The 72,089-nt window shown below is 47.0% G+C and overlaps 1 protein-coding gene across 1 annotated transcript; it reads left to right on the top strand.

The window, feature by feature from the left end:
• The first annotated feature begins 36,788 nt into the window (after positions 1–36,788).
• On the top strand, positions 36,789–47,267 carry LOC137544744 (protein kinase C theta type-like). The gene is made up of 5 exons (XM_068265835.1): positions 36,789–37,173; positions 41,271–41,480; positions 43,240–43,328; positions 44,560–44,825; positions 46,603–47,267. The coding sequence occupies exons 1-5, from the start codon at positions 36,846–36,848 to the stop codon at positions 47,264–47,266; spliced, it is 1,557 nt and encodes a 518-aa protein (XP_068121936.1). The 5' UTR covers positions 36,789–36,845; the 3' UTR covers position 47,267.
• Positions 47,268–72,089: the final 24,822 nt, after the last annotated feature.

The following is a 72,089-nucleotide window of genomic DNA, read 5'->3' as shown; positions in this document are numbered from 1 at the left end:
TGGACAAAACAGGTAGAGGAAGAGGTAGTGCCAGAGCCAGAGGAAGGCCACCCGGCAGGTCTGCGCGAGGTCGTGTAAATGTAATTTCGTGTGGACCTGGCCCACAGTACAGTGCTCGGAAGAAGGCATGTCCCATCACCTCCCAAGATTGTCAGGACGTGGTTGAGTATTTAGCGACACAGAACACCTCATCTTGCTCAGCCACCAGCGCTACTACTAGCACCACTTCCGCTGCATTTGACACTTCGCAAGAATTATTTAGTGTTGAAATCACTGATGCACAGCCATTGTTGTTACAGCCAGATGAATTTTCACCAGCTCATATGTCTGAGTTACGCGGCAACACTATGGATGTAACGTGTCAGGAGGATGAAGGACCTACTGATGGTGCAAGTTTGGATTTGTCTGAGGCAAGCGAAGCTGGGCAGGATGACTACAATGATGACGGTAATAGGGATCCTCTGTATGTTCCCAATAGAGGAGATGAAGAGGGGGACAGTTCAGAGGGGGAGTCAGAGAGTAGTAGGAGGAGAGAAGTTGCTGAAAGAAGCTGGGGCAGCTCTTCGTCAGAAACAGCTGGTGGCAGAGTCCGGCACCATGTATCGCCACCTATGTACAGCCAGCCAACTTGCCCTTCAGCATCAGCTGCTGAGGTCCCCATAGTGCCCACATCCCAGGGTGGCTCAGCGGTGTGGACATTTTTTAATGTGTGTGCCTCAGATTGGACCAAAGCCATCTGTTCGCTCTGCCAACAAAAATTGAGCCGTGGAAAGGCCAACACTCACGTAGGGACAAGTGCCTTATGAAGGCACCTGGAGAAAAGGCACAAACAGCAATGGGATGGCCACCTGAGCAAAAGCAGCAGCAGCACACAAAAGCAAAGCCACCCTCCTTCTCCTCTTCCTCCTCCATCAGGTGCATTATCTGCTTCTGCCGCTTTCTCCCTTCCACCTTCACAGGCACCCTCCTCCACTCCGCCTCTGCCCTTGAGCGGTTCCTGCTCCTCTGCCCACAGCAGCAGGCAGGTGTCCGTGAAGGAAATGTTTGAGCGGAAGAAGCCAATTTCGGCCAGTCACCCCCTTGCCCGGTGTCTGACAGCTGGCGTGGCGGAACTGTTAGCTCGGCAGCTGTTACCATACCGGCTGGTGGACTCTGAGGCCTTCCGTAAATTTGTGGCCATCGGAACACCGCAGTGGAAGATGCCAGGCCGCACTTATTTTTCGAGAAAGGCCATACCCCAACTGCACCGTGAAGTTGAGAGGCAAGTGGTGTCATCTCTTGCGAAGAGCGTTGGGTCAAGGGTACACCTGACCATGGATGCCTGGTCTGCCAAGCACGGGCAGGGCCGCTACATTACCTACACAGCCCATTGGGTGAACCTGGTGGTGAACGATGGCAAGCAGGGCGCAGCGGACCAAATTGTGACACCTCCACGGCTTGCAGGCAGGCCTCCTGCCACCTCCTCTCCTCCTGCTACATGCTCTTCGCTGTCCTCCTCCTCCTTGGCTGAGTGGCAGTTCTCCTCTCCAGCTACACAGCCCCAGCTCCGCAGGGCCTATGCTGCATGCCAGGTACGACGCTGTCACGCCATCTTAGACATGTCTTGTCTCAAAGCGGAGAGTCACACTGGAGCAGCTCTCCTGGCTGCTCTTAAGAAACAGGTGGATGAGTGGCTGACCCCGCACCACCTGGAGATAGGCAACGTGGTGTGCGACAACGGCAGCAATCTGCTTGCCGCTTTGCATATGGGGAAGCTGACACACATACCCTGCATGGCACATGTCATGAATCTAGTGGTTCAAAGATTTGTGGCAAAGTACCCTGGCTTAGCGAATGTCCTGAAGCAGGCCAGGAAGTTCTGTGGGCATTTGAGGCGGTCTTACACAGCCATGGCACGCTTTGCGGAAATTCAGCGCAAAAACAACATGCCGGTGAGACGCCTCATTTGCGATAGCCCGACTCGCTGGAACTCGACCCTGCTCATGTTCTCCCGCCTGCTAGAACAGAAGAAAGCCGTGACCCACTACCTCTACAACTACAGTAGAATGAAACAGTCTGGGAAGATGGGGATGTTCTAGCCCGACAACTGGACACTGATGGAAAATGCATGCAGGCTCATGCGGCCGTTTGAGGAGGTGACCAACCTGGTGAGCCGCAGTGAGGGCACCATCAGCGACTTAATTCCCTACGCTTACTTCTTGGAGCGTGCTGTGCGTAGAGTGGAGGATGAAGCTGTGAATGAGCGTGACCAGGAACCGTTACGGCAGGAACAGGCATGGGACCAATTTTCATCAGACCCAGCTGTTTCCTCAACACCTGCGGCAGCACAGAGGGGGGAGGAGGAGGAAGAAGAGAAGTCATGTGCAGAAGACGAGTCAGACTCAGAGGATGATGAGGAAGGTGTTTCTTTGGGGGAGGAGGAGGAGGAGGAGGAGGGGACAGCGGCAGGAGAACAACCTCAGCAGGCATCGCAAGGGGCTTGTGCTGCTCAACCTTCCCGTGGTATTGTTCGCGGCTGGGGGGAGGAGGTTGACTTACCTGACGTCACTGAGGAAGAGCAAGAGGAGATGGAGGGTACTGGATCCGACTTTGTGCAGATGTCGTCTTTTATGCTGTCCTGCCTGTTGAGGGACCCCCGTATAAAAAACCTCAAGGGGAATGAGCTGTACTGGGTGGCCACACTACTAGACCCTCGGTACAGGCACAAAGTGGCGGACCTGTTACCAACTCACCGGAAGGTGGAAAGGATGCAGCACATGCAGAACCAGCTGTCAACTATGCTTTACAATGCCTTTAAGGGTGATGGGACGGCACAACGCCAGCAAGGTACCACTGCCACTAATCCTCCTCCCGTGTCCACGCAGTCAAAGACAGGACGCTCCAGCGATCTCATGGTGATGTCGGACATGCGGACGTTCTTTAGTCCAACGCCTCGCTGTAGCCCTTCCGGATCCACCCTCCACCAACGCCTGGAACGGCAGGTAACCGACTACCTGGCCTTAAGTGTGGATGTAGACACTGCTGTGAACAGCGATGAGGAACCCTTGAACTACTGGGTGCGCAGGCTTGACCTGTGGCCAGAGCTGTCCCAATTTGCCATCCAACTTCTCTCCTGCCCTGCCGCAAGCGTCCTGTCAGAAAGGACCTTCAGCGCAGCTGGAGGCATTGTCACAGAGAAGAGAAGTCGCCTAAGTCACAAAAGTGTTAAGTACCTCACCTTTATCAAAATGAATGAGGCATGGATCCCGGAGGGCTGCTGCCCGCCCCAAGACTAAGTCAGTCCCCGCACACACAGCATCTCTGCCTGCACGCCGTGTGACTGGCTGCCTGGCCTGCCCCAAGAAGACTAAGTCGCTCCCAGTCCCTTCACACAGCATGTCTGCCTGCAGGCCGCTTGACTACCTTCTCCGCCACCACCAACAGGGTCCGGGACTCCAGGCGGATTGCTGAATTTTTTAGGCCGCTGCTAGCAGCAGCCGCTGTAATAATTTTTCTGGTGCGTGTACATGACTGCCTAATTTTTCTGGCTGCACTGCGGGCAGCTGCAACAACAAAAGAAAAGGCATGTACATGCGCCCATTCCCCTTCGTGATCATTACCTTGCCGTGGTGAAGGGGCTTGCGTATCACAATGAAGCAATGACCGGCGCCTAGATGAGTGTCTCGGGGGGCACACCCACGATAATAAGGTCGTTGCCTCATTGTGGTCAGACCAAATTTGATCAGCTGGACAGTCACTGTTCTGTCATTCAGCTACATCAGCCAGGCGACCATATGGGCTGTAAAGCCACCAAAACCTGCACTCTCGCCATGGTGCGCACCAGTCCAGCACGGCCGTCACTACACAAACAGCTGTTTGCGGTGCGTTACACGGTGAGTTTGGTGTGTCAGTGTAAAGCAGTACCTTAATTACACTACCTGATTGATGTATACACATGCAAGTTGTTTGAAAGCACTTTAGGCCTGTCATTTAGCATTCAATGTGATTTCTGCCCTTAAAACGCTGCTTTGCGTCAAATCCAGATTTTTCCCGGGGACTTTTGGCATGTATTCCACTCCGCCATGCCCCCCTCCAGGTGTTAGACCCCTTGAAACATCTTTTCCATCACTTTTGTGGCCAGCATAATTATTTTTTTTTTCAAAGTTCGCATCCCCATTGAAGTCTATTGCGGTTCGCGAACTTTAACGCGAACCGAACCTTCCGCGGAAGTTCGCGAACCAGGTTCGCGAACCTAAAATCGGAGGTTCGGCCCAACTCTAGTGGGCATTGCAAAGGCTTTGGCATTTTTGGACGGTCCCTGGAAGGCAGTGGGTATCGCTCAGAGAGCTTCGGGGGGCTTTCTTCTGGAAATCATGGTTCTGATGGGTGTCACACTGGGGCTTGTAGTACTAATGGGCATGGTTCTGTAGGTTCTGGTTCTGATCGGTCCAGTGTTGTGATGACTGATTCTGGATTTTGGTCTTGCCGGGCTGTCCCGGTCATCATGAATAATCAGTTAGGTTATTTCCTTGGGAATGTCAGTTTTGAAAGGCGTCTAGTATCCGCCTTTAAAGGAGGGGGTACTGTTATGATCACTTCTGCAGCAGGTACTGCTGGCAGTAGTAGTGCTGCAGCTCAGGCAGTTCTGATCTCTTTCCATGCAAGCTGCATAGCTTTGTCTGCCTTTTCCTACTGTCAGCTTGTGACTGATTATCATTCACCTGTGTGGGAATCTGCATGTCTGCTCCCATTGGATGACCTCAGTATAAAGATCTGCTTCCTACAGGGCTCCTTGGGCTATCATAGCTTCAGTTTAAGCCTGTCTTGCTGTTGCTTCAGCCCCAGATCGTGTTTCTTGTTCTAAAGATACTTTTCTGGTCTTGCATCATATATTGGTTCATTGCCAATATATATGCATACCAGCACGTTTATTATGTTCCTTGTATTCGTGTTACGTTGATACATCAGTGTCGCTGATGTATACGTACACGAACTGTTTATATCCTGTGTTCAGTTAGTCAGCTTTCCAGCACGTTTTGGTAGTTTGCGCGTATCGTGATCACCCGTGCTGAGGTAGTTATCCTGCTCCTGGTTCTGTTTGTGGATTGCGTTCATCTCTGCGAAGAGATAACGAATCCTTCTGAATCCTGTTCTGTTACCGTTTGTGGATTGCGTTCATCTCTGCGAAGAGATAGCGAATCCTTCTGAGTCCCGTTCCCTGTGTTGCTCCAGTCCTAGTCAGTGTTCCAGCTTATGTCAAATATCGGTTCATTGCCGATATATACATATGTTAGTCAGACGTTACAAATAGTTTCATTGATAGCTGTAATTGTAATACGCTAGGAAAACATACTTATTGTATATTTGTCTGTGTTACGTTCATCTATCTCGATTCTGCTATTTCCTGACTATCCTGTCCTGTCCTTGTGAGGCACGCCATCGCTGCAAACACATTGGCTGCCTCACTCCAGTCAGTCTTGTTGTGGACGCTTGCTGTCACCAAGTAGCGGCTAGTTAGCAAGCGTTCATTCTGTCTACATGTCCTGGTCTCCTCAGTTCTGGTTTATGCGATCCGCGCTACCTTGCGCTGAGACGCTATCGCGAAAGTATTGTTTGTGGCTGTCGGATCTGCACCGGCTCTGTGCGTCCACAATCTCCTGTTAGAGTCAGTCCTCTCCTCCACTAAACTGGGGATATCCTGATTCCTGGTGCCAGTGTGTGTACCTCCTGCATGTCAGCTCATGCATTGCATGCTGACTGTGGAGAATACACCACCAAGCCTAACACATGCTCAGATTGCCCTCAGACCCCCCTTTATCAATTCGCCAGTGCATTATTTACATCTGTTCTTCCCTGTAATAATCCACTGATCACCTGTCAATCACCCCCTGTCACTGCCACCCATCAATCACCCCCTGTCACTGCAACACATCAATCAGCCCCTAACCTGCCCCTTGCGGGCAATCTGATCACCCACCCACACCATCAGATTGCCCCAGACCTACCCTCAGATCACCTCCAAAGTGCAGTGTTTACATCTGTTCTGCCATCTAATCCCCCACTGATCACCCATCAATCACCCATCAATCAGCCCCTGTCACTGATACCCATCAGATTAGACCCCTATCTGCCCCTAGGGCACCCAATCACCCGCCCACACCCTCAGAACGCCCTCAGACCCCAGCCCTGATCACCTCGCCAGTGCATTGCTTGCATCTATTTCCCCCCTCTAATCACACCTTGAGACACCCATCAATCACCTCCTGTCACCACCTGTCACCCCCTACCACACCTACCCATCAGATCAGGCCCTAATTTGCCCCGTGTGGGCTCCTGATCACTCGGCCAAACCCTCAGATCCCCCTCAGACCCCCTTCCGATCACCTCCCCAGTGCATTGATTGCATCTATTTTCCCCTCTAACCACCCCCTGAGACACCCATCAATCACCTCCTGTCACCCCCCTAGCACTCCTATCCATCAGATCAGGCCCAATACAACCTGTCATCTAAGAGGCCACCCTGCTTATGACCGGTTCCACAAAATTTGCCCCCTCATAGACCACCCTTCATCAAAATTTGCAGATGCTTATACCCCTGAACAGTCATTTTGAGAAATTTGGTTTCCAGACTACTCACGGTTTTGGGCCCGTAAAATGCCAGGGCAGTATAGGAACCCCACAAGTGACCCCTTTTTAGAAAAAAGACACCCCAAGGTATTCTGTTAGGTGTATGACGAGTTCATAGAAGATTTTATTTTTTGTCAAAAGTTAGCGGAAATTGATTTTTATTGGTTTTTTCACAAAGTGTCATTTTTCACTAACTTGTGACAAAAAATAAAATCTTCTATGAACTCACCATGTCTTCTTTCTAAAATGGGGTCACTTGTGGGGTTCCTATACTGCCCTGGCATTTTAGGGGCCCTAAACCGTGAGGAGTAGTCTAGAAAACAAATGCCTCAAAATGACCTGTGAATAGGACGTTGGGCCCCTTAGCGCACCTAGGCTGCAAAAAGTGTCACACATGTGGTATCGCCGTACTCAGGAGATGTAGTATAATGTGTGTTGTGGTGTATTTTTACACATACCCATGCTGGGTGGGAGAAATCTCTCTGTAAATAGACAATTGTGTGTAAAAAAATCAAAAATGTGTCATTTGCAGAGATATTTCTCCCACCCAGCATGGTTATATGTAAAAATACACCACAAAACACATTATACTACTTCTCCTGAGTACAGCGATACCACATGTGTGACACTTTTTTGCAGCCTAACTGTGCTAAGGGGCTCAAAGTCCAATGAGTACCTTTAGGATTTCACAGGTCATTTTGAGACATTTGGGTTCAAGACTACTCCTCACGGTTTAGGGCCCCTAAAATGCCAGGGCAGTATAGGAACCCCACAAGTGACCCTATTTTAGAAAGAAGACACCCCAAGGTATTCTGTTAGGTGTATGATGAGTTCATAGAAGATTTTATTTTTTGTCACAAGTTAGCGGAAAATGACACTTTGTGAAAAAAAAACAATTAAAATCAATTTCCGCTAACTTGTGACAAAAAAAAATCTTCTATGAACTCACCATATTCCTAACGGAATACCTTGGGGTGTCTTCTTTCTAAAATGGGGTCATTTGTGGGGTTCCTATACTGCCCTGGCATTTTAGGGGCTCTAAACCGTGAGGAGTAGTCTTGAACCCAAATGTCTCAAAATGACCTGTGAAATCCTAAAGGTACTCATTGGACTTTGGGCCCCTTAGCGCAGTTAGGGTGCAAAAAAGTGCCACACATGTGGTATCGCCGTACTCAGGAGAAGTAGTATAATGTGTTTTGGGGTGTATTTTTACACATACCCATGCTGAGTGGGAGAAATATCTCTATAAATAGACAATTGTGTAAAAAAAAACAAAAAATTGTCATTCATGGAGATATTTCTCCCACCCAGCATGGGTATGTGTAAAAATACACCCCAAAACACATTATACTACTTCTCCTAAGTACGGCAATACCACATGTGTGGCACTTTTTTGCAGCCTAACTGCGCTAAGGGGCCCAAAGTCCAATGAGCATCTTTAGGCTTTACAGGGGTGCTTACAATTAGGCACCCCCCAAAATGCCAGGACAGTGAACACACACCACAAATGACCCCATTTTGGAAAGTAGACACTTCAAGGTATTCAGAGAGGAGCATAGTTAGTCCATGGCAGATTTCATTTTTTTTTGTCGAAAGTTAGAAGAATTGGAAACTTTTTTTTTTGCCACAAAGTGTCATTTTCCGCTAACTTGTGCCAAAAAATAAAATCTTCTATGAACTCACCATGCCTCTCAGTGAATACTTTGGGATGTCTTCTTTCCAAAATGGGGTCATTTGGGGGGTATTTATACTATCCTGGAATTTTAGCACCTCATGAAACCTGACAGGTGGTCAGAAAAGTCAGAGATGCTTTAAAATGGGAAAATTCACTTTTTGCACCATAGTTTGTAAACGCTATAACTTTTACCCAATCCAATAAATATATACACTGAATGTTTTTTTTTTTATCAAAGACATGTAGCAGAATAACTTTCACGCTCAAATGTATAGGAAATTTTACTTTATTTGAAAAATGTCAGCACAGAAAGTTAAAAAAAGTCATTTTTTTGACAAAATTCATGTCTTTTTTGATGAATATAATAAAAACTAAAACTCAAAGCAGCAATCAAATAGCACCAAAAGAAAGCTGTATTAGTGACAAGAAAAGGAGGTAAAATTCATTTAGATGGTAGGTTGTATGACCGAGCAATAAACCGTGAAAGCTGCAGTGGTCTGAATGGAAAAAAAGGCTCTGGTCCTTAAGGGGCGAAAAGACTGTGGTCCTCAAGTGGTTAAACAGAAGAGTGGGAACAAGAGGAAACATTTGTAGTTTTTGAGAAAATCGATGTTAAAGTTGGCAGCGATTTCCATGAAAATCCACCTACCGCACTTGTACTACCGATTTCCGAATTCCGATGCGGAAATGCATTTTCCAATCGGAAATTCGGAAATTACATTTCCGCGGAACCTAAACGAACATCTCTAATAGGCATTAACTAATTCAGGATAGACATTCGTCCTTTGATTGGCCACACCTTACTAGCAGCTAACCATCTCATTGCATCCAACTGGAGGTTACAAGATGTCCCGTCACTTTCCCACCTGATCACTCTTGTTAGAAGAAATCTACAGTCAGGAATGTCTAGACATTTATACACCGTGTAAGGGCCTATTTCCACTACACGCAGATTGGATGCAGATTGGATGCAGAATAACTGACTCCAATGAAAGCCTATGGGCCTGTTTCCACTAAACGCAATTTTTCTAATGCAGATTTTCCCATAGGCATACATTGGGGTCAGTTTTTCTGCATCCATTCTGCATCTAATCTGTATCCAATCTGCGTGTAGTGGAAACAGGGCCTAACTCATAAATATTGCTTGTATCAACACATACACTAAGCAATATTATTGAAATAATTATTACCATTAATTACAAACTGTTAAAGTTCAGAGTAAGTATTGCTCTAAAGTACGAAAATTTAGGGCTCGGTCACCCTAGGGGCGTTTTCGTCCTTTTTTTAAGCAAAGGCAATTTTTTAAATTGCCCACAAAACGCTTGTTCAATGAATCTCTATGAGAAGGTTCATATCAGCGTGGTTAGTGTGCTGTGCGTTCAGCATAACGGTGCCTGGTCCATTTTTTTTTTTTTTTTTTTTGCTATAATGGGAGGTATAGAAAGAGCGCTAAATGCTCACAAAACCGCTTTATGTGGCAATTACGTTCAAGATTTTTAGAATAAATACATTGTATTTATTCTTTTCCGGGTCACAGAGTTCACTTACTGACTTGCGTCAGGAGTGAATTACAAACCTCTCTGGAAAAGCGCTTAGAAAAGCACTTTTACCAGAAACGCAGCGCGCAGTGGAGCGCCGGGAGGGGGACAGAAAACCACACAAATACGTAGAATGCTTGTGTTTTGGATTTTAGGTGTGAATGAGGCCCAAGACCCCTGATATAGTTTACTAGGCCACGTTATGTGTTGTGTGGTTTTTATTATTGCTGGAAAAGTTTGCATCTTTCAATGAACAATGTTCCCTGTCTGTTAGGCTTTCCAGTCTCCTAAGTCCCTTTTACTGGAAAACATATTTACATTCTCATTAGATGTTCAGCCCAAAGCGGCCATGTTAATGAACATTAGATGAGAAAAATGTCACATATTGAATGGACATTGTTCCTAACAACAGTTAGCTATGCTATATGGTTTTTTATATATATCAATGTTATTTTTTGTATCAGCTAAAGTATTTTCCTTATTCTATATATCACAGTATATTCTCTGTATGTTTTGTTGATCTTCAATCAAAATCACACAAACGCAGAATGCACACTAATTTGGGGCCGAAAAGATTGTTTTCCTAGGTCCATTGGTGAAAGTTTTGAAATTTTTAAGTCACATTACACATTTTCTTTAAGGGTTTGCAGCCTGCTCTGCATTTGTTCTGTGTTTATTTGTGTTTTTATATTCTTTTGAAAGAATTTAATCCAATCCAATCCTTTCTATAGCGCTTTTCCCCTCTTGGGCTCAAAACGCTCGTATGCTGTATTTTACGACAATTTATCAGATGGCATGAAAACCCATTTTGCAGAAAACAGACAAAACCGCTATCCCAGTGGAACCTTTTGGCCTTGGGGAAAACAAAATCTAGAGGCCCTTTCATGGCAGCCCCAGTCCAAATCTTATTACGCATCCCAAATATATAGGTTAATATTAAGGAATCTATAGTAATGAGTGTACAGCAGGCAGAACAATAATGAAAGCTGATTTTACATTTTCTCATTGACTTTAATAAGAAAATGTAATAAGCTGTCTTTCTCACAGTATTGAAGCCAGACTCCCCAAACTTGACACGGCCGGTCATTGGGTGACTTGGGTTAAAATTCAGGAAAAGTGGGTGGAGCCTAAAACAGTTTACCAAATGTAAGCCTTTCATTTTAAATAGGAAATTTTAAACTGAAGCCATTCTTAGACTGCTAATGGTCGGGTCCTCATACGACACAGTCGGTCATAGGGTGACTGAGATCACAACTGGACAAAATCAGATTGGACCAATCAAATTGCCCAATTGGTCTAATGGTGGCCACTAATGATCCAATCTTTTTCATCCAATCTGACATATTCTAAGTGATATAAGGGACTGCCTGAAGTATTCATTCAATATATTCACACTCAGTTTACCCTTCTACTACATACATTTGGTAAGATTGGACAAAAAAGATTATATCATTAGTAGCCACCATTAAGGTGACTAGTCCAGTCTGATTGGTCCAATGGATAGGGAACTGGCTAATGGACAGAAAACAAAGAGTTGTGGTCAATGGATCGTACTCAAAATGGGAGATTGTTAGCAGTGGGGTCCCACAGGGGTCTGTTCTGGGTCCAGTGCTCTTCAATTTATTTATTAATGACCTAGTAGATGCAGTAGTGAGCAATGTTGCTATTTTTGCAGATGATACAAAATTGTGCAGAATCATCAACTCTCAGGAAGATAGTGTCATATTGCAACAGGATCTGGATAGGATGGCTATATGGGCACATACATGGCAGATGAAATTCAATGTTGGCAAATGTAAAGTCATGCATTTTGGACATACTAATGGACTAGCACCATACAAAATAAATGGGATACAGTTGGGGACATCAAACTTGGAGAAGGACTTAGGAGTACTCATTGACAACAAAGTGTAGAGAAACCGAGAGCCCAATATAGTGTAGTATGTTAAGCATAAATGAAATACAGGTTATCGTGAGAAAATTATACTCACAAACATGGGTTACCACAAAGGCAACCACTGTATAGGCAGGTGAGGAGATTAGACCTGTCCTCACTCAGGGATAAGAAGTCGCTCTCTGTAGATGCGAAAGGAGGTAGATCACCCCTCCACCAGGGGTGGACACGGTATAGCAGTAGGAGAACAGAGGCGCCAGCAGGATAAAAGCGGATAAAAGCTTTAAAATTTGCTGGAAGGAAGTGGTGGACTTACCTCCATAAAGCAGACACGAAAGACTGTCTGACTGTCTGAATAGTAGCAATCACATTTATTAAATAGTACCCCAAAAAAGTGCAACGCGTTTCGCAGGCCCAGCCCGCTTCATCAGGCAATAAACGTGGGGACAAAACTGTAGACAAGAGACAGTACATTATGCTATAGTAAATTCTGCAGTTACAAATTTGCATATCAATATATTGCATAACATAAAGCATACCATATGAAAAATTGCTTCGTGGAGATAGCATAAAAGAGTTAGGTGTGCAAGTAAACAATAGGGGGTAGAGGCTATGGTGCTCGCAATAGTAATGGGTTATGGGGTGTTTTTTACACAGATTTGCAATGAGTGGTATTGGTAATGGAAAAGGGTATATGTCAGCAAGAGTAATGGGTAATAGAGCATTGAGAGGAGAACAGGGGGCCAGAAATACAGGGTAAAGTGTGCAAATAAAATAATATAAAGAACTCACCAGAATTTCGGCATTAGCAGGTGTAGCGCCTCAGTGAAGTGGTGAGGACACTCAACTCCTTATATATACACAGGTTCTTGCTAAAAGGGCCAATTGGATGTGTGGGAGGTGTAAGGTGGGCGGGGTTAGGGCGAGTGTGCGAGCAGCCAATGGGCTCTCGCCACCTGTGTTCAGTGAGTTGGATTTTTGGGAAGGGTGGGTGGGGTTAGGGCGGGCTTGTGAGTAGCCAATGGGCTCTCGCCACCTGTTTTCAGTGTATTGGGTAGTTGGGGGGCGGATACAGGTATCATGGTGACCAAATGTGCAGATGAATAGTGTACTGGCTGAATAGAGTACTGGTTAAGGGCACTGCTCTTGACATGGGAGACCAGGGTTCAAACCCCGGCCAAGGCCAAAGGTGTTTGGATGCTGTAAATGGGCATAATAATAAATTAAGTAAAAAAAGAATATGAGAAGGTCTTTTTCGAGAAGTAAATAAATATAATGATTCGATCCAGTGGGAATATAATTAGTATATTTGACAGAGGGATTGATGTGTAAAAGTATTTAGCTGCCATCTAGTGGACCAAAAAGTTATGACCCAGTCCTAAGACACAAGCATAAATAGACATGTAAGAGCAACATAAAAATTAATAGAAACATAATAAAAATATAATAAAATATATTAAAAAAAAAAAATTTAAAAAGAAAAAAGGTCATACCAATAATAAGCAGATATGGATCAACTTAATAGTCCTGGACAATTGTAGCAATGGGTAAAAAGCACATAACAATCAAACCAAATTACACTTTTTGACATAAAAATATGTAAAATAATGATCAAGCCAGAGGTGTAGTTGTAAAAATGGACAATGTTACACTAAAACTTATTGGGACAAGGGGGCGGAGCCAGCAATGGAGGAGTGAAGACGTGTGCCTGCCGAGCTCCCGGGCCCCGCATGTTACTGAAGCAAATATATGCCACTTACCAGCCACTAACTTCGCTCCAAGTGGTATGGATAGAAAGAAAAAAGGTAAAGGCAAACACGGACAGCCTCGAACCCCTTCCCAGCGGCCTGTGACACGCTACTTTCAGACGGCCACCCCGCGCCCTGCGGCCTCCAACATGGCGGACCTTGAGTCCTCGTCTCCGCAGCGGGACACCCCTCCTAGACCAGCAGCCATGAGCAACCTGGAGGATATTTGGAAGTATCTCCGAACTCTCCCCACCAAGCATGATCTCGATGAACAAACTGAGCGCATTGTCTACTCCACGAGAACGGAGATTGCGACCATCCGTACAGACATCTCAGGCCTCACAGATCGGGTAACCACAGCAGAAGCTGATATCACACAACTACGTGCTGAAGTGGCTCGTTTAAGGGAGACGAGTGAGAAGCAACAGGCTTCCTCCCAGCTCATGAGATCGCAGATGGAGGATCTCCAGAATAGAGGCCGCCGCAACAACATCAGGGTGCGCGGGGTCCCTGAAACGATTTTGGCGGAAGACATCTTGCCTACTCTGAGGTCCCTCTTCAATGGCCTTTTGAACCGTCCGGAGACCCAGAAGCTCAAATTTGATAGAGCGCACAGAGCCCTACGGGCTATGCCTGCAGAACAAGAGCAGCCACGAGACATCATATGCCGCCTGCATAACTTTAGAGATAAAGAAGACATCATGACTGCTGCACGTGATAAGGGACCGTTGGACTGTGATGGAGCCCAAGTTACGCTATACCAAGATTTGGCGCCCTTTACTCTCGCCCAGCGCAGGGCACTGAACCCCCTTATACAAGCCCTGAAGAAAGAGGGGATCACCTACCGCTGGGGCTTTCCATTCCAGCTGATAGCCACGAAGGGCTCCAAGTCTTGCACGCTACGCCATCCTCGAGACCTCCCTTCATTTATGGACACAATGTCGCTGCCAGCAGTCGACCTCACAGAGTGGGACCCGGACTCGCATGATTTTGGCCGTCCACAGAAACCCAAGAAAAGACGTTAGAGTCTTCCTGGCTGTAAGTACTCTTACCCCCCCCCCCCCTTCACCTCCCAAACTCCCCGAATAGACACACGGAGGAACGGACTCTCCTTCCCCTACCAACGCCCATACCCTTAACTACTTGCTTTCTGGATGAAGTCCCCTCACCCGAGGACTCCTGCTTGGGGCCCAATCCAGCGGGTGGTATGTGCCGCCTGACTTCCATGCCCCCCCCCTTGTTCGAGGATGAGCCACCGCCCCCCCTCCCAGATACTTGGGCCCTAACATGTCTCATTTACCGTAACCTGCTTGGACGGCCAGACTTAACACATGTCTGTTTCTACTATAAGGTCTATCGTATATCCCTGTGTAAATGCACTGCTATGGTATTGTAGTGGCCGGGGTGAATGGCTTGGGGGTGGTGGATATTGGCTCTAGACCGGGGGGGATGTGGGAGGTGGGTGGGTATGCTCCACTGGGAACCCGTGGGATACCGGGGAGGGGGCCCTGACTATGGAGATGGACGAGTGGAAGGAACTGAAGGCCCACAGACGTGAACCTTGTAATGCACGAAAGTTCATAAGCTAGCTTTGGGGAGAGGGGGGAGGGGGGAAGCAGATCTGCCTGAGGGGTAAAGTTCACCACTGATCTTTGATATACTATAGGATATACCTCAGTTATATAGTTTTATAGATTGCCTTATGCCTTGTTAATTATTTAACATATTGTTTTACACCATACATACCACTGACAGGATGTTATACCCTTTGTCGACTGGTTATGGTTATACATGCGGTAACCCGGGGGTTGGGGGCTCACCCACTGGTTTGTTGCGGGCCTTCTTACCCCAGGGCGTATCGCCAAAGATAACTGGGAATCCTCTAAGATCACAGATAACTGAGCGAAAGCTCACTCTAGATCTGGTTAAATCCAGACCAGGTAATATGATTTCAGCTTACATATTACACATTTGTACTGCGTGGTCTCTTACACGCTTCCTTATGTTCTGTTCTACTTGCTATACATTACTTCTTATACTGTCCCTATCTCTAGTCTTACCTTTTGAGATGAGCTCTGTGTCGTGCCGATGCTGCTTCTTGACTGCGGACATTCCAGCAGTCACTTAAATTGCTATCCCTAAATGCCAGAGGGCTGAATGTGCCTGAAAAGAGGTCGTCTGTGCTCCATTTATGTCATAAGGAACGAGCCGATGTAGTCTGTATCCAAGAAACACACTTTAAGGGCCCAACAGTTCCCAAATTTCTAAATAGATATTACAAAACAGCTTTCTTTAGCTCTCCTCAAATGTCAAAAATCAAAGGAACTGCCATATTGATCTCACGGGATACACCCTTTACCCTGATTGATCAATATCAAGATCCACAAGGCAGGTTCAACTTGATCAAGGGTACAGTATACACCCAAAAGATCACTATTGGCTCCTTCTATGCACCTAACTCTCAGCAGGCGACCTTTCTCCAGACATTCTTATCTAAGTTACATTCATTTGCTGAGGGCAGTGTATTACTGGGGGGAGACCTGAATGTCAATCTAGATCCAGAATTAGACTCTTCCTCGAGGAAGTCCTCTGTCTCCCATGCAGTCTTACGAAAATGCAGATCGCTCTTACGCTCCATGCAGCTAGTAGACGTGTGGAGGTTACATAATCCTTCGTCGATAGATTTTACATACTACTCTTTCCCCCATAACACGTACACTAGAATCGACTATGTCTTCATCTCCCATAATCTTCTCTCGGTTTCAGCAGCCCCATCCATTGGCAACATATCTCTGTCCGACCATGCACCAGTTACTGTGGAACTGGCTATTGGGGAACATAGACGAGGCCCTGCTTGCTGGCGGCTGAATAACTCACTCCTAGAGGACAAACAGGTTCTCTCAAGGGTTAAACGGGAAATAGAGGAGTTCTTTGAACTAAATGTAAAAGAAGACTCCTCCCCCCTTCTGATATGGGAAACGCATAAATGTTTCACAAGAGGCCTCCTGATTAGAGAAGGTGCCAGGAAAAAAAGAGAGAGAGACAAAGCAATTAATGATACCTTAATATCAATTGGTGAGTTAGAGCAAAAACACAAACGAGACAGATCCCCTACAACACTTTCCTCACTCACGAAATTGAGGGAGACACTTAAATCACTTTTATTCTTTAAGGTTAAATATGCAGCCCTACGCTGTCACCGAACCTTTTACGAGTTCGGTAATAAATGTAGCTCTATCCTAGCTAGGGCGCTAAAAGCTCAACAATCCTCCAACTATATTCCTTGTATCAAGGATAGGAGATCAGTGATGCACCATAAATATGAGGACATTGCGAAAGATTTCTACTCTAACCTGTACAATCTACCACGCCATCCCTCTGCCACCTCTAAAGAAGCTAAGCAAAGAAAGATAGTGGAATACCTCAAACAATCGCAGATGCCCAAATTGTCCCCAGATAACATTAAAGCACTAGAAGAGCCGTTCTCAGAGGACGAGCTACGCGTAGCACTGTCCCAAACTCCCTCTGGCAAAGCACCAGGACCAGATGGATATACCCCCGAATTCTATAAGCAATTTAAGCAGATACTATTCCCTCATATGCTTAAGGCATTCAATATCATTGCTGACCCGTCCTCAGAGAGAAACTCCTTTTCATCTCAGATGCTTGGATCCCACATTTCGGTGATCTTAAAGGAGGGGAAAGATCCAACTCAATGCCAGAGCTTTAGACCCATATCTCTACTTAATGTGGACCTGAAGCTCTTTGCAAAAATGCTGGCAAACAGACTGGCTCCGCTCCTCCCTTCTCTGGTTCACTACGATCAGGTGGGCTTTATCATGGGCCGAGAAGCTAGGGACAACACCATTAGAACCCTAAACATCTTGCACTGGGTGAGATCCCGGTCCAAACCCACTCTCTTGCTATCAACTGACGCAGAGAAAGCATTCGATAGGGTGGACTGGGATCTCATCGAAGGCACCCTACGCTATATCGGTCTCACTGAAAATATGATCGGGCGGGTCCTAGCCCTCTATTCCTGTCCAAACGCTAGGGTAAAAGTGAATGGCGCATTGTCTGACACGTTCCCCATCCTCAACGGAACCCGACAGGGATGCCCCCTCTCACCCCTGATCTTCGCACTGTCCCACCCTGGAACCCTTCCTCTGTACGATACGCAACAACCCAGATATACAGGGCGTTGACTTTCCTAAGTCATCCCATAAAGTAGCTGCTTATGCGGACGATCTTATGTTCTTTCTCACTAACCCACATGTGTCACTGCCCAATCTTCTAGCCGAATTTAAGGTCTATGGAGAGGTCTCAAACATGTCCATTAATTACGACAAGAGCGAGGCACTGGGTGTGTTACTCCCTGGTGACCTTAAGCAACTTCTACAAAGTAATTTCCCCTTTAAATGGCCTAACCGCTCCCTGAAATACCTGGGTATACAAATCACCCCTTACCCTAGAGATCTCATCTCCTCTAACTTCACACCTGCCCTAGAACGTATTAAACAAGACCTGGAGAGATGGGACAAACCCCAGTTCTCTTGGTTCGGTAGGAATTGTATCATTAAAATGACGATAATGCCCCGTCTCCTCTATCTGTTTCAGACAATGCCTATTTTTATACCCTCAGCCTATTTTCAACAACTAGTGAGAGTGTTCTCCAAGTTTATTTGGAATGAGCGAAAACCTAGACTGAAATACACTATACAGACCGCCCCTAAAGAGCTAGGTGGTATGGCAGTCCCAAATCCACGCCTCTACCATGCAGCAGCCACTCTAATTAGAGTGATTGACTGGCATAGACACTGGTCCCTCAAACGATGGGTGAGTATGGAGGAAGAGGTGGTAGAAAGCACATTGCAAGATATGCCCTGGGCCACTCGCCCCTTACCCAAAGCCTCTACGGCGGCATCGGTCCCTTACCAGACTCTCCGCACGCTGACCAGGTATAGAGAATCCACGCTCATTTCCCCATGGCCCTCACCATTGATGCCCATACTGGGCAACATAAGCTTTCCCTTAGGCCTAAATACCAAGAGCTACCCGCTCTGGCGTTTGGGACCTCCTCTGCGGGCACATCACTTGATATCAGGGGGAAACTGGAAGACAATTGAGGACCTCCAACTCTCACTAAACTCCCCGTCCCTAGACACTTGGAGCCTTCTCCAGTTCAGGCACTTTCTGCGCTCCCAAGGTACTAAAATAGGATTCAATAGAGCCCTTACACCGTTTGAACAGACATGTAGAGGAGAGGGCCACATTCGGGGTACCCTCTCTATGGTCTACTCTCTTCTCAATACCACTGATGAACCCTGCAAACAGTACAGGACCAAATGGGAAAGGGATCTGAGTAAGTCCTTCACGGATAAACAATGGCAAAAAATCCTAATCTTTGCACACAAATCCTCCCTATCCTCCCGAAGTCAGGAAGCAGGATACAAAAATTTTCACCAGGTGGTACCTGACTCCGTCTAGACTCCATAAGATGTACCCCTCCACCTCTCCCCTGTGCTGGAGATGTGGAATGGAAGAAGGCACGTTGATTCATATTTTCTGGTCCTGCTGTAAACTTACACAATTTTGGGTGGATGTGAGAGAGCTCATGCACTCCCTGACAGACTACCTCCCACCTGACTCTCCCGAATTTTTCCTACTACATCATAACCACTGGTCAACTAGGCGCTATAAGAAGACCCTCACTAGATATTTAGTAAATGCAGCCAAGACCTTAATTGCACGTCGCTGGAAATCTACGGAGCCCCCTACGATTAAAGACTGGCTTAAGGAAATTGACTGGATACAAAAGATGGAAGATCTCACTTCCACTATGCAGGAGAGGCGGGACCAGTTCATGAAGACATGGTACGCCTGGTTTGAATTTATTGAAACACCACGGTATGCATCTCTCACGTCCACCCAAGCCACTTGACTCCCCAATTCGATAAAAGATTGCACACCTCGTGTATAATACACCCTCATGGCATTTCGACTGAATCTTGAAGTGGCGTCAGGCATTGACATAGATCTCTATCTGTCCCCTACTTTTCATATCTTCCTTCCCTCTTGCTCTCACTTCTCCTCTCTTCTTTCCCTCTCTCTCTGTATATCATACTTTATCCCTACATATAGCTCAGCCAATTATTGATTATATATATATACAGTGTGTGACGAATACATGAGATACGCCAGAACATATCCCGTCAGTTCAAATAGGCTCCAACACTGCTCAGAGGATATTGAGTATCCAGGTGTATGATCCCTGATGGGCCCTGGTTGCTCGCTGTAATCTGACTGTATGAACTTGGAGTCCCCCTTCCTATACCTAGACTCTAAGTCTGACTGGAATCATTTTTTGGCCTGCTAATGTTTGAGATAGTCATATATAAGCTAGACCAATTATTGTGCACCACCTAGCATTACGGGCTGATTATCAGACATCTTAACAATGATTGTATGACTCTTATACTGTCTATACCTTGTATAGTAATATATACCTGTTGTCCTTATGTATTTTTCACCTGTTACAAAATTTTGTTCTGAAAATAAAAGAATCTTAAAAAAAAAAAAACTTATTGGGACAAATAAAATTCAAATACATAAAAAAAGTAATGAAACAAGATAAAAAAAAGAGTAAAAGTGAGCGGCCAAGATAAAAGAAAAACAGTATAGGAGGTATTTTAGTAAATTTTTTCCAGAACTTCATTGAGACCCTCAGGTATGAGGGTTCTTATAGTTTGTATCCAGAACATTTCATATTTTTTAAGTTGTTCGAATGCGTTTGATGAACTTGCATCAATTGAGTCAATTAGTGTAATGTTAAAGAATTGTGGGTTGTTGGCGTGGTGAGTGCAGAAGTGCCGTGATACGCTGTGAAGGGGGAATTTTTTAGTGATGTTTCTTTTGTGTTGTCCGATTCTGCTGCGGGCCAACTGTGTAGTCCTCCCCACGTACTGGAGTCGACAGGGGCATGAAATGAGGTAGATGGCAAATTTAGATTCGCAGGTGAGGTGTTTTTTTTATGGGGTATTGAATACCGGTACTGGAGGACACGAAGAATGTGCAGGTGTTGATAAATTGACAGGCTGTGCAACGGTTTTTGTTGCAGGGGAAACAACCAGGCTCCTGTGTTTGCAGGGTGGTTGGTTTGGTGTACGTAGTTTGCTTGGCGCTAAGAGATTGCGGAGATTTGGTGCTCTCCTATATGTAATTGATGGTGTTGTGGGTAATATAGGTCGTAGATAGGGGTCTTGCATAAGGATGTCCCATCGTTTTTTTAGGATACTGCGGATGGACAGATGTTGGGCATTGTAACGAGTGATGAATCTGGGTGGGCATGTAGTATTAGTAGGTTGTTTGGTAGTGGTAGGAGGGTTGGGATGTTTGGCTCTGTATTTTGCATCTTTGATCAGTTTTTTGGGGTAATGGCGGTCTGTGAATTTTTTGGTAAGGATCTCGGATTGAATGTCAAATTGTGATTGGTCCGTGCAGTTCCTATGTATTCTTCTGTATTGACTGTAGGGGGTGTTAGTAATCCAAGGGTGGTGGTGAAAGCTATTGAAATGTATGTAGTTGTTGGCATCGACTGGTTTGAAGTATGTTTTTGTCATAATGTGATTTGATTCTATGTATAAAGTGAGATCGAGAAATTCAATGGAGGAAATGTGGTGATGGTGTGTGAATTGGAGTCCTGCTGTATTAGAGTTGAGGTAACTGACAAAATGTGGAATGCGTGAAGCGTCGCCTTTCCAGATGAAGATTAGGTCGTCAATATACCGCTTATATAGTACAATGTTGTCAGAAAACGGATGATGTGTGGATAGTTTAAGTACTTCCAGGAGCCCCATTGTAAGATTAGCATACGAGGGGGCGAACGAGCTCCCCATCGCGGTCCCACTCGTCTGATGGTAAACTTTATCATTAAACGTGAATATGTTGTTTTTTAAGATGAATTCTGCACATTGCAGAAGGAAGGTTTGTTGTGTAGGTGGCATGGAAGGGTTGGTGGCTAAATAATATTGTAAAGCTTGAAGACCGAAGGAATGTGGGATATTGGTATAGAGGGAAGTGACATCGCATGTTAGCCAGACATAATCCGGCAGCCAAGCGATGCCGCGTAGGAGTAGTATGAGTTGTTGTGAATCCTTGAGGAAGGAGGGAAGAGACTGTACGTGTGGTTGTAGATGTTGGTCCAGGAATCTGGAAAGGTTGCTGGTGATGGAGTTGATACCTGAGATAATGGGTCTACCGGGCGGTTTTTGTAAACTTTTATGTAGTTTTGGTAAATAGTAGAAAATGGGGGTAATCGGTTGGGCCTCTGTTCTCCTACTGCTCATTGACAACAAGTTAAATAATCATACTCAATGCCAAGCAGCTGCAGCTAAAGCTAACAAAATTTTGGGATGCATTAAAAGGGAAATAAAAACTCGAGATGCTAGCATAATATTGCCCCTGTTTAACTCTCTAGTAAGGCCACATCTGGAATATGGAATTCAGTTCTGGGCACCACATTACAAAAAAGATATTGCAGTTTTAGAGCAGGTGCAGAGACGAGCAACAAAATTGATACGTTGGATGGAAGGTCTCACTTATCAAGAAAGGTTAGATAAACTGGGTGTAACGATCGGTGTAACACAGAGAGGGTCTGATTACCGGTGAACTGCAGTATCACCGAGAATACAGAATATACCCGATTATTGATGATCTGCAGTATCACCGATAATCAGATATATCTACTAACCTCTGGACACCTGAGATAACAAGTGAGTGTAGAGTGCAACAGCAATATTGTGAGTACTGCACAGTAGAATGTTCCTTCCGTTGGCCTAGACTCTCCCTGGGGAGGAGCTAGGCTGAGAGTAGGAAGGACAGAGTGTGACTGACACCAGAGAGAGGGTGTCACTAACAGGTCTGGGAACTGTCTCTAACAGTAAGGCCAGTTCTCGAGGTCGGGCAAGCCAGGTCGTTAACACACAGACAGATAAGGTACAGATTTCAGGAGACAGATACGGAATCCAATGAACAGGCAGGGTTAAGCAACGGAGTATCAGAATAGCAAGATGCCTTAATATTCTTGCTACCTGGCGTGTACGTAATAATAAATCTGAACCTTGAGAAAAACAATGTCCATCGAGCCTGACGAGGGCTTAACCTTTTAGCCCCCTTGATGTATTCCAGATTTTTGTGATCCGCGTAAACCGTGATCGTATGTTCTGCTCCTTCTAACCAATGTCGCCATTCCTCAAAGGCTAACTTGATGGCCAGGAGCTCCCTGTTGCCTATGTCGTAGTTTCTCCCTGCCGGAGAGAACCTACGAGAAAAATAGGCGCACGGGTGCAATATACCCTGCAACCCTGACCGCTGAGACAGCACAGCCCCCACTCCGACCTCCGAGGCGTCCACCTCAACAATAAAAGGGTAAGAAGTGTCAACGTGTCTCAGGATGGGTGCAGAGCAGAACAGATCCTTTAAAGTGGAAAAGGCCCGTAGAGCTTCTGGAGACCAGTGGGTGGTATCTGCTCCTTTTTTTGTGAGACTGGTAAGGGGTGCAGTGATAGTGGAGTACCCCTTTATGAACCTTCTATAGTAATTCGCAAAGCCTAAAAAACGCTGCAAAGACTTTAACCCCACTGGCTGTGGCCATTCGAGAACAGCGGAGACTTTGGCAGGGTCCATAGACAGGCCCGAGGTGGAAAATATATATCCTAGGAAGGCGACAGATGTGACCTCAAAGGTGCATTTTTCCAGTTTCGCATAAAGCATGTTTTGCCTTAATTTATTCAGCACGAACTTGACATGAGATCTGTGCTCAGAGAGGTTGTTGGAGAAAATAAGGATGTCATCCAGATAGACCAGGACGAATCTGCCCAAAACCTCTCTGAATACCTCATTAATCAGTTCTTGGAAGACGGCCGGGGCATTACACAGCCCGAAGGGCATCACTTAATACTCGTAATGCCCGTCGGGCGTGTTAAAGGCCGTCTTCCATTCATCGCCCTCTCTAATCCTCACCAGGTTGTATGCACCCCGTAAATCCAATTTTGAAAAAACCTGAGCGTCAGTAACCTGCGTGAATAAGTCGTCTATCAAGGGCAAAGGATAGCGATTCTTCACTATGATCTTATTCAAACCCCGGTAATCTATGCAGGGACGCAGGCCACCGTCTTTTTTCTTAACAAAAAAGAAAGCTGTGCCAGTGGGCGACCGAGACGGGCGAATGAACCCTTTGGCTAGGTTTTCACGGATGTATTCCTGCATGGCCACCTTCTCTGGCCCAGACAAATTATAAAGATGGCCCCTGGGAGGCATACAACCAGATCGGAGATCGATGGGGCAATCGAACGGGCGATGGGGAGGCAACTTATCTGCAGCTTTGGGACAGAACACATCAGAATACTCAGAATACTGCACGGGTACACCCTCCAAATGAACCCTGGTTTGGCCCAACTTCACCTTCCCTAAACACTGCTGAACACAATGATCTGACCAGCTAGTTAGCTGCCCGGTGGCCCAATCGATCTTGGGAGAGTGGAGGTGCAACCAGGGCATGCCAAGGATAACTGTGGAGGTTGTCATGTGTAACACAAAGAACTGCAATCTTTCTCTGTGCAGCACCCCTATAGTGACTCCCACCTCCGGTGTCTGAGATAACGGATGATTCCTCTGCAGGGGGGAATCATCCACAGCTGTAACCTGGATGGGTGGTTTTACTGGGGTGAGTGAAATTCCCAATTTCTTAGCAAACTCAAAATCTATAAAATTAGCTGCAGAGCCTGAATCAACAAAGGCTTCAGTGACCTCGGTTTTATCTTCCCATGTAACAGTGCAAGGAAGAAGCAATCGTTTATCTTCTAGGGGTAAGAATCGGGCGCCTAGGGTGGTACCCCCTACAATTCCTAGGCGGTAGCGTTTCCCGGCTTATTAGGACAGTCTTGTACTCTATGTCCCCCTTCAGCGCAATACAGACACAGCTGTTCAGACATCCTCCGTCTTCGCTCCACCTGGGACAGCTTGGACCAACCAATCTGCATTGGCTCAGGTGGAGGCGAGACGGGAGGAGATGAGACAGAAGGAAGTGGTGTCACTGGTGTTGTGGCGTAAGACACTACTCTAGCACGATGAGTACCCCTGGTCTGTTTTTGATAGCGTAGCCTGCGGTCGATTCGTATGGCCGCTGAGATGGCCTCATCGACTGTTCTGGGCTCGGGCTGGCTTAGCATTAGATCAGAGACCTCATCGGACAGCCCTGACAAGAAACAATCTAACAGGGCATAAGTGTCCCACCGGGCTGCAACTGACCACCTCCTAAATTCCGCTGCATAATTTTCGACCGGACCTTTGCCTTGACGCAAAAGCTTGAGCTTCCGCTCAGAAGTCGAGGCAAGGTCCGGATTGTCGTAAATTACTGCCATGGCTTTAAAAAGTTCCTCTACCGAAGTAAGGGCTAGGTCTCCGGTGGGCAAACTGTACGCCCATGTCTGAGAGTCGCCAGATAACAAGGTTTTAATAAATGTAACCTTTTGGGTCTCGGTCCCCGACGATCGGGGTCTCAATTCAAAATGAAACAACACTGTACTCCTAAAATTTCGAAAGTCAGATCTATGGCCAGAAAATCTTTTGGGTACGGGCATACGTATGTCAACGCTAGGAGGGGATCGCACCTCATCCACTGACGTCTGGAGGGTTTGTACAGACCCTGATAGGGCATCAATTAACGCTTGGTGAGTACCCAGCACTTGGTTGATGTTATCCACCGAAGTGGCAAGTGCGCCCAGACGATCAGTGCGTGCGTCCATTTTGTTTTGGTCTGGCGTTCTGTAACGATCGGTGTAACACAGAGAGGGTCTGATTACCGGTGAACTGCAGTATCACCGAGAATGCCGAATATACCCGATTATTGATGATCTGCAGTATCACCGATAATCAGATATATATTCTAACCTCTGGACACCTGAGTAATGAGCGAGTGTTAGTGCAACAGTAATACTTTGAGTACACACCGAAGTATGTTCCTTACGTGAGCCTAGACTCTCCCGGGGGAGGAGCTAAGCAGAGAGTAGGAAGGACAGAGTGTGAGTGACACCAAGGAGAGAGGGTGTCACCAACAGATCTGGGAACTGCCTCTAACAGTAAGGCTAGTTCTCGAGGTCGGCCAAGCCAGGTCGTCAACACACAGACAGATAAAGTACAGAATCAGAAGGCAGATGCGGAATCCAATAACAGGCAAGGTTTGGCAACGGGAAATCAGAATAACGAGGTACAGAGTCAGCAGGCCAATACAGAGTCCAGGAACGAGCAGAGTTTGGCAACAAGATAACAGAATTAGCAAGGTACAGGATCAGAGTTCAGAAGAATAGTCAGGCAGGCAAAAAGGTCATAACAAATAATACAGATAATATTCCTAACGCTAAGGTGTGAACACCTTGATGTCAACACCTTTGGAAACTATGCTAGAACACAGATACGAACAAGGTCTGAGTGCTACCACATTGTGATCGCAACGCCAGACAACCAGAGAATGACCAGCACCCAGCATATATACACTAGTGCTCTCCAGCACCTCCCCTAATTGCTGGACCAATGAAAATTGCTGTGATTGTCAGCTGACCGGCCTGGTCAGCTGACCCTTCTCTGACTGTCATAAAAGTTCTGCCTCTCCGCGCGCACGCGCGTCACTCTGAACCTAGGTGGACTATCAGTCCCAGCCACCCTCGCACTGCCTTGCAATGTCTCTGCTGACCCATGCGCGGGGTTGGTCGCACCGCTATCCGCACCGGCGGCGGCCTCCTCGCGCTGGGTCAAAATGTCAGCAGCAGGGCACTGCGTGCTAACCGCCGCATCAGACGCGGCGGTTTTTCCGCGTTCCGCCATGCCCTCCATGGAAACAGCCGCCTCACGCTGAGTAGAGGCGGCTGATTTTCCGTGTTTCCTTACAGTTCCATGTCCATTTGGTGACAAAATGCCCTCCAAAATTTCGAAACAAATTGGACTCCCCGATCTGACACAATGTTTTCCGGAATGCCATGCAATCGGAAAACGTGGATAATGAACAAATCGGCCAACTCCTGGGCCGAGGGGAGTCCTTTCAAGGGCACAAAATAGGCCATTTTACTAAAGCGGTCGACTACCACCCAAATGACTGACATGCCCTCAGACCTGGGAAGCTCACCCACAAAATCCATGGACAAGTGGGTCCTAAGGCTCACTCGGGGTGGGTAAGGGCTGCAACGTTCCCACAGGTGCCAGCCGGGAGGGCTTACTTTTTGCACACACTGCACACTCTCTAACATGCTCCTTGCAATCCGTTGCCAGAGAAGGCCACCAAGCGCACCTGGCAACCAGATCCTGTGTTCTGGAGGCCCCAGGGTGTCCCGCATTTTTGTGTGAATGGAACATCTGTAAGATCTGAAGACGGAATGGCAGTGGTATAAACATAACCCCTTCAGGTTTCCCCCCCGGGCGTCCTGCAGAAAGGGCCCTAAGGTATCGGTCCAGTCTTTCCATGTCTCAGTTGTTGCTAGTACCAGTTTTTGTGGGACAATGGTCTCTGGGGTAGAGGGCTGTGCTGTCTCTGGCTCAAAGCATCTGGACAGGGCATCTGCCTTAATGTTCTTGCTACCCGGAGTGTACGTAATTATAAATCTGAACCTCGAGAAAAACAAAGACCATCGAGCCTGACGGGGGCTTAATCTTTTAGCTCCCTCGATGTATTCCAAATTTTTGTGATCAGTGTAAACTGTGATCGTATGTTCTGCTCCTTCCAACCAATGACGCCATTCCTCAAAGGCTAACTTGATGGCCAGGAGCTCCCTGTTGCCTAAGTCGTAGTTTCTCTCTGCCGGAGAGAACCTACGAGAAAAATAGGCGCATGGGTGTAATCTACCCTGCAACCCTGATCGCTGAGACAGCACAGCCCCTACCCCGACCTCCGAGGAGTCCACCTCAACAATAAAGGGGTAGGAAGTGTCAACGTGTCTTAGGATGGGTGCAGAGCAAAACAAGTCTTTTAAAGTGGAGAATGCTTGCAGAGCTTCTGGAGACCAGTGGGTAGTATCTGCCCCTTTTTTAGTGAGACTAGTGAGGGGTGCAATGACAGTGGAGTACCCCTTTATGAACCTTCTATAGTAATTGGTAAAGCCCAAGAATCTCTGAAGAGATTTTAACCCCACAGGTTGAGGCCACTCCAGCACAGCAGAGACCTTGGCAAGGTCCATCGACGGGCCCGAGGTGGAAATTATGTACGCTAAAAAGGTGACAAATGTTACCTCGAAGATGCATTTCTCCAATTTAGCGTAAAGCATGTTCTGCCTTAGTTTGTCCAATACAAATCGGACGTGTGTCCTGTGCTCAGAGAGGTTGTTTGAAAAAATAAGTATATCATCAAGGTATACTAACACGAATTTGCCCAACACCTCCCTGAATACCTCATTAATTAGTTCTTGGAAGACGGCCGGGGCGTTACTCAGCCCGAAGGGCATCAATAAGTACTCGTAATGCCCGTCGGGCGTGGTAAAGGCCGTCTTCCATTCATCGCCTTTTCTAATCCGCACCAAGTTGTATGCACCCGTAAATCTAATTTCGAAAAGATTTTAGCGTTGGTAACTTGTGTAAACAGGTCATCTATCAGGGGCAAAGGGTAGCGATTCTTCACAGTGATTTTATTCAGGCCCCGGTAATCTATGCATGGCCGCAGGCCTCCGTCTTTTTTTTTTAACAAAAAAGAACCCTGCACCAGCGGGCGACCGAGGGGGGCGAATGAACCCCTTGGCTAAATTCTCATGAATGTACTCCTGCATGGCCACTTTCTCTGGCCCAGACAAATTGTAGAGATGACCCCTTGGGGGCATACAACCAGATCGGAGATCGATGGGGCAATCAAACGGGCGATGTGGTGGTAACTTATCAGCAGCCTTGGGACAGAACACATCTGAATACTCGGAATATTGTACTGGAACCCCCTCCAAATGAATCCTGGTGTGGCCCAATGTCACCTTCCCTAAACACTGCTGGAAACAATGAGTTGACCAGGTAGTTAACTGCCCAGTGGTCCAATTGATCTGTGGGGAGTGAAGGTGCAACCATGGCATGCCAAGGATGACTGTGGAGGTGGTCATGTGTGATACAAAAAACTGTAATTTTTCGTTGTGTAGTACCCCTATAGTGACTTCCACCTCTGGTGTCTGAGACAGCGGATGATTACTTTGCAGGGGGGAATCATCTACTGCCGTAACCTGAATGGGTGGTTTTACCGGGGTGAGCGGAATACCCAATTTCTTTGCAAATTCGAAATCCATAAAATTAGCTGCAGCGCCTGAATCAATAAAGGCCTCAGAAACCTCAGTTTTATCTTCCCATGTAACAGTACAAGGAAGAAGTAACCGTTTCTCATCTAGGTAGTAGCGTTTCCGCTCCACTTGAGAAAACTCTGACCGACCAATCTGCATTGGTTCAGGTGGAGGCAAATCGGGAGGAGGTGGAGTTTCAGGGGGCACAGCGTGGGACATTATTTTCACATGGTTTCCACCCCGGGTCTGTCTCTGATAGCGCAGCCGGCGATCTATCATGATGGCTAATGAAATGGCCTCATCGATAGATTTGGGCTCAGGCTGGCTTAGCATGAGATCGGAGACCTCATCTGACAACCCTGATAGGAAACAATCCAAAAGGGCAAAGGTGTCCCTCCTGGCTGACACTGACCACCTCCTAAATTCAGCAGCATACTGTTCAACCGGACTCTTGCCTTGACGTAACAACTTGAGCTTCCGCTCAGAAGTCGAGGCAATGTCTGGATCGTCGTAAATTACGGCCATAGCTTATGCAGGAATTATCGCAACCTCGACCTCTGCTCCCTAGCTGATTCTCTAAAACCCCTGGGCTCCCTGTCATCCTACACCGACCCCGAGTCAGCATCCATCTACTACTCCACCACAGTCTCTGCTGCCATGAACACAGCCGCCCCTCTCACCAACTTCAGCCCCCGCCGCATCAACAGACAGCCCTGGCTGACTGAACCCATCAAACAACTGAAAAGACAGTCCAGGGCAGCAGAACGGCAGTGGAGGAAAAGCTCCAACGCAGATGACTTTGTCCACTATAAAAACACGCTGCTCCAGCTCAGGGACGCTCTCTCACTTGCAAAGCAGTCATACTTCTCTATACTTATTTCTTCACAATCCCATAACCCTAAACAACTTTTTAACACCTTCAACTCTCTTCTCCACCCCCCGCCTCCCCCTACAACCACAAGCTTGTCTGCAGAGGACTTTGCAGCATATTTTGTGAGCAAAATTGAAACGCTACAGAACAGCTTTCAAAAGCAACCCTCTTCACCGGTCCAATCACCTCTTCCTTTTTCCTCTCTGCCTGGCAGCTCCCCTACTATTAACTATCCCTCTCCACATAACCACTCACCCACTCAAAACCCCTCCCTGCTAACAACCTTCTCTGCCTTAACTGAACAGCATCTTTCTTCACTAATCTCTAAAGCTCATCTTACTACATGCGCCTCAGACCCTATTCCCTCTCATCTTATCCCCCAGCTCTCCTCCCCCCTCACTCCTGCTTTAACAACACTGTTTAACCTTTCCATCTCAACTGGCATTTTCCCTTCTTCATTTAAACAAGCTATCATAACGCCACTAATCAAAAAACCCTCTTTAGACTCTACTGCCCTTTCTAATTACCGCCCAGTCTCTCTCCTTCCCTTTGCCTCCAAACTGCTGGAACGCCACATTTACTCAGAGTTGTCTAACTTTCTCTCTGCTAATTCCCTGTTGGACCCCTTCCAGTCTGGCTTCCGCCCCCTGAACACTCTACGGAAACCGTTCTCACTAAGGTTGCCAATGACCTCCTAGTTGCTAAAGCCAAAGGCAGATTTTCGGTACTAATACTCCTAGATCTGTCCTCTGCCTTCGACACTGTTGATCATACCCTGCTTCTCCAAACCCTCTCAACACTGGGAATCAAGGGCTTAGCACACTCCTGGCTCAACTCTTACCTGTCTGGACGTTCTTTCATGGTCTCCTATGCCAATACCATCTCCTCTCCACGCCCACTGTCTGTGGGAGTACCACAAGGGTCCGTCCTCGGACCCCTCCTCTTTTCCATTTACACCCATGGCCTGGGACAGATAATAAGCTCTTTTGGGTTTCAATACCACCTCTATGCTGATGACACCCAAATTTATTGTTCTGCCCCAGACCTCTCCACACTACTATCAAAAGTCCCCAAATGTCTATCCGCTGTATCTACATTTATGTCATCCCGCTTCCTTAAACTCAATATGAGCAAAACGGAGATTGTGATATTTCCACCTTCGCTCTCTGTTCCACCTCCCACTGTCACAATCAATGTAGAGAACACTCCAATAGCATCAACCCCCAAAGCTCGTTGCCTAGGGGTAACTCTGGACTCTGAGCTCTCCTTTAAATCACATATTAACACTTTAACTACCTCCTGCTACTTCCATCTCAAAAACATTTCCAGAATCCGTCTCTTCCTTACACAAGAAGCAACTAAAATGCTTGTGCATGCCCTAATCATCTCCCGTCTTGACTACTGCAACACCCTACTCTGTGGTCTACCAAAAAGCAGATTGGCACCTCTCCAATCCCTACTAAACTCTGCAGCCCGTCTCATCCACCTCTCTTCTAGATCCTCTGAGGCAGCCCCTCTCTGCCAATCCCTCCATTGGTTACCAGTTGCCCAAAGGATCCAGTTTAAACTTCTCACACTGGCATACAAAGCTCTACACAAGCTATCGCCTCCATACATTTCCTCTTTAATCTCCAGATACCTCCCCGCTCGGACCCTCCGTTCCTCACAGGAGACCCTTTTGTCCTCCAGCCTAGTCACCTCCTCTCACTCTCGCATCCAAGACTTCTCACGGGCGGTCCCTCTCCTTTGGAACTCTCTCCCTCAACCGATTCGTCATGCCACGAGTCTGGAAACCTTCAAACGTACTCTGAAAACACACCTGTTCAGACAAGCCTATAATTTGCTATAGGCAGCACTGAAGGCACACTGGCTCACCCACTAATCCTTGTGTTTCCTTCCCCTTTGTTTCCTACCCACTACCCTCTAGATTGTAAGCTCGCAAGGGCAGGGACCTCCTCCTAGTGTTTCTCATACTGCTGTAATTTTAACATATGTATATGTACCAACTACATATCAACTATGTATGTATCTGTATTTACTCTATTCAATGTCATGACTGTACAGTGTCTTGTATTTCTTATGTATATTTGTTCCCCATTATTGTTTTGTACTATGTACAGCGCTACGGAAGATGTTGGCGCTATATAAATAAAAAATAATAATAATAATAATAATAGCCTTAAAAAATTCATCTACGGAGGTTAAGGCTAAATCTCCGGAGGGCAGACTGTATGCCCAGGTCTGAGAATCGCCTGATAACAAAGTCTTAATAAATGTAACCCTTTGGGCCATAGTTCCTGAAGAATTAGGTCTCAACTCAAAGTATGATAACACTCTACTCCTAAAATTTCGGAAGTCAGATCTGTGACCGGAAAATTTTTCAGGTACAGGCATACGTATGTCTGTGCTAAGAGGAGATCGCACTGTTTGAAGTTCCTGAATAGCCCCAAATATCTGACATGTCTGGGTCTGTTGGTTCAAAACTGCCGCGGAAAGTTGATTTACCGCGGTGGTCAGGACTTAAACATGGCTATACAGTGCGTCCATTTGGGTTTTGGTCTGGCGTTCTGTAATGATCGGTGTAACACAGAGAGGGTCTGATTACCGGTGAACTGCAGTATCACCGAGAATACAGAATATACCCGATTATTGATGATCTGCAGTATCACCGATAATCAGATATATCTACTAACCTCTGGACACCTGAGATAACAAGTGAGTGTAGAGTGCAACAGCAATATTTTGAGTACTGCACAGTAGAATGTTCCTTCCGTTGGCCTAGACTCTCCCTGGGGAGGAGCTAGGCTGAGAGTAGGAAGGACAGAGTGTGAGTGACACCAGAGAGAGGGTGTCACTAACAGGTCTGGGAACTGCCTCTAACAGTAAGGCCAGTTCTCGAGGTCGGGCAAGCCAGGTCGTTAACACACAGACAGATAAGGTACAGATTTCAGGAGACAGATACAGAATCCAATGAACAGGCAGGGTTAGGCAACGGAGTATCAGAATAGCAAGGTACAGAATCAGAAGGTCGAGTCCAGGAACGAGCAGAGTTTGGCAACAGGATATCAGAAATAGCAAGGTACAGAATCAGAGTTCAGGAGGATAGTCAGGCAAGCAGAAGATCATAACAAATAATACAGTTCAATATTCCTAACACTAAGGTGTGAGCTCCGTGATCATCAACACCTTTGGAAACTATGCTAGAACACAGATACTGACAAGGTCTGAGTGCTACCACGTAGTGATCGCAACGCCAGACACCAGAGAACTGACCAGCACCCAGTATATATACATCAGCGCCTCCTGCGCCTCCCCTAAGTGCTGGACCAATGAAAAGTGGTGGAAATGTCAGCTGACCAGCTTGGTCAGCTGACCTTCTTCTGGCTGTCATATAAACTCTGCCTCTCAGCGCGCGTGCGTCATTCTGAACCTGTGTGGACTATCAGTCCCAGCCACACCAGTCACGCTTTGCAATGTCTCTCCTGGCCTGCACGCGGGGTGAGCCGCACCGCTATCAGCACATGCGGTGGCCTCCCCGCGCCTGGTCAGACTGTCAGTAGCAGGCCTGTGCGCGCAAACCGCCGCGTCGGACACGGCGGTTTCTCCGCGTTCCGCTATGCCAGCCGCGGAAACAGCCACCTCATGCTGCGCCCATGCGTCGGCTTTTCCGCGTTTCTTCACACTGGGTTTATTTAGTCTAGAGAAAAGACGCCTTAGAGGGGATCTAATTAACATGTATAAATACATCAGAGGGCAATATAATACCTTGGCGAATGAGCTTGTTGTCCCTAGGCCTTCTCAAAGGACTAGAGGACATGATCTGCGCATGGAGAAAAAACGTTTTAGCCATTTATTTAGGAAAGGGTTCTTTACAGTAAGAGTGATTAAGATGTGGAATGCATTGCCACAGGAAGTCGTTATGGCAAACTCTATACCTGCGTTTAAAGGGGGCTTAGATGCTTTCCTTGCGTTGAAAGACATCCATGGCTACAATTACTAGGTAATGCCTAATGATGTTGATCCAGGGATTTTATCTGATTGCCATCTGGAGTCGGGAAGGAATTTTTCCCTTTAGGGGCTAATTGGACCATGTCTTGTAAGGGTTTTTTCGCCTTCCTCTGGATCAACAGGGATATGTGAGGGAGCAGGCTGGTGTTGTACTTTATACTGGTTGAACTCGATGGACGTATGTCTTTTTTCAACCAAAATAACTATGTAACTATGTAATTGTGCAATGTGATTGGTCCAACAGTGCAATTTGATTGGTTCAATCTGATCAGTGCAATCATGCAATGTGATTGGTTGAAATTGATTGGTCTAACCTTGCAATGTGATTGGTCCAATCTGACTGGTCATATCATGCAGTCCGATTGGTCCAATCTGATTAGCACAATCATGCAGTGTGATTAGTATAATCTTAAGGTGCCTATTAACGGTACAATTTTATAAACAGATGCACTTTTTCAACACACTTTGTATAATCACAATGTACAGAAAACTGCACAGTGTGGCGCAAATTGATGTGAAACCATTCTTTGGTTGATTGGACCAGAAAATGTAATTGATCTAAAAGTTGGATTTTATGATCACATATGAAGAGAGAAAAAACTCTTACTGAACAAATGATAATTAACTTCCGCTTACTTGCGGTCTTAAAAGTGCGTCTCAAAAGATCGCATCTGATGAAAAAATTGTTCAGTTAATGGGCCCCTTTAGACCAATGTGATTGATCCAATCACATTGATTTAATCATGCTATGTGATTGGTCCAATCTGGTTGGTTCAATCAATTTCACAAATAATGAACTCATCTCAGAGTTAGCAGGGGCACACTCCGGCTGTAAAGGTGGAAGTGTCAGAAGATGCAGGCTGGGAACGCACTAGGCGTTGCGTGAAAGGTTGCGTTTTGCTGCATATGTGTTTCTGCATTTTTTGTCATAAGGAAGTGCATTTGGAGTGCATTTGCGGTTCGCAGAAGTGTTTCACACTTGTATTTGGTTGCGTTTCCTGCGTTTGTGTTTCCCACATGTGAGTCACAAGTGTATTTTTGTGCATTTTGTTTGCGTTTTTGATATGCATTTTATGCAATTTTGGGGGAATGTGGCCAGTATGGAAAGTGCCGGGAGGTCCCATCTACTTCCACCACGCCCCTCTGGTGACTTTCCATCAGATTTTATGTTATATGTGAACAAATAGATAAACATGACTTTGTACACGTAGAACACAAATTCAAGGACCACTACAGCAAAAAAAATAAAACAGATAAAATCTGTCAGAACCGACAGCTTTTGAATTAGTCCTCATGTGGGATTCGCAGGGTATTATTTCTTTTCCAAAAGCATTAATGGACGTTGCTAAGTCTAACTGACAAAATACTGTACAGGTGAGTATGGAGACTGGCTTAGAGGTTGTTTGGTAAAATTAGTCAGCGATTGGCCAATCATAATTGAGGCTGCTTCCACACAGGGACATTACAGGCGCACGTTAGTGCAGCCTGTAACGCTCCCCCAACGCACAGCAATGTAACACAAGTGGGCTGTTCACACTGCCCACGTTGCGTTACATGTAACGCTGCACGTTGTAGTGAAAGTGCAGCATGCTGTGCGTTCTAGCGGCTTTAGCCGCGTTAGACTGTTTGCACATGCTCAGTGGGGGGCGGAGAGGAGGCGGGGAGATGCTGCTACAGTAGTCGCGCACATGGCTACTTAATATGCACTGCACTGGCGACCGCTGATTGGCCGGCAGGACCACGTGATGCGGAGTGTCTCGCTCCGCATCACGTGGTCCCGCCGGCCAATCAGCGCCACTCTAGGAGACCTTATGCGGATAGAGCCGCCTAACGCGGCTCACTCTACCGTCCTCTCCCGCACACCATGCGTTGCGTTAGGGGTACGTTATGCGACCTTAACGTAGAACCTAACGCAACGTCTTAGTGTGTAAGTAGCCTGAAAGTGTGTACCAGACTTTAGTGAATTGAAACCAACGTAGAGGTAAAAAAAACAACAACCTTATCATAGAGTTTAAACAATGGTTAAATCACTTAGGTTGCCGCCTCCATTCTGATGAGGCCGCCGCCTACCGTTATGCTGCTCTCTGGGTAGGAACACACTAGGAAGAAACACTAGCATTGCGTAAAACAATAGCGTTAACGCGTATAATGTAAGTCAATGGGCCACATGAAAAACCTCATTAATTTGTGTTCTACAATGTGCCTTTTTGTAATGCAGAACTTTCTGCATATTTTTCCAAAATGCATCTAAAACGCACATAATCTCAATTGTGACGCAGAGGTATAGCTTTTATTGTATTTTTATTGCGTTTTTAATGTTTTTTTTTTTTAAACCAAGTTTGATAATGCATTTCTGCTTCCTTTGAACTTCCTAGTGATGAGCCAGAGAGGACACTGAAAAGGTGTTTTTATACTGACCACAATGTGCGTTTTAGATGCGTTTTGGAAAAATATGCAGAAAGTTACTCTAGCGTTTTATGCAATGCTAGCGTTTCTGCCTAGTGTGTTCCTACCCAGAGAGCAGCATAAGGGAAGGCGGTGGCCTCATCAGAAGGGAGGCTGCAACCTAAGTGAGATAACTCTTGTTTACACTCCATGGTAAGGTGCATATTGACCGCTACATTGGTTTCAGCTCACCAAAGCCCGGTACACACTTTCAGTTATGACTGACCAACCACTGACTAATTTTACCTGAAAAATAAATAAAATAAGCCAGTCTCCACACCCAACTGTACACTATTTTAGCAGTTTGACTTAGCAACTGCCATTAAGGAAATGCTTATGGAAAATAAATAATACCCTGCGAATCTCACACGAGGACTAGTTCAAAAGCTGTCGGTTCTGACAGATTTTACCTGCTTTATTTTTTTTTTGCTGTAGTGGTCCTATAATTTATGTTCTGCATGTACACATTCATGATTCCACATTCTAGGCCTATTATTTTGTATCTATTTGTTCACATATTTAACATAAAATCTGATGGAAAGTACCAGAAGGTCCCATCTGCTGCCACCACGCCCCCTCTTGTGATGTCATAATAGAGCCTGTATACCTCTGGTGATGTCAGGGAAGTGATGTCATAATGGCAGCCTGTGTATATAAACAGGTGTTGAGCACTCAGAGGCTCACTTTTGTCTCCATTTGCTCAAGTGAAGACAATTGCTTTTGCTCTCGAGCGATTTACTCATTAGTGAGATTCTCATTAGTGAATTATGTTGCGCTGCTGTAAAAGGCGACGCAAACTGAACCTCAGGCTTGAGGTTCAGCAGCCTTCAGCACAGCCTGCGACTGCTACCCCAGGGCCCACACCACCGGCTAGGAGGAGCAGAGCCCACGCAGCTGTGCGTTCCATCAGGGCTTTCTTGGGCAGACTTTTCCGCTGCTGTAGACCTGCCCCTTCTACCGGGCGTTCTTCAGGAGCACAGGAATATCTGATATCGGATGATTTCGGTCATGTGGAGGAGGGAGTAGCTGGGAACCCAGCGCCGGAATATCAGATATCGGTTATTTCACCTTACGTGGTGGAAGCGGAAGAAGCTGGTAAGTACTACATCATTATATGTTATTACACATCCCAAATATATAGGTTAATATTGAGGAAACTATAGCAATGAGTGAACAGCAGGCAGACCAATAATGAGTGATGATTTTTAAATTTTTCTCAATTACTTTAATGAGAAAATGTAATAAGCTGTCTTTCTCACAGTATTGAAGCCAGACTCCCCAAACTTGACACAGTCAGTCAGTGGGTGACTGGGGTTAAAATTTAGAAAAAGTGGGAGGAGCTTAAAACAGTTCACCAAATTTAAGCCTTTCAATTTAAATAGGAAATTTTAAACTGAAGCCATTCTTAGACTGCTAATGGTAGGGTCCTCATACGACACAGTCGGTCATAGGGTGACTGAGATCACAACTGGACAAAATCAGATTGCACCAATCAAATTGCCTAGTCCAGTCTGATTGGTCCAATTGTGCAATGTGATTGATCTGATCTGATTGGACTAATTGTGCAATCTGATTGGTCCAACTGTGCAATTTAATTGATTCTGATTAGTGCAATCATGCAATGTGATTGGTTTAAATTAATTGGTCTAACCTTGCAATGTGATTGGTCCAATCTGACTGGTTATATCATGCAGTCCGATTGGTCCAATCTGATTAGAACAATCATGCAGTGTGATTAGTATAATCTTAAGGTCTCTATTTGATCCACAGATGCGCTTTTCCAACACACTTTTTATGATCACAATGTTCAGAAAATTGCACAGTGTGTGGCAAAAATTGATGTGAAACCATTCTTTGGTTGATTGGACCAGAAAATGTAATCGATCTGAAAGTTGGATTTTATGATCACATCTGAAGAGAGAAAATACCCTTAATGAACAATCGATAATTAACTTCTGATAACTTGTGGTCATAAAAGAGCGTCAAATGATCTGATGAAAACATTTTTCCATTAATGGGCACCTTTAGATCAATGTGATTGGTCCAATCAGATTGATTTAATCATGCTATGTGATTGGTCCAATCTGGTTGGTTCAATCGATTTCACAAAAAATGAAATCATCCCAGAGTTAGCAGGGGCACACTCCGGCTGTAAAGGTGGAAGTGTCAGAAGATGCAGGCTGGGAACGCACTAGGCGTTGCGTGAAAGGTTGTGTTTTGTTGCATATGTGTTTCTGCATTTTTTGTCATAATGAAGTGCATTTTCAGTGCATTTGCGGTTCGCAGAAGCGTTTCACACTTGTATTTGGTTGCGTTTTACTGCATTTGTATTTCACACATATGAGTCACAAGTGCATTTTTGTGCATTTTGTTTGTGTTTTGATATGCATTTTATGCAATTTTTTGGGAATGTGGCCAGTATAGAAAGTGCCAGAAGGTCCTATCTGCTTCCACCAGGCCCCTCTTGTGATGTTATAATAGCAGCCTGTATACCTCTTGTGATGTCAGGGAAGCTCAGCACCTGCACCTGCACATGCTGCTATTATGACATCACCAGAGGGGCGTGGTGGAAGCAGATGGCACTTTCCATCAGATTTTATGTTATATGTGAACAAATAGATAAACAAATATTTTGTTTATGATTCTGATGAGGCCGCCTCCTCCCGTTATGCTGCTACCAAATTTTAGCTATTCATTTAAAATAGGAAATTTAAACTGAAGCCATTCTTAGAATGCTAATGGTAGGGTCCTCAAACTTGGAACAGTTGGTCACAGGGTTACTTGGTCACAACTGGACGAAATGAGATTGTACCAATCAAATTGCCGAAAAAAAGATTGGATCATTAATGGCCACAATTGAGGTGACTGGTCCATTCTGATTGGCCCAATTGTGCAATGTGATTGGTCTGATCTGATTGGACCAATTGTGCAATCTGATTGGTCCAACAGGGCAATCTGATAGGCTCGATCTTATTGGTGCAACCATGCAATGTGATTGGTTTAAATTGATTGGTCTAATCTTGCAATGTGATTGATCCAATCTGACTGGTCAAACCATGCAATCCGATTGGCCCAATCTGATTGGTCCAATCATGGAATGTAATTAGTCTAATCTTAAGGTGCCCATTAACGGTACAATTTTTTTTATCGGATACCAAGGGTGCAGCTAAGGTTTTTGTGGCCCCAAGCGGACTGTAGTAAGTGGCCCTATCCTGCTTCCCTGACATCAGCGAAAATGGGTGTGGCTATACCGCATAAGTGGGCGTGACCATGTCATGTGGTTGGAGCGGGAGGGCGGATTGGGGCGGGGCTGTTTGCAGGGATGGGCGTGGTCATGACATTGTATGGGCGGAGCCTAACCATAGCGCAGCAAATATAGCCAACTATGACAATTTAATAATAAATGCAGCAACAGTTACCCCAGACACCAGAAAATAAAAACGCAATTTGTGCAACATTTCAGCAGAAAACAAACGCAATTTGTGCAACATTTCAACAGAAAACAAACAGAATTTGGGCCATGTTTCAGCAGAAACCAAACGCAATTTGGGCCACATTTCAGCAGAAATCAAACGCAATTTGGGCACATTTTCAGCAGAAATCAAACGCAATTAGGGCACATTTACAGCAGAAACCAAACGCAATTAGGGCACATTTTCAGCAGAAATCAAACGCAATTAGGGCACATTTTCAGCAGAAATCAAACGCAATTAGGGCACATTTCCAGCAGAAATCAAACGCAATTAGGGCACAGTTCAGCAGAAATCAAACGCAATTAGGGCACAGTTCAGCAGAAATCAAACGCAATTAGGGCACAGTTCGGCAGAAATCAAACGCAATTAGGGCACAGTTCGGCAGAAATCAAACGCAATTAGGGCACATTTTCAGCAGATATCAAACGCAATTAGGCCCCGTTCACACTGCACGCGTTAGGGCACATTTTCAGCAGATATCAAACGCAATTAGGGCACATTTTCAGCAGATATCAAATGCAATTACGGCACATTTTCAGCAGATATCAAACGCAATTAGGCCCCGTTCACACTGCACGCGTTAGGGCACATTTTCAGCAGATAAACGCAATTAGGGCACATTTTCAGCAGATATCAAACGCAATTACGGCACATTTTCAGCAGATAAACGCAATTAGGGCACATTTTCAGCAGATAAAGGCAATTAGGGCTGCAAAAAGAAAAGAATTTACTCACCTGGCACTGGCAGAAGTCTTCTCTCCCCGTCTCCTCTCCTGGCCGGCTCCTCAGGCGCGCAGTTCCCACGGAGCTCCCTCCCTCCTCCAATCTCCCGCGCTGATTGAATGCAGGGCTACGGGAAGATGGCCACCCGAAGCCCTGTACTGGAGACATAAATAGTCTCCAGAGCAGGGCTTCGGCGGCGGCCATCTTCCCGCAGCCCTGCTCTGCTCTGCCAGCCCCGCGGGGCTGCGGGAAAACAGTGACGTCACGCCGACGTCACGGAGCCACCGAGGCTCCTAAGACCTTGAGGCCCCAAGCGGCCGCGTGGTCTGCCCCTGTCGGATACGATCTTTCTTTCGACACACTTTTTCTGATCAAAATGTACAGAAAACTATAGTCTGGGGGGAAAATTGATGTGAAACGATTGTTTGGTCGCTTACAGAATATGTAATCGATCTGAAAGTTGGATTTTATGATAGTATCTGAAGAGAGAAAATGCCCTTATTGAACAATCAATAATTAACTTCCGATTACTTGTGGTCATAAAAGTGCGTCAAAAGATCGCATCTGATGAAAAAATTGTAGCGTTAATGGGCACCTTTAGACCAATGTGATTGATCCAATCTGATTGGTTCAATCAATTTCACAAAAAGTAAATTATCCCGGAGTGTGCAGGGGCACACTGCTGCTGTAAAGGCGGAAGTGTCAGAGGATGCAGGCTGGGTTCACACTAGGCGGTGTGTGAAAGCTTGTACCTGTATTACTGAGCATACCTAACTATAGCCCATAATCGCATGATCATGTATCTTGCAGCGTTTGTTTGAATAACTTTGTTGTATGTTGTATAACCTTGTTACATCTGTCATTCTTGTATCATTATATATACTTATTGTCCAGTGCGGCGTAATATATTGGCGCTTTAAAAAATCAAAACATAATAATAAAAGTTGCATTTTGCTGAATGTTAGGCTAATCATTTTTTTATCTTTGTGTTCACAGGTGATTCTGGTCATGTGGTGGAGGTAGTAGCTGGGGATCCAGCGCCAGGATACCAGTTGTCGGATGCTTCACCTCGTGTGCATCTGGTGGAGGAGAATGAAGAAGCTGATGTTTCTGGTTATGTGGTGGAGGAAGTAGCTGGGACTCCAGCGCCAGGAAATCAGCTGTCTGATGCTTCACCTCATGTGGATGTGGAGGAGGAAGAAGCTGGTAAGTACTACATCATTATTGGTTATTACGCATCTCAAATATATAGGTTAACCTTCCTGGCGGTACGTAGTTTATGAGGCTGCGTCCGCGGGAGGGATTTTTGGAATAAATCTTGCTCTAAACTTCGTAGCTAGCACTAGGCTAGCTACCTGTGTCCCCCAAGTCTCCCGGCACCTATCTGCTCCCCCCGATCGCCGCCGGCAACACTCACCCAGCCGCGGAGCTTCCCAATTAGCTTCAGTCGTCGCTATGGCAACGATCAGACATGACGTCATGACTTCATGCGCAGTCCCGATCCTCCCCATAGCAAAGCCTGGAGCTGATCGGGAGGCTGCGCCATCGCAGGATCCCTGGGGGGTATGTATTGTGGCGGGGATCGGGGGGGAGAGCGGAGGCACTTGGGGGGCACAGGTAGCTAGCCAAGTGCTAGCTGAAGACTATGTAACAAATTTCATTGAAAAAAACTCTCCCGGGGCCATGCGATCCCCTGTGGTGGCTAGTCCGACACTGTGTCGGGCTTATCCCCAGGGAGGTTAATACTGAGGAATCTATAGCAATGAGTGTACAGCAGGCACACCATTAATGAGTGCTGAGTCGTTGCTATTATCAAGGCGCATTACATTATATTTCTACACTTTCCAATGCAGCTATAGTTGTTCCCTTTGCTCCCCACATCCCAGATAGTGTTGTCCCCCAGGGCCCTGAGCCAGCTGAATGCCCCTTCCAAGGTAACCCCTCCAAACTAATAATGGTCATCCTGTGCCCTGTATTGATGCAGAATGGCAGCATTGCACTCACCTTTCCAGTAGCCAGGCATCCTCCTGTGTCCTTTTGTCACCATCCCCTAACACTGGAGGCTGTTCTCTCTGACCTGGCAGCATGCTATGTGAGTATGTACACGCTGCCGGGTCACATAGGACAGGCACCAGTGTTCAGGGATGGAGATGGCAGAACATAGGAAGGGGGCGTGTCAGCTGGAAAGGTAAGTGTGCTCCACTGTAAGTACTGCATCAATACAGGACACTGAGGGAGCGGGCACTATTATCTTGGTGATAGACCTGGAGGGGGGGCGTTTGCCTGCTCTAGGGCCATGAGCATGAGCAATTGCCTAGTTCGCCGCTCTAGAAACACCGCCCCTGTGCTCAGTAAAGAGTGTTATTTCCTTGAGACAACTGCAATTTGATTGGTCCAATCTGATTTGATCAATCATGCAATTTGATTGGTCAAATGTATCCTATGTCTTTCTTTTTCCTACAGGAGAGATCATAGACAATATGTGGATGCTCTGATGATATGATAGATTTGTAGGACTTTTGATTGGCAAGTCACAGCCACATTGATCACATCTCACTTCTGTTTCTTTTGCATAATAAAAAGTGATACAGGATCAAAAGGATCCTGACCAGCTAATCAAAAGTTACCTGCACTGTGATCACATGACCAGCCCATCACATTTCTCCATGATCTCTCCTTTGGGGGAAATTCTAGGGTAGAAGGTTCATCACTATTTCACAGAGGTCACCTGCGGGAGAATGCTGGCTGACATATAGAGGAGTAGAGATAAGTGTGAGAAGGTCCCGGCAGGAAAGATGTGGATGAGCACAAGCAGATCTCTCACTACCTATTAATCTCAGCGAGACATCTGCCAGTGTAGGGCTACCTTTACAACCATGTATAGGCTTTGATTATGTATACGCTTTGGTTTATAGGAAATCTCAGTAGATGATGATATTAATGTGATTTCTCTTTCTCTTCCAAGGCCCGAGTGGAATCCAGACCATCAGGACGCCACTGACTGTGGACAGCTTCAAGTTCCATCAATTTCTCGGACATGGGGCATTTGGCAAGGTAAGTAATTAGACAGATTTCCCTAGGGGCGGGGTCAGCCCAGATATGGCTTTAGATAGCCATCTTTATTGGTCTCAGTGGAACTAGATATAGACAGGTAGCAACTCTGGCCTGCAGCATTTTTGCATTGTAGTGGCTGGATAGTGTAATGGTCAGAGATGCTCAAATCCGAATTCGGGTGAGACCCGGATAGTTGCTATGCGGATTTCACCCAGTGACCTGTGCAGGCTGGGCGGGGGGGAGGGGGTCAAGCTTACCTATCTTCTTCGGTCCATCCCTCGGCACCTCCCACGATGCGTTCCACACTCGTCACGTGAGTATAAACACTTCCTCCTTCAACCCGAAGAAGGAAGTGTTTGTAATCACATGACCGCCGCGTGGAACGCATCATGTGAGACGCTGAGGAACAGACCTAAGAAGACGTCAGATAGGTAAGCTTGACCCCCCTGCCCAGCCCACACAGGTCACTGGGTGAAATCCGAATAGTAACTATCCGGAATTCACCTGAATTCGAATTTGAGCATCTTTGGTAATGGTTAAAGAGACTCTGTAACAAAATGTTCAGCCTTATTTCTTCTATCCTATAAGTTCCTATACCTGTTCTAATGTGGTTTGTCTTACTGCAGCCTTTCCTAGTTGCACAGTGGCTGTATTACCTCTGTTATATAATCTAATCTTCTTTCCTTTGACCGCTTTGCCAGGCTCAGGCAGGAATGTGCTGCTCTGCTGTTATAGGCAGAAGCTATACACACCCTCTTCACGCCCCCTGCAGGCTCCGTGTGAGTCACAGACTGAGCTCCTCTGAGCCTATCACATGCTGTTAGCAGCCATGTCTTTTGTTTGTAAACACTGCCTAAAACTGGCAATTACAAGTCAGGATTGCAGGGAGTGGCAGAAACAGCACAGAGGGGCCCAGGAGAACATAATGAATAGAATGGTATGCTTTTTATTGTAAGAATTTTAGAGTACAGATTCTCTTTAAGGGCTCTGCCTCTGACACAGGAGACCAGGGTTCGAATCTCGGCGCTGCCTGTTCAGTAAGCTGCACATATTCAGTAGGAGACCTTAGTCAAGTCTCCCTAACATTGCTACTGCCTATAGAGCGCGTCCTAGTGGCTGCAGCTCTGCCGCTTTGAGTCCGCCAGGAGAAAAGCACGATATAAATGTTCTGTGTTTGTTATTGGTCCATCTTAACTATCGAATACTAAATATTCTCCTCTGTCTCTTCCAGGTTTACCTTGCTTCCCATCGAGCCAGTGACCAACAGCTGGCCATCAAGATGGTCAGGAAAAGAGCATTCCTGAAGAAAGACCCCGAGGTCATCTTTAGGGAGAGTCAGGCCTTGAAGACCCTTAGGAAGGGTCCCCTCATCACCCAGCTCTATGGTACATTCCAGTCGGAGGATTACCTCTACTTTGCCATGGAGTACCTGAGCGGGGGAGACCTGTCAAAACTTATAGATGATGCTGATGTTCCCTTTGACATTACAACCCTAAGGTAAGATTACATACCTCCGAACTTTTTGAGATGAGAAAGAGGGACACTTAAGCCACGCCCCTGCCACACCCCTGATCACACCCCGGCACACCCCTAGCCACACATACCATAAAGATTTTATAAGACAAATATGTTTTATAACTCAAACGACACTGGTCCTTTCTATCCTGGTTCATTTTCTTTCATATTAACACTTGAAAACTAGAAATACATCAATTTAAAGGATGAGAATACAGTTTAGAGTCAATCAAACACACATTTTTTTCAGTAGAGAAATACCCATATTTATATAGAAAGAGGGACAAAGTCCTGAAAGAGGGACACGTGAGGAGGAAAGAGAGACAGAAGGGCAGGGCTCCCAAAGTTGGGAGCCATGAGATGACTCTGCTGTTTTATAAAGCTAACAACTGCCCCTCAAGCCCCTGTAACCAGGCCCGGATTTGTGTCACAGGAGCTTATAGTCACAAATGTCTTGGCACCCTAGACTCCGCCCTCCTTGAGCCTACAAATCACTGCTGAACCACACCACAAGTGTGCTGGCTGTCACTTCTCCCTTACTTCCCTTGCCCGCCATGGGTAGCTACAGGTGCCCCTTAGTATTAGGTAGCCAGAAGTACCCTCAATATTAAGTTGCATAGGGAAGGAGAGAGGGGGGCAGCTAGAGCAGCCTTTCTATCATCAGGCGCCTGTAGGCACGTGCCTACAGTGCTTTATGGTAAATCCAGCCCTGCCTGTAACCCCTGTGACCTGGGGGTCCCACCTCCCCATCCCCAATATGCAGAGCAGCGCAGGGAGCAGAGTATGTTACCTGTGCTTGTGCCACTCAGCTGCCCTCCTTACATCAGCTGTGCATGATGCTGCATACCTGTCACATGACATGTAAGAGGAGCCAGTAGCCATGTGGAGGTGTGCAGCACACAGAGCCCACCCACTGTGGGGAGGATATCAGAGCAACATGGTGCTGCAAGCAGGGAGCATACACTTCTTCCTGCACTGCTCTGCATACTAGTGTGTGTGTGTGGGGGAGGGGGGGAGGGGGGTTATCTGCTAGTCCCCCTGTTACAACTATTCCATCTTGTAAATTACCCTTACTAGAGTAAATTACTCACTAGGAAGACATCAGGAAGCGGAAATAATCAGATATCTTTATTTATAAAAAAAAAAACGCATCAAAAACGCATACAAAACTTAAAGGGGAACTGAAGTAAGAGGTATACGGATGCTGCCATATTTATTTCCTTTTAATCAATGCCAGTTGCCTGGCAGCCCTGCTGGTCTATTTCTCTGCAGTAGTATCTGAATAACACCAGAAACAAGCATGCAGCTAGTCTTGTCAGATCTGACATTAATGTCAGAAACACCTGATCTGCTGCATGCTTGTTCAGGGGCTATGGCTAATAGTATTAGAGGCAGAGGATCAGCAGGAGGGCGTGGCAACTGGCATTGCTTAGATGGAAATAAATATGGCAGCCTCCATATCCCTCTCACTTCAGTTGTCCTTTAATATATTGCGTTTCCATTGACTTTCATGATGTGCGTTTTTGATGCGTTCATGCATTATATGCAACAAAACTAGCGATTATAAAAACGCTAAAGTACAAACACACACCCATGCCTTTTTTATGCTGCCATGGAGTAACATTGGTGCATAAAACGCAGCGGTTTGCAACGGTAGCATTTCTGCTATGTGTGCACCTAGCCCCATGGATACATCTTTCTGCTTTATTTGTGTATTGAACATGTGATGCTAATAATGATTTTATTTCTCTTCCATCAGACTATTTGCTGCACAGATGGTCATCGGCCTGGAGTACATCCACTCCAAGGGTATAATCCACCGAGACATCAAGCCGGAAAACATCCTTCTGGACGGAGTCGGGAATATAAAGATCGCTGACTTCGGTCTGGCAGCACAAAATGTCTTTGGAAATGCCATGACTAAAGGATGTAAGGGGACCTTGTTGTATATGGCCCCGGAGGTGTTCCTAGAGATGGACTACAACCACACAGTAGATTACTTCTCTATGGGAATCGTGCTCTTTATCATGGCGTCCTTCAGGTACCCATTCCTGAAGGATGAGGAGGATAGGTTTGATTTTGACCTCAGATCCTCCATTTGCTGCACATCTCCAGACTATACAGCGGAGATGGACATCATGCTGAAAGACTTCTTGAAGAAGCTACTGTGCAAGAGCCAGATAAGGCGTGAAAAACTGGTGAAAAACCTGAGGGAAGAGCCGCTCTTCATCCAGATAGACTGGAAGGACGTGGAGTCCGGAGAGGCACGGCCCCCATTCCATGTGGAACCACCACAGGAAAAACCGAGAGACACACTGACTGTGTTTGAGATCACCTATTCTGAGGCAAAGAGGAAGCCCAGATTGCGAGCTGAGCAGCAACAGCTCTTTAAGTCGTTCTCGTTTGCCAGTGAGGGGTGGTGAGTTGTGTGGAAGACCTGCCACCTTCCAACAACATCAGCCGTCTACTCACTTGGACAACAACATCAGCATCATCATACATCATATTTATAATAAAAAAAAAAAATGTCGGTTTGTCTGTATGTATTAATGTTCTGAGATTGTAAATTAACGTACATAAGGTAAAATTTAGCAACAACAAACGGAAGGGCAACCCCCACCAACAAGAAGTAGTAGACATGCTTGTGGTCCTTCATCTCTTTGTCCAAAGAGGAATGGAGTACTAATGTTATAGAAGGGATCCAGCACTTTCTGAAAATTAAGAACCAACTTTTATTTGGAAAGTGTATAGTTGTAGACATAGCCCCTGATGATATGCTATGCAATGAAATGCATAGGGCAGAGCCAGCAGAGTGACGTCACTGGTGGAGAAGTGTAGGAGCGAATGAGCTGCGTCCAACATGTCAGCGTGCTAGCATACCTTGCTGGTTTAACGTTTTGGCTGACAGCAGGGATTAAGGCAGCAGATGGTTATAGAGCGGCCACTCGGGAACTGGGCCTACCTGTACCTTTTTTGTAAGCCTATGAGACGCTTGCTAAACTTGCTGTAAAGTTTTAATTGAAGACTTTTTTAATTTTATAATAAACGATCTGCACAATTGGAAGCGGTTTCCCCCTATCCCTTCCTTCTTTTTAATTCACATGTGGATGTACATGGTGGTGATCTGAACTGGGAAAACGAGGATATATGGAGAAAGAAAGCAGCTTGCCAGAGAGGTGACTTGGGGGGGGGGGGGGGGGGGCATAAACCCTGGGTGCGTGATGTGGTCGGTCAGACCAGAGGATCTGGTGAGTTATACCCTGAAGGGGGGTCTGCATTGTGTTGTGCATAGACAGATTGAAGAGTCCGAGAGCGCAAACCATGAATATGTATAGTTGTAGACAGACAAAAAGGCTGAAGGCTGAGGCCACCCTCGGGCACTTTTTGCCTGCGATTTGCGCTTTGGTGATTTGTTGGTGACTAGCGGGAATAATCCTATGGGATTACTCACATTGCTCTGATTACGGCACATTTGCAATTTCTGACGATCCCAAACCTGCTGAATGTAGCATTTTCCCCGGCGATTGTCTTGTGATTCTTATTCACTAGAATGAGAAGTGCAAAAACGCAATCGCCAAAAAAAGTGCAATTGCTAGGCAGGCTAGGAAGTTCGCCAAAAGATACTAGTAGGGAAAGAAACATCAATACGTTGAAAAATGAGATGTTAATTTATATACTACATTATATAAGTATAGAGATGGGCCGAACCTCCGATTTTAGGTTCGCGAACTTTCGCGTAACGTTCGGTTCGCGTTAAAGTTCGCGAACCGCAATAGACTTCAATGGGGATGCGAACTTTGAAAAAAAAAATAATTATGCTGGCCACAAAACTGTTGGAAAAGATGTTTCAAGGGGTCTAACACCTGGAGGGGGGGATGGCGGAGTGGGATACATGCCAAAAGTCCCGGGGAAAAGTCTGGATTTGACGCAAAGCAGCGTTTTAAGGGCAGAAATCACATTGAATGCTAAATGACAGGCCTAAAGTGCTTTAAAACATCTTGCATGTGTATACATCAATCAGGTAGTGTAATTAAGGTACTGCTTCACACTGACACACCAAACTCACCGTGTAACGCACCGCAAACAGCTGTTTGTGTAGTGATGGCCGTGCTGGACTGGTGCGCACCATGGTGAGAGTGCAGGTTTTGGTGGCTTTACAGCCCATATGGTCGCCTGGCTGATGTAGCTGAATGACAGAACAGTGACTGTCCAGCTGATCAAATTTGGTCTGACCACAATGAAGCAACGACCTTATTATCTTTTGTGTGCCCCCCGAGACACTCATCTAGGCGCCGGTCATTGTTTCATTGTGATACGCAAGCCCCTTCACCACGGCAAGGTAATGATCACGAAGGGGAATGGGCGCATGTACATGCCTTTTCTTTTGTTGTTGCAGCTGCCCGCAGTGCAGCCAGAAAAATTAGGCAGTCATGTACACGCACCAGAAAAATTATTACAGCGGCCGCTGCTAGCAGCGGCCTAAAAAATTCAGCAATCCGCCTGGAGTCCCGGACCCTGTTGGTGGTGGCGGAGAAGGTAGTCAAGCGGCCTGCAGGCAGACATGCTGTGTGGAGGGACTGGGAGCGACTTGGTCTTCTTGGGGCAGGCCAGGCAGCCAGTCACACGGCGTGCAGGCAGAGATGCTGTGTGTGCGGGGACTGACTTAGTCTTGATACGGGCAGCAGCCCTCCGGGATCCATGCCTCATTCATTTTGATAAAGGTGAGGTACTTAACACTTTTGTGATTTAGGTGACTTCTCTTCTCTGTGACAATGCCTCCAGCTGCGCTGAAGGTCCTTTCTGACAGGACGCTTGCGGCAGGGCAGGAGAGAAGTTGGATGGCAAATTGGGACAGCTCTGGCCACAGGTCAAGCCTGCGCACCCAGTAGTTCAAGGGTTCCTCATCGCTGTTCACAGCAGTGTCTACATCCACACTTAAGGCCAGGTAGTCGGCTACCTGCCGTTCCAGGCGTTGGTGGAGGGTGGATCCGGAAGGGCTACGGCGAGGCGTTGGACTAAAGAACGTCCTCATCACCGACATCACCATGAGATCGCTGGAGCGTCCTGTCTTTGACTGCGTGGACACGGGAGGAGGATTAGTGGCAGTGGTACCTTGCTGGCGTTGTGCTGTCACATCACCCTTAAAGGCATTGTAAAGCATAGTTGACAGCTGGTTCTGCATGTGCTGCATCCTTTCCACCTTCCGGTGAGTTGGTAACAGGTCCGCCACTTTGTGCCTGTACCGAGGGTCTAGTAGTGTGGCCACCCAGTACAGCTCATTCCCCTTGAGGTTTTTTATACGGGGGTCCCTCAACAGGCAGGACAGCATAAAAGACGACATCTGCACAAAGTCGGATCCAGTACCCTCCATCTCCTCTTGCTCTTCCTCAGTGACGTCACGTAAGTCAACCTCCTCCCCCCAGCCGCGAACAATACCACGGGAAGGTTGAGCAGCACAAGCCCCCTGCGACGCCTGCTGCGGGTGTTCTCCTGCCGCCGTCCCCTCCTCCTCCTCCTCCCCCAAAGAAACACCTTGCTCATCATCCTCTGAGTCTGACTCGTCTTCTGCACACGACTTCTCTTCTTCCTCCTCCTCCCCCCTCTGTGCTGCCGCAGGTGTTGAGGAAACAGCTGGGTCTGATGAAAATTGGTCCCATGCCTGTTCCTGCCGTAACGGTTCCTGGTCACGCTCATTCACAGCTTCATCCGCCACTCTACGCACAGCACGCTCCAAGAAGTAAGCGTAGGGAATTAAGTCGCTGATGGTGCCCTCACTGCGGCTCACCAGGTTGGTCACCTCCTCAAACGGCCGCATGAGCCTGCATGCATTTTTCATCAGTGTCCAGTTGTCGGGCCAGAACATCCCCATCTTCCCAGACTGTTTCATTCTACTGTAGTTGTAGAGGTAGTGGGTGACGGCTTTCTTCTGTTCTAGCAGGCGGGAGAACATGAGCAGGGTCGAATTCCAGCGAGTCGGGCTATCGCAAATGAGGCGTCTCACCGGCATGTTGTTTTTCCGCTGAATTTCTGCAAATCGTGCCATGGCTGTGTAAGACCGCCTCAAATGCCCACAGAACTTCCTGGCCTGCTTCAGGACATCCGCTAAGCCAGGGTACTTTGCCACAAATCTTTGAACAACTAGATTCATGACATGTGCCATGCAGGGTATGTGTGTCAGCTTCCCCATATGCAAAGCGGCAAGCAGATTGCTGCCGTTGTCGCACACCACGTTGCCTATCTCCAGGTGGTGCGGGGTCAGCCACTCATCCACCTGTTTCTTAAGAGCAGCCAGGAGAGCTGCTCCAGTGTGACTCTCCGCTTTGAGACAAGCCATGTCTAAGATGGCGTGACAGCGTCGTACCTGGCATGCAGCATAGGCCCTGCGGAGCTGGGGCTGTGTAGCTGGAGAGGAGAACTGCCACTCAGCCAAGGAGGAGGAGGACAGCGAAGAGCATGTAGCAGGAGGAGAGGAGGTGGCAGGAGGCCTGCCTGCAAGCCGTGGAGGTGTTACAATTTGGTCCGCTGCGCTCTGCTTGCCATCGTTCACCACCAGGTTCACCCAATGGGCTGTGTACGTAATGTAGCGGCCCTGCCCGTGCTTGGCAGACCAGGCATCCGTGGTCAGGTGTACCCTTGACCCAATGCTCTTCGCAAGAGATGACACCACTTGCCTCTCAACTTCACGGTGCAGTTGGGTATGGCCTTTCTCAAAAAATAAGTGCGGCCTGGCATCTTCCACTGCGGTGTTCCGATGGCCACAAATTTACGGAAGGCCTCAGAGTCCACCAGCTGGTATGGTAACAGCTGCCGAGCTAACAGTTCCGCCACGCCAGCTGTCAGACGCCGGGCAAGGGGGTGACTGGCCGAAATTGGCTTCTTCCGCTCAAACATTTCCTTCACGGACACCTGACTGCTGCTGTGGGCAGAGGAGCAGGAACCGCTCAAGGGCAGAGGCGGAGTGGAGGAGGGTGCCTGTGAAGGTGCAAGGGAGAAAGCGGCAGAAGCAGATGATGCACCTGAAGGAGGAAGAGGAGAAGGAGGGTGACTTTTCTTTTGTGTGCTGCTGCTGCTTTTGCTCAGGTGGCCATCCCATTGCTGTTTGTGCCTTTTCTCCAGGTGCCTTCGTAAGGCACTTGTCCCTACGTGAGTGTTGGCCTTTCCATGGCTCAATTTTTGTTGGCAGAGCGAACAGATGGCTTTGGTCCGATCTGAGGCACACACATTAAAAAATTTCCACACCGCTGAGCCACCCTGGGATGTGGGCACTATGGGGACCTCAGCAGCTGATGCTGAAGGGCAAGTTGGCTGGCTGTACATAGGTGGCGATACATGGTGCCGGACACTGCCACCAGCTGTTTCTGACGAAGAGCTGCCCCAGCTTCTTTCAGCAACTTCTCTCCTCCTACTACTCTCTGACTCCCCCTCTGAACTGTCCCCCTCTTCATCTCCTCTATTGGGAACATACAGAGGATCCCTATCATCGTCATCATCGTAATCATCCTGCCCAGCTTCGCTTGCCTCAGACAAATCCAAACATGCACCATCAGTAGGTCCTTCATCCTCCTTACACGTTACATCCATAGTGTTGCCGGGTAACTCAAATATATGAGCTGGTGAAAATTCATCTGGCTGTAACAACAATGGCTGTGCATCAGTGATTTCAACACTAAATAATTCTTGCGAAGTGTCAAATGCAGCGGAAGTGGTGCTAGTAGTAGCGCTGGTGGCTGAGCAAGATGAGGTGTTCTGTGTCGCTAAATACTCAACCACGTCCTGACAATCTTGGGAGGTGATGGGACGTGCCTTCTTCCGAGCACTGTACTGTGGGCCAGGTCCACACGAAATTACATTTACACGACCTCGCGCAGACCTGCCGGGTGGCCTTCCTCTGGCTCTGGCACTACCTCTTCCTCTACCTGTTTTGTCCATATCGGGTATGCACGGAGTGGTATATCACACTGCGTGCACTCACGTAGGTAGGTGGGTTCACTTAACTGCACAGGTATGCGCACTGATGCGGTGGGTTCACTGAACACAACAGGTATGCAGTGGCGGGTTCACTGGACACAACAGGTATGCAGTGGCGGGTTCACTGAACACAACAGGTATGCAGTGGCGGGTTCACTGAACACAACAGGTATGCAGTGGCGGGTTCACTGAACACAACAGGTATGCAGTGGCGGGTTCACTGAACAGTACAGGTATACAGTGGCGGGTTCACTGAACACAACAGGTATGCAGTGGCGGGTTCACTGAACAGGTATACAGTGGCGGGTTCACTGAACAGAACAGGTATACAGTGGCGGGTTCACTGAACACAACAGGTATGCAGTGGCGAGTTCACTGAACAGGTATGCAGTGGCGGGTTCACTGAACAGTACAGGTATACAGTGGCGGGTTCACTGAACACAACAGGTATGCAGTGGCGGGTTCACTCAACAGGTATACAGTGGCGGGTTCACTGAACAGAACAGGTATACAGTGGCGGGTTCACTGAACACAACAGGTATGCAGTGGCGGGTTCACTGAACAGGTATGCAGTGGCGGGTTCACTGAACAGTACAGGTATACAGTGGCGGGTTCACTGAACACAACAGGTATGCAGTGGCGGGTTCACTGAACAGGTATACAGTGGCGGGTTCACTGAACAGAACAGGTATACAGTGGCGGGTTCACTGAACACAACAGGTATGCAGTGGCGGGTTCACTGAACAGGTATGCAGTGGCGGGTTCACTGAACAGTACAGGTATACAGTGGCGGGTTCACTGAACACAACAGGTATGCAGTGGCGGGTTCACTGAACACAACAGGTATACAGTGGCGGGTTCACTGAACACAACAGGTATGCAGTGGCGGGTTCACTGAACACAACAGGTATGCAGTGGCGGGTTCACTGAACACAACAGGTATACAGTGGCGGGTTCACTGAACACAACAGGTATGCAGTGGCGGGTTCACTGAACAGGTATACAGTGGCGGGTTCACTGAACAGAACAGGTATACAGTGGCGGGTTCACTGAACACAACAGGTATGCAGTGGCGGGTTCACTGAACAGGTATGCAGTGGCGGGTTCACTGAACAGTACAGGTATACAGTGGCGGGTTCACTGAACACAACAGGTATGCAGTGGCGGGTTCACTGAACAGGTATACAGTGGCGGGTTCACTGAACAGAACAGGTATGCAGTGGCGGGTTTACTGAACAGGTATACAGTGGCGGGTTCACTGAACAGAACAGGTATACAGTGGCGGGTTCACTGAACACAACAGGTATGCAGTGGCGGGTTCACTGAACAGGTACGCAGTGGCGGGTTCACTGAACAGTACAGGTATACAGTGGCGGGTTCACTGAACACAACAGGTATGCAGTGGCGGGTTCACTGGACACAACAGGTATGCAGTGGCGGGTTCACTGAACACAACAGGTATGCAGTGGCGGGTTCACTGAACACAACAGGTATGCAGTGGCGGGTTCACTGAACAGTACAGGTATACAGTGGCGGGTTCACTGAACACAACAGGTATGCAGTGGCGGGTTCACTGAACAGGTATACAGTGGCGGGTTCACTGAACAGAACAGGTATACAGTGGCGGGTTCACTGAACACAACAGGTATGCAGTGGCGGGTTCACTGAACAGGTATGCAGTGGCGGGTTCACTGAACAGTACAGGTATACAGTGGCGGGTTCACTGAACACAACAGGTATGCAGTGGCGGGTTCACTCAACAGGTATACAGTGGCGGGTTCACTGAACAGAACAGGTATACAGTGGCGGGTTCACTGAACACAACAGGTATGCAGTGGCGGGTTCACTGAACAGGTATGCAGTGGCGGGTTCACTGAACAGTACAGGTATACAGTGGCGGGTTCACTGAACACAACAGGTATGCAGTGGCGGGTTCACTCAACAGGTATACAGTGGCGGGTTCACTGAACAGAACAGGTATACAGTGGCGGGTTCACTGAACACAACAGGTATGCAGTGGCGGGTTCACTGAACAGGTATGCAGTGGCGGGTTCACTGAACAGTACAGGTATACAGTGGCGGGTTCACTGAACACAACAGGTATGCAGTGGCGGGTTCACTGAACACAACAGGTATACAGTGGCGGGTTCACTGAACACAACAGGTATGCAGTGGCGGGTTCACTGAACACAACAGGTATGCAGTGGCGGGTTCACTGAACACAACAGGTATACAGTGGCGGGTTCACTGAACACAACAGGTATGCAGTGGCGGGTTCACTGAACAGGTATACAGTGGCGGGTTCACTGAACAGAACAGGTATACAGTGGCGGGTTCACTGAACACAACAGGTATGCAGTGGCGGGTTCACTGAACAGGTATGCAGTGGCGGGTTCACTGAACAGTACAGGTATACAGTGGCGGGTTCACTGAACACAACAGGTATGCAGTGGCGGGTTCACTGAACAGGTATACAGTGGCGGGTTCACTGAACAGAACAGGTATGCAGTGGCGGGTTTACTGAACAGGTATACAGTGGCGGGTTCACTGAACAGAACAGGTATACAGTGGCGGGTTCACTGAACACAACAGGTATGCAGTGGCGGGTTCACTGAACAGGTACGCAGTGCGGGTTCACTGAACAGTACAGGTATACAGTGGCGGGTTCACTGAACACAACAGGTATGCAGTAGCGGGTTCACTGAACAGGTATACAGTGGCGGGTTCACTGAACAGAACAGGTATACAGTGGCGGGTTCACAGAACAGGTATGCAGTGGTGGGTTCACAGCACAGGTATGCAGTGGCAGGTTCACTGAACAGGTATGCAGTGATGGGTTCACAGCACAGGTATGCAGTGGCAGGTTCACTGAACAGGTATGCAGTGATGGGTTCACAGCACAGGTATGCAGTGGCAGGTTCACTGAACAGGTATGCAGTGATGGGTTCACAGAACAGGTATGCAGTGGTGGGTTTACAGCACAGGTATGCAGTGGCGGGTTCACTGAACAGGTATGCAGTGATGGGTTCACAGCACAGGTATGCAGTGGCAGGTTCACTGAACAGGTATGCAGTGATGGGTTCACAGAACAGGTATGCAGTGGTGGGTTCACAGCACAGGTATGCAGTGGCAGGTTCACTGAACAGGTATGCAGTGATGGGTTCACAGCACAGGTATGCAGTGGCAGGTTCACTGAACAGGTATGCAGTGATGGGTTCACAGAACAGGTATGCAGTGGTGGGTTCACAGCACAGGTATGCAGTGGCAGGTTCACTGAACAGGTATGCAGTGATGGGTTCACAGCACAGGTATGCAGTGGTGGGTTCACAGTACAGGTATGCAGTGGTGGGTTCACAGAACAGGTATGCAGCCAGCCAGGAACAAGTTAAGCCTAACTTATCTTTCCCTGAGAGACAGTCTGCAGCAGCTCGCCCTACTCTCACTAACGCTGGCAGCACACGAGTGACCGTAATGGCCGCCGCTGCCTGCCTTATATAAGGGGGGGTGGGGCTCCAGGGGCTAGTGTAGCCTAATTGGCTACACTGGGCCTGCTGACTGTGATGTAGAGGGTCAAAGTTGACCCTCAAGGTGCATTATGGGGCGAACCGAACTTCCGCAAAGGTTCGCCAGCAGGACGCGAACGCGAACCACCGAAGTTCGCGTGGAACCATTCGCCGGCGAACCGTTCGGCCCATCTCTATTTAAGTATAGATATCTATATATACATAATAGAGTGCATGCGTGCGCGTATGTTTTCCGCTTTCAGCAAGACTTTGTATGCAGATTCCTTGCTGCCTGAGAGGATATGCTCTGGGGGTCTCGCGTACCCCCTACACACCTGGGCAGAACCACAAACAGCCAACCAGATGGCACACTTGGTCACTTAGTGACTGAGGTCAAAAATTCTTGGAAAGCGGGCGGAACATAAAACAGCCAATCAATTTGAGCAATTCATTTTCAATGAGAAAATGTAAACTGCAGCCATTCTTAGGCTGTTAGTCGCAGAGGTCTTAAACTTGTCACACTTGGTCACCAATCAAAATTCACCTATTGATTTTCAAAGGAAATATTTAAACTGGTGCAATTCTTACACTGCTAATAGCAGAGGCCTCAAACCTGGTACAGTCGGTCAGTGGGTGACTGAGGTTAAAATCCAGAAAAGACGGTGGAGCCACAAACAGCCAATTAGATTTCTGTGCTGGATAAACTACATTCATTCACACATTTATGATGCCAGGAACCTGAAAGCTCAGAAACGTGGTCATTGAGTGACTGTGTGTCCAGGTTACACACACACACACACACACACACACACACACACACACACACACACACACACACACACACACACACACACACACACACACATATATATACACACTATACATACACATACACACACACACACACACACACACAGATATATATATATACACACTATACATACACACACACACACACACACACACACACACACACACACACTGCACACACACACACAGATATACACGCACGCACGCACACACACACACACACACACACACACACACACACACACACACACACACACACACACACACACACACACACACACACACACACACACACACATACTGTACATACACACACATACATAATCTCCAGGGCCGGCGCTACCATTAAGGCAAAGGAGGCAGCTGCCCCAGGGCCCCAGAGCTTGTAGGGGCCCCCAGTGGCTACAAGAGGAAAAAAATTTTTGCAAATCGACCTTATAGTTCCTGAGAAAATCGATTTTAAAGTTTCAAAGGAAATAAAATACACATTTAAAAACCAGCCGACTTTAATGGTTAATAGCAAATCCACCTTAAATTCTAGAAACCCTAAATTTGCAGGATATGTTAAGGAGATCGTTGGGAATAAGAGGAAAAAACAATTTTTCAAAAAGACCTTATAGTTTGAGAAAATCGATTTTAAAGTTTCAAAGGAAAAAAGTATACTTTTAAATGCGGTAAATGTCACTTTTAGTAGCAAACCTAACGGTAGTTTAATTTTACATGTATCAAAAGAAAGAGCAATACATTTCCAGACAGGGTTTCCAGGGGGTCCATACGCAGCCGCAGTGCTTTGGCCAGGGATCGCTATACAGCCGCAATATGGCTGTATGAAGATCCCTGGCATTTTTTTCCTATTTTCCCAATTTTTTTTTTATGTTTAGAGTGTGGGAATTTGTTTTTTTTAAATTATGTGGGGTCCCTCCTCCTGAAACTTTTTAACCCCTTGTCCCCCATGCAGGCTGGGGTAGCCAGAATGTGGAGCTCCGACTGATTGGGGCTTCAAACCCTGACTATACCAGCTGCAAAAAGGTCCCTTGATACCAATTTTTGCTCCGGGGTATCTGTTGGGGGGGGGCCCCCCAGGTTTATTTTGCCCTGGGGCCCCATTGTTGCTTAAACCGGCCCTGATAATCTCCTTGACTGCCATGTGATGGGGGAAAGGAGGTGGGACTCACCTACACACAAACACACACAATATTACACAGAAGCTGCAACTACCCCCACCCCCAAAATTTCAATTTGCAAATCCTTGCTACCTGCATATCCAGAGAGCGAGCCTGCTCTAGCCCCACCCTCTCAGGCTCAAGCCCGTCCTCAGCAGAGTTCCTCCCACAGCAGGAAGCCAGGTACTCTCCCCAATGCGGCACCGGCTTCCTTCAGCGTTGCCTAGCAACGCTAATAACAGCACAGAGGCCCTTGTCTGTCATCTATTCAATGACAGTATGGGCTGCAGTGTGTAACACGGAGGGCACCGCTGTCGGGACTGCCCATACTACCGCTTTCACACACAAAAACACATTAGATGTGAAGGAGCCCATTGAGTAACTCGGGCTGTCAGGTCTGATGCGTCCGCATGTTTGAATTACATAGAACCAACAGTATCACACATAGTGGTTTATTCCCAGAATATATCTCAAGAATTACCTCTGCTTATCTGTCTTGGCTTAAAGGGGCACTATCACGAAAAATTTAAAATGTGTGTAAACACATACAAATAAGAAGTATGTTTCTTCCAGAGTAAAATTAGCCATAAATTACTTTTCTCCCATGTTGCTGTCACTTACAGTAGGTAGTAGAAATCTGACAAAACCGACAGGTTTTCAACTAGCCCATCTCCTCAAAAGGGATCCTCAGGGTTTTGTTTACAGTGGGATGCGAAAGTTTGGGCAACCTTGTTAATCATCATGATTTTCCTGTATAAATCGTTGGTTGTTACAATAATGAAAATGTCAGTTAAATATACCATATAGGAGACACACACAGTAATATTTGAGAAGTGAAATGAAGTTTATTGGATTTACAGAAAGTGCGCAATAATTGTTTAAATAAAATTAGGCAGGTGCATACATTTGGGCACTGTTGTCATTTTATTGATTCCAAACCCATTAGAATGAATTATTGGAACTCAAATTGGCTTGGTAAGCTCAGTGACCCCTGACCTACATACACAGGTGAATCCAATTATGAGAAATAGTATTTAAGGGGGTGAATTGTAAGTTTCCCTCCTCTTTTAATTGTCTCTGAAGAATAGCAACATGGGGATCTCAAAACAACACTGAAATGACCTGAAGACAGCCCCGTTTCTATGGGCGTGCAATCGCCCGGGGCGCTTAATTGTGCGGCTGGAGGGGGGCGCAGGAGCGGGGGGAACGGACTTCATAGTGATAACTCACTTTCTTCAGCCGTTCCCCCGCAGTTTCAATGTATTTCCTCTCCCGGCGTCCGTCGCCTGGTAACAGCGCCCCCTGTGATGACGTACCGCATGTCATCACAGGAAGCGCTGTTACTAATGAGACAGATGCCGGAAAAGGAAGGACATTGAAGCTGCATGGGTTCGGCGGAAGCAGGTGAGTTATAACTATTATGTCCTCTCCCCCCGCTGCTGCGCCCAACTAATGCCGCCCATACCTAGCTAAGCTATACTGCAGGAACCTACCTACTTAACCTAAACTGCAGGAACCTATACTGCGGGATCCTGCCTATCTAAACTAAACTGTGGTAACCTACCTAACTAACCCATACTGCGGGAACCTACCTAACTAACCCATACTGCTGGAACCTACCTATCTAACCCATACTGCGGGAACTTACCTAACTAACCTATACTGCGGGAACCTACCTAACTAACCTATACTGCGGGATCCTGCCTATCTAAACTAAACTGTGGGAACCTACCTAACTAACCCATACTACGGGAACCTACCTATCTAACCCATACTGCGGGAACCTACCTATCTAACCTATACTGCGGGAACCTATCTAACTAACCCATACTGCGGGGACCTACCTAACTAACCCATACTGCGGGAACCTACCTAACTAACCCATACTGCAGGAACCTACCTATCTAACCTATACTGCGGGAACCTACCTAACTAAGCCATACTGCGGGGACCTACCTAACTAACCCATACTGCGGGAACTTACCTAACTAACCCATACTGAAGGAACCTACCTATCTAACCTATACTGCGGGAACCTACCTATCTAACCTATACTGCGGGAAGCTACCTAACTAACCTATACTGCGGGAAGCTACCTAACTAACCTATACTGCGGGATCCTGCCTATCTAAACTAAACTGTGGGAACCTACCTAACTAACCCATACTGCGGGAACCTACCTAACTAACCCATACTGCGGGAACCTACCTATCTAACCCATACTGCGGGAACCTACCTAACTAAGCCATACTGCGGGGACCTACCTAACTAACCCATACTGCGGGAACTTACCTAACTAACCCATACTGAAGGAACCTACCTATCTAACCTATACTGCGGGAACCTACCTAACTAACCTATAGTGCGAGAACCTACCTAACTAACCTATACTGCGTGAACCTACCTAACTAACCTATACTGCGTGAACCTACCTAACTAACCTATACTGCGTGAACCTACCTATCTAACCTATACTGCAGGAAGCTACCTATCTAACCTTAACTGCAGGAACATACCTATCTAACCCATACTGGGGGAACGTACCTATCTAACCCATACTGGGGGAACCTACCTATCTAGCCTATACTGCAGGAAGCTACCTATCTAACCTTAACTGCAGGAACATACCTATCTAACCCATACTGGGGGAACGTACCTATCTAACCCATACTGTGGGAACCTACCTAACTAACCTATACTGCGGGAACCTACCTATCTAACCTATACTGCAGGAAGCTACCTATCTAACCTTAACTGCAGGAACATACCTATCTAACCCATACTGGGGGAACGTACCTATCTAACCCATACTGGGGGAACCTACCTATCTAGCCTATACTGGGGGAACCTACCTATCTAACCTATACTGCGGGCACCTACCTATCTAAACTATACTGCGGGCACCTACCTATCTAACCTAGAAACTGCCCTGCCTGAAGACAAAGATTGTTCACCATCATGGTTTAGGTGAAGGATACAGAGAACTGTCTTAGAGATTTCAGCTATCGGTTTCCACAGTTAGGAACATATTGAGGAAATGGAAGACCACAGGCTAAGTTGAAGTTAAGGTTCAGAGTGGCAGACCAAGAAAAATCTCAGATAAACAGAAGCGACAAATGGTGAGAACAGTCAGAGTCAACTCACAGACCAGCACCAAAGACCTACAACATCATCTTGCTGCAGATGGGGACTGCCCATGCTGCCGCTTTCACACATCTCTCTCCCCTCGTTCCCAGGCAGCAGAGACTGAGCTGCGCACCACCCCCGATGCCTATGCATGCAGCTCCTGCTGAAGACTTGCAAGTTGCAGAGCTGCATGTAGGCAAGAAGGAATATGGCAGGTGGGATGAGAGAGTGTGACAGAGTCACTAGCCTGGCTGTTACTGCTTGTGGCTAGCTGCGGAGCATGAAGCGGCCACCAGAGCGTGACGTAAGTGGCCGGGGGGAGTAAGTGATACGCATTTGATAGTGAAGAGGGACATTTGGGGAGCCGCCTTTGCCCCATACGGCGCTTGTAGGCACGTGCCTGCAGTGCCTAATGATAAATCTGGCCCTAGTATAAGCAGTTGCCAGGCAGCAGCAAGCAATTGTGTGCGTTTGGCAGTGTTTTCAGTGCCTATCAACTGCTCATGAAAAAGGGCCCTTAGATGGTTCTTGGGGTGCGGCGGCCAATCCCCTGATACATTGACGGGATATGTGGCTGGCAGATTGTCTCATCCGTCTCTCTCCCCCCCCACTCTGTGCTGCTCTAGGCCACACCATTGGTCCTCCTCTCCCCTCCATAGCAGCAGAATGTGTCTGTACAGAGGTCAGCCAAGGACTGTCGCCCAATGGTTCGAGTCCCAATTCTTGCAGGCGACATTCTTCGTATGTATGCAAGTAGTTTAACCTCCTTGGCGGTTATCATGAGTCAAGCTCGGGTTGGAGAAAACAAGCCAGGAGCGGTAATCGCAAGCATGACTCATGGTAACCGCCGGCAAGACAGTGCAGAGCATAGTGCACAGCAGATGTTTTCACTCACCTCCCGGGGGATCCGGACGCCGTTCTCCTTCCTGTCCTCCGAGTCTCTGCATCCCTCGGGTGAGATCGCCATTTGACGTCAGCAATCTCCCTGCAGGGTTACAGCACCACCCAGAGGACGGAGGGAGATCTGCAGCGGTTGATCCCAGGGAGGTGAGTAAGTTGAGGGGCTGCTGCAGGACTCTCTGCGGTGTGATTTTTTCCCGGTTTTAGGGTCTAAAAGCCTGCAAAAAAATTACACCGCTTTTAGAACCTAAAATCTGGAAAGAATCAGACCGCCAGGGGGGTTAAACCTCGTACTAGCCTCACCTTGGCTTTCAACCTGTCCTTCCTCCTCACACCGGTAGTTGGAGTTTATATGTTCACCCCGTGTGAGTAGGTACCCCCAGGCAGTCAGGTTTCCCCACACAAACAATATAGTGGCTGCACCCAACTTCATCCATTTTCCTGATTACATTTTGACTCTAACCCTGAGTCTGACCCTTCACCTGTCTTGAATCTTAGAGTGTAACTCCAGCTAATTTTATTTTGGAGAATAATTATTGGCTAAAACCTCTGTGGGGATTTTAATACTGTCTGTGTTCCTGTTGAAGAGATTCGCTTAGTTCCTGTTTTGTCGCTTTGTTTTCTGGAAATGAAACAAAGGAAATCTCAATTGAGAGAAGGGCAGCAACAAGAACATAACAGATTATTTTTTGTGTTTTCCACCCAAGTAAAACAAAATGGTTTTATTGTTGACATACCTCCACCTCACTTCCTGTATGTAAATGTGTGTGAACACATACAAATAAGAAGTATATTTCTCCCAGAGTAAAATAAGCCATAAATTACTTTTCTCCCATGTTGCTGTCACTTACAGTAGGTAGTAGAAATCTGACAGAACCAACAAGTTTTCAACTAGCCCATCTCCTCATAAGGGATCCTCAGGGTTTTGTTTTCAGTGAGATGCGAAAGTTTGGGCAACCTTGTTAATTGTCATGATTTTCCTGTATAAATCGTTGGTTGTTACAATAATGAAAATGTCAGTTAAATATACCATATAGGAGACACACACAGTAATATTTGAGAAGTGAAATAAAGTTTATTGGATTTACAGAAAGGGCGCAATAATTGTTTAAATAAAATTAGGCAGGTGTCATTTTATTGATTTCAAAACAATTAGAACGAATTATTGGAACTCTAACTGGCTTGGTGAGCTCAGTAACCCGACCTACATACACAGGTGAATCCAATTATGAGAAAGAGTATTTAAGGTAGTCAATTGTAAGTTTCCCTCCTCTTTTAATTTTCTCTGAAGAATAGCAAGATGGGGGTCTCAATACAACACTGAAATTACTTGAAGACAAAGATTGTTCACCATCATGGTTTAGGTCAGGCATGGGCAAACTTGGCCCTCCAGCTGTTGAGGAACTACAAGTCCTACAATGCATTGCAGGAGTCTGACAGCCACAGTCATGACTCATAAAGGCAAATGCATTTGCCCATGCCTGGTTTAGGTGAAGGATACAGAAAGTTGTCTGTAATGATGTGTCAGCATGAACAGAGTTCTGATTATCAGATGATCTGCAGTATCACCTATAATACTAATTATATGGTGATCTGCAGAATCACCAATAATACAGATCTACCAGACAGCTGATGAGATAGCTAATAGCAAGTATAGTGATTGGTGCAACATTAGTACTGATAGGTTTGGCTAAACCTTACCAGAGGAGCTGGTGGGTACTAACAGTACAGCGCCCCTCACCAGAGTCAAGGGCCCTCTAGTGAGAGTAGAGTGGTCAGACTAATCGAGTTGGCAACAGACAGACAGATGCAGTACAAAATCGGAAGGCAGAGACAGGAAGATATAACAGGCAGAGTCGGCAGCAAGATCAGATGGGCAGAGGTAATGAAGGTCACCCTCTGACTCTCGGTTCCTGATAAAACAGGTCTCATCTCAAAGTAAGAAAGACAGCGATTTCTGAAATTCTGAAAATCAGATTTGTGTCCTGAAAACTTTTCAGGGAGAGGCATTCTAGGCTCTATAACTGGAGGGGACTGCACTGGTGCGGTTGCAGTCTGGAGGGTCCGCACAACTCCAGACAGCTGGGTGATCTGAGTCTGTTGGGTATTGACCAACACGGTTAAATTGTTCACCGATGTGGTCAAGGCCTCAACCTGGCTACGCAGTGCGTCCATAGACATTGTGGTCTGCTGTTCTGTAATGATATGTGTCAGCATGAACAGAGTTCTAATTATCAGGTGATCTGCAGTGTCACCTATAATACAGATATATACCTGATTATATGGTGATCTGCAGAATCACCAATAATACAGATATACCAGAGAGCTGATGAGATAGCTAATAGCAAGTATAGTGATTGGTGCAACATTAGTACTGATAGGTTTGGCTAACCCTCACCAGAGGAGCTGGTGGGTACTAACAGTACAGCACCCCTCACCAGAGTCAAGGGTCCTCTGGTGAGAGTAGAGTGGTCAGACTAATCGAGTTGGCAACAGACAGACAGATGCAGTACATAATCGGAAGGCAGAGACAGGAAGATATAACAGGCAGAGTCGGCAGCAAGATCAGATGGGCAGAGGTACAGAATCACTGAGCGGAAGAGTAGTCAGAACGAGCCAGAGTCAAACACAGATAATAACACAGTAATGAAGTATCTTAATAGCTATCAAGCAATTCCTATCTTGTGTGAAATCCCCGGTTTCCTCCCGGATTAAAGCACACCGGAACTATCTAAGGTCTGAGCGCTAACACAAAGTATTCGCAACAGCAGACAAGTTGCGAGTGATTCAGCTAGGCTTATAAAGCAGAGGAGACCCCTTCGGCACGCCCCCTCCTATCAGCCAATGAGGAGCGTCGAGCGTCTCCTCTGACATCAGCCGACCGGCCGGTCAGCTGACGCGCCTCCTCCCCGCATAAAGGTCCCGACTGTGCGCGCGCGCACGCGGCAATGCAACCCTATGTGCGGATGACAGACCCGTCCTCGGCGTGCTAGACGCCCGAGGCATGGATACATTGCTTGGCAGAGAGCTGAAGGCAGCTGCGGTGGTAGCGCTGTTCACCGCAACTGTCTCTCCATTGTTTATTACACTGTCTCAGAGATTTCAGCTGTCTGTTTCCACAGTTAGGAACATATTGAGGAAATAGAAGACCACAGGTTAAGTTCAAGTTAAGGTTCAAAGTGGCAGACCAAAAAAAATCTTGTATAAGCAGAAGCGACAAATGGTGAGAACAGTCAGAGTCAACCCACAGACCAGCACCAAAGACCTACAACATCATCTTGCTGCAGATGGGGTCATTGTGCATCATTCAACCATTTGGCGCACTTTATATAAGGAGATGCTGTATGCGAGAGTGATGCAGAGGAAGCCTATTCTCCGCCCACAGGACAAACAGAGCCACCTGAGGTATGCTAAAGCACATTTGGACAAGCCTGCTTCATTTTGGAATAAGGTGCTGTGGACTGATGAAACTAAAATTGAGTTATTTGGGCATAACAAGGGGCGTTATGCATGGAGGAAAAACAACACAGCATTCCAAAAAAATACACCTGCTACCTACAGTAAAACATGGTGGTGGTTCCATCATGCTGTGGGGCTGAGTGACCAGTGCAGGGACTGGGAATCTTGTCAAAGTTGAGGGACACATGGATTCCACTCAGTATCAGCAGATTCTGGAGACCAATGTCCAGGAATCAGTGACAAAGCTGAAGCTGACAAGACAACGACCCTAAACACTGCTTAAAATCTACTAAGACATTAATGCAGAGGAACAAGTACAATGTTCTGGAATGGCCATCTCAGTCCCCAGACCTGAATATAATTGAAAATCTGTGGTGTGAGTTAAAGAGAGCGATCCATGATCAGAAGCCATCAAACCTGAATGAACTAGAGATGTTTTGTAAAGAGGAATGGTCCAAAATACTTTCAACCAGTATCCAGACTCTCATTGGAACCTACAGGAAGTGTTTAGAGGCTGTAATTTTTGCAAAAGTAGGATCTACTAAATATTGATTTCATTTCTTCTTTGTGGTGCCCAAATTTATGCACCTGCCTAATTTTGTTTAAACATTGCCTCATTGGCAGGGGCGTTCCAAGGATGCTAAGAGATCCGGAGCACTTTTGGGCACTCAAGTGAGGCCATGCACTAAATGTGGGTGTGGCCATGGGTGGGGCCAAATTTACATGAACTTAACAGCGGTCTAAGTAGACCTGCCCAGCAAAATGTTAGATAAAGAACCCTCTTCATTAATACAAAACAAAAATCCAGCAGATCACATAAATAAATGCCCATTGGGGCACCACAACTCACAGTCACAACACGCTCCCATAGAAGAACCACAGCTCCCTTCATGCCCCCATAAAGGCATCACAGCACCTAGCATGGCATCACAGCACCCAAAAGGCACCATAGCACCCAGCATACTCCCCATTGCTGTGTGCTGTGGTGCCATGCTGGGTGCTATGGTGTCTCTGTGGGGCACGCTGGGTACTCTAAGGCCATGTTGAGTGCTATGGTGCTATGTTGGGTGCTGTGTAGTGCCATGCTGGGTGCTGTGGTGCCTCTGTGGGGCATGCTGGGTACTGTTTGGTGCCATGCTGAGTGCTGGGGTGACTCTACTCTGCCTGGGGGACATCCAGGGCACCACAGAATAGATCCAGGACACGTGCCACTGATCTTTGGGACTAGCAACGCCCCTGCTCATTGGTATAGGGCCCTTGAAAAATATACATCTACCTAGTGGAGAAAGGGATTAAAGATTATAAAGGGTCACTGGGGATGCACTTAATTAATGCAGTACGGATATTAATTGCTAGAAAATGGAAGTCCCGACAGGCCCCCTCCATAAAGGAATGGTTTACTAAAGTAGACCAAATTTACTCGATGGAAGAACTTTCAAGTATAATCAATGGAAAAGAGAATCGGGGCTGGGACAAATGGCGAGAATTTAGAGAAACAGAAGAGTATTGGAGTAGTGAGATATAGGACTAATGGTGGGCTGGGATATTTTCCCCATGGGCAGGGAGACCTAAATGAATGAGATAAAGATGGAGGAATTGGATGGGGAATCTCGGGTAACTTTGAGGGACAGACTAGTGGGACCGGTGGGTATACACTTTTCGTGAATCTTAAACTCTTTGGGGGTGGACCTAACTTTCTCTTCAGTGACTTTTAGAGGGGACTTGTAACCAGAGGATGTGCTTTTAGTTTAGGCCCAATCCATAAGAAATAACCGAAGGAGACTGGACTCAGGATAGAATAGGAGTAGGAAGTGGGAAAAGAATGAGAACAGCCTCGGGAACAGTGGACATGGGTCAGATTTGGAGAAAGGGGATTTGGGGATGAAGGGAGGGATACTCTCTGGAATATAACTGTAATGACGCACTTTTTTGTAAGAAATTGGAAATATATATTTTTGGCCAAATAAAGAATTAAAAAAAATATATATCATCTATTTGGAGTATAAATTTAGGTCACTCTATTACCCACTCCTAGATTACACAGGCTCTTAACTATTTCAAGACCACCCCACGCCAATGGGCGTGGTCGCGGCGGCAGCCCCAGGACCGCCTAATGCCAATTGGCGTCAGGTCCTGGAGGCGGCAGCTGAAGGAGATCGCGTGCAGGGTGCGCGCGCGCATCTCCTTCTTGGGGGGCAGAGCCCCGCCCCATCTTCAGTCTCTGAGCGGCCATCGCCACTCGGGAGACTGTTAGACGGTGTGATCGCCGTCTATTTACACAGTACAGCTCTGCGATCAGCAGCAGCACTGAACTGGGGACAGCCGTGTGACATGGCTGTCCCCCTGGGGACAAGAGAGCGGTCGGCTCTCATAGGCAGAAGCCTATGACAGCCGATCACCGTGATTGGCAGCGGGGGGTGGGCAGGAGGGAGAGGAAAAAAAATTAAAAAAATATGTTTATTTAATTAAAAAAAATAGGAATAAATATTTGTATACCAAAAAAACAAACAACTGGGGGCCGATCAGACCCCACCAACCGAGAGCTCTGTTGTTGGGGAGAAAGGGGGGGGGGGAATCACTCGTCGTGTGCTGTGTTGTGCGGCCCTGCAGTGGCCAATTATGAAAAAAACAGCCTGGTCTTTAGGGGGGTTTACCACTGTGGTCCTCAAGTGGTTAAAATGGTCACCAAGAAATCTAAATGGGAGACTCATTGGGAACGCAATCAAAAGCGTTTTACTCAATGGTACTTAACCCCATGTAAACTAGCTTTCTTCTCTCCAAACTTGTCTCCCCTATGTTGGAAATGCTAAGAGGAAACAGGCACAATGATACACATGTTTTGGGAGTGCGGGGTAATTCACAAATGTTGGTTAGATACAGAAAATTGAATTTTCATTTAGGATCCAGCATTAGCAATTTTACTGATAGGCGTAAGGGATGGTCGAAAATGCCAATTTCTGCTTCCACGGAAAATATGCTTTCCGCCATAATTGCCGATTACCGCTACCGATTCCGCTTTCCGCTACCGATTTCCGCATTCCGATGTGGATTTTCTATGGAAATTTCCGCCAACTTACTTTAACATCGATTTTCTTAAAACCTACAAGATCTTTTTGAAAATATGTTTCCTTCTTGTTCCCACTCTTCTGCTTAACGTACCCTGAAATTTTTGAGTTTCTAGCATCGTAATTCGGAAATCGGTAATACAAGTGCGGTAGGTGAATTTTCACGGAAATCGCTGCCAACTTTAATATCGATTTTCTCAAAAACGTTGCTATTAACTGCTAAAGTTGGCGGCATACCGCATATCGGTACGGCGGATTTTCCGCATTTTACATTACAGTCAATGGTCGCTGACTTTAGCGGTTATTAGCAAAACCCCCGTAGGTGCTAGAAACACCAAATTTTCAGGGTATGTTAACCACTTGCCGACCGCCTTAAGCCGATGGGCGACGGCAAGGGCTGGGCCCAAACGACCGCAATACGCCCATCGGCGGTGGCGGCGGTGGTGGGTGTGGTTATGCGGCGATCGTGTCATTCGTGACGCGATCAGCCGCCAGCGACTGGCTCCGCCCCCCTCGCGCTGTAACCCGCCGGCCGTTCGGAAGCGCCGGCGGGTTACTAGCACCCGGATCGCCGCTCACAATGCGTATAATAGGCTTTGTAATGTATACAAAGCCTATTATACAGGCTGCCTCCTGCCCTGGTGGTCCCAGATTCCGAGGGACCACCAGGGCAGGCTGCAGCCACCCTAGTCTGCACCCAAGCAGACTGATTTCCCCCCCTGCCCCCTGATCGCCCACAGCACCCCTCAGAGCCCCCCTGAAAACCCCCCAGACCACTGTTTGCACCCAGTCACCCCCCTAATCACCCATCAATCACTCCCTGTCACTATCTGTCAAAGCTATTTTTTTTTAACCCTAAACTGCCCCCTGCTTCCTCCTGATCACCCCCCACCCCTCAGATTCTCCCCAGACCCCCCCCCCCTGACCCCCACCTGTGTACTGTATGCCTCTATCCCCCCTGTAATAACCCACTGATCACCTGTCAATCACCTGTCAATCACCCATCAATCACCCCCGTCACTGCCACCCATCAATCAGCTCCTAACCCGTCAATCAACCCAATCTGATCACCCACCCACACTGATAGATCGCCCGCAGATCCAACATCAGATCACCTCCCAAGTGTAGTGTTTACATCTGTTCTCTCCTCTAAACACCCATTAATCACCCATCAATCACCCCCTATCACCACCTGTCACTGTTACCCATCAGATTAGACCCTAATCTGCCCCTTGCGGGCACCCAATCAACCGCCCACACGCTCAGATTGCCCTCAAACCCCCCCCCCTTATCATTTCACCAGTGCATTATTTACATCTGTTCTTTCCTGTAATAACCCACTGATCACCTGTCAATCACCTATCAATCACCCATCAATCACCCCCTGTCACTGCCACCCATCAATCACCCCCTGTCACTGCCACCCATCAATCAGCCCCTAACCTGCCCCTTGCGGGCAATCTGATCACCCACCCACACCAATAGATCGCCCGCAGATCCGACATCAGATCACCTCCCAAGTGCAGTGTTTACATCTGTTCTCTCCTCTAAACACACACTAATTACCCATCAATCACCCATCAATCACCCCCTATCACCACCTGTCACTGTTACCCATCAGATTAGACCCTAATCTGCCCCTTGCGGGCACCCAATCACCCACCCACACGCTCAGATAGCCCTCAGACCCCCCCTTATCAATTCACCAGTGCATTATTTACATCTGTTCTTCCCTGTAATAGCCCACTGATCACCTGTCAATCACCCATCAATCACCCCCTGTCACTGCCACCCATCAATCAGCCCCTAACCTGCCCCTTGCGGGCAATCTGATCACCCACCCACACCAATAGATTGCCCGCAGATCCGACGTCAGATCACCTCCCAAGTGCAGTGTTTACATCTGTTCTCTACCCTAAACACCCACTAATCACCCATCAATCACCCCCTATCACCACCTGTCACTGTTACCCATCAGATTAGACCCTAATCTGCCCCTTGCAGGCACCCAATCACCCGCCCACACGCTGTTATGATCACTTCTGCAGCAGGTACTGCTGGCAGTAGTAGTGCTGCAGCTCAGGCAGTTCTGATCTCTTTCCATGCAAGCTGCATAGCTTTGTCTGCCTTTTCCTGCTGTCAGCTTGTGACTGATTATCATTCACCTGTGTGGGAATCCGCATGTCTGCTCCCATTGGATGACCTCAGTATAAAGATCTGCTTCCTGCAGGGCTCCTTGGGCTATCATAGCTTCAGTGTAAGCCTGTCTTGCTGTTGCTTCAGCCCCAGATCGTGTTTCTTGTTCTAAAGATACTTTGCTGGTCTTGCATCATATATTGGTTCATTGCCAATATACATGCATACCAGCACGTTTATTATTTTCCTTGTATTCGTGTTACGTTGATACATCAGTGTCGCTGATGTATACCTACACGAACTGTTTATATCCTGTGTTCATTTAGTCAGCTTTCCAGCACGTTTTGGTAGTTTGCGCGTATCGTGATCACCCGTGCTGAGTTAGTTATCCTGCTCCTGGTTCTGTTTGTGGATTGCGTTCATCTCTGCGAAGAGATAACGAATCCTTCTGAATCCTGTTCTGTTACCGTTTGTGGATTGCGTTCATCTCTGCGAAGAGATAGCGAATCCTTCTGAGTCCTGTTCCCTGTGTTGCTCCAGTCCTAGTCAGTGTTCCTGCTTATGTCATATATCGGTTCATTGCCGATATATACATATGTTAGTCAGACGTTACAAATAGTTTCATTGATAGCTGTAATTGTAATACGCTAGGAAAACATACTTATTGTATATTTGTCTGTGTTACGTTCATCTATCTCGATTCTGCTATTTCCTGACTATCCTGTCCTGTCCTTGTGAGGCACGCCATCGCTGCAAACACATTGGCTGCCTCACTCCAGTCAGTCTTGTTGTGGACGCTTGCTGTCACCAAGTAGCGGCTAGTTAGCAAGCGTTCATTCTGTCTACCTGTCCTGGTCTCCTCAGTTCTGGTTTATGCGCTCCGCGCTACCTTGCTCTGAGACGCTATCGCGAAAGTATTGTTTGTGGCTGTCGGATCTGCACCGGCTCTGTGCGCCACAATCTCCTGTTAGAGTCAGTCCTCTCCTCCACTAAACTGGGGATATCCTGATTCCTGGTGCTAGTGTGTGTACCTCCTGCACGTCAGCTCATGCGTTGCATGCTGACTGTGGAGAATACACCACCAAGCCTAACATTATGATAGCCCCATTACCAATC

Source organism: Hyperolius riggenbachi, chromosome 2 (assembly GCF_040937935.1).
Source record: "Hyperolius riggenbachi isolate aHypRig1 chromosome 2, aHypRig1.pri, whole genome shotgun sequence".
Taxonomy (NCBI): domain Eukaryota; kingdom Metazoa; phylum Chordata; class Amphibia; order Anura; family Hyperoliidae; genus Hyperolius; species Hyperolius riggenbachi.
Note: the sequence above shows the minus strand (reverse complement) of the source record. Positions and strands in the feature narration are given on the sequence as shown.

What these genes read in the sequence shown, in the direction of transcription:
- LOC137544744 (XM_068265835.1), top strand. Translation starts at nt 36,846, where the DNA reads ATGTTGCGCTGCTGTAAAAGGCGACGCAAACTGAACCTCAGGCTTGAG. An exon ending in GGTGGAAGCGGAAGAAGCTG is followed by an intron (nt 37,174 to 41,270) that starts GTAAGTACTACA and finishes TTGTGTTCACAG; the next exon opens with GTGATTCTGGTCATGTGGTG. An exon ending in GACATGGGGCATTTGGCAAG is followed by an intron (nt 43,329 to 44,559) that starts GTAAGTAATTAG and finishes TGTCTCTTCCAG; the next exon opens with GTTTACCTTGCTTCCCATCG.